This window comes from Trachurus japonicus, chromosome 1, assembly GCF_045865225.1.
Source record: "Trachurus japonicus isolate A0001 chromosome 1, Traja_1.0".
NCBI lineage: Eukaryota > Metazoa > Chordata > Actinopteri > Carangiformes > Carangidae > Trachurus > Trachurus japonicus.
This window is the reverse complement of record NC_140907.1, coordinates 29,248,391-29,319,950: the sequence shown is the minus strand read 5'-3', so window position 1 is coordinate 29,319,950 and position 71,560 is coordinate 29,248,391. Positions and strand designations below refer to the sequence as shown.

Below are 71,560 nucleotides of genomic sequence, written 5' to 3'. Positions count from 1 at the left end.
ATCCATGCTAGCACTCCATAGAGTAGATAGGACTCGAGACAGCTAACGTTAGTGGGGATCGTGGGAGGGGGGAGCAGAGTCACCACACACACAACTAGGAGCCCATAGGTGATGATTAAGACGGATTTCATGTAAGTCTAGCGTTTATTTTTGAGCAAAAATCTCCAGACTCATGCCGATATATCTCCAGGTAGAACAGGGCAGACCGGTGTAGGTATGCTCGGGCTGCTGCTAGATCACGGACACAGCCGTACAGTGACGGTGGTGTCGTAAATCCACACGCATGCACAGTTGAGTACTCCCTGTGGAAAAATAGCGATTTAAACGTCATTCTGCGGTAAAGTCTATGTTTTTTTGGTTTTTATTTGTATCTCATTTCACTGGCTAGCAAGTCTGTATGTTTTTTCCGTCCTGCTATCCCGTTAAAGGGTGGATATGACCACCCCTCCATTCATTTAGATAGGGGTCTGGTCTCTTTGGGGTTTTCGTGACGTCGCCAAGATGGCCGCCGAGTGGCATGACTTGCCTAAAAGGACTTTGGTATAATTACAAATGTCAATGATTCAGCCCTACATTACTCATCTTTTGTTTTCATATTTACAGTTTTTTTTTCTCATGTCATGCCCCCACTTAACTCTTTCGCGACCATTGACGAGTAAACTCGTCACAGCCTGCCGAACGTTCACGACCATTGACGAGTAAACTCGTCAAAACCGTTTTTTTTACAGATTACGATAATAGACACTCTGAGGTACCCTGTGTGTGAATATGGTAGTCCTCTGATATGTAAAACTGTTTTAAACTAAAATCAAAACATAATGTTTTTTATAGCCTAAACTGTGTGATCTTGGTTTTGTTTGAGTAATCGTTCTCCTTGAATGCTGCTCTGGGGACAGCGTGCAGCGCTGTGCGGCTGTCGACTACAGTGTTGCGACTTTCTTGCTGAATCTGGCGACTTTCCAAACCCTCTTTTGACAAAAGCGACCGACGACAAATCTGGCGACTTTCTCCGGTGCTGTTACAAACGTTTCTGGTTTGGAGACTCGGATCTGAAAGCCCGTTATCACTGCTGTTTTCACGGTGCAGCGGAGCGGGCGCTCTGCAGCGGAGCGGGCGCTCTGCAGCGGAGCGGGCGCTCTGAAGCAGGCGCTCTGCAGCGGGGGCTGTGACCGGCCGCCCCCGCCCCAGAGCACTCATCGCCGGCCAGTCACACAGCAGTGTCCCGGAGCTGCTGCGCTGCAGCCAGAGACCCACACCGCTGCACCGCTGCACCGCTGCTCTCCACGCTGCCACACCCCCCAGATTTGCCTTCAAATATATTTATTTAGCCGTAGAAATGATTTGGGAGACAAGCCACACTGCAGAGTACCGGTAAAATGAGCAGATTGCCACTTGACACAAAAGTGCGTTTTTCTCTGAAACTAGAGCGGGAGCTCCGTTTTTGGAGAAACCCAGCTCTCTTCTTCTCCCTCGTACTCACGAACGAAACGGCAGAAAAACTCGCAGTTTTTTCGAGGAGCACGTTGTAAAGTCACTCTTCAACCACGTCAAGACCGTTTGTTTCTAGGTGATGTACAGAGTTCGGTTCGACGTGAGAAAAAGGTAAACAAATAGCCAAAAACATGTGGTCCTGAACGGATGTGCTGAGGAATTAGTGTGGTCGCGAAAGAGTTAAAAAGTCTTATTTTATTTATAAAAACAATTCCCTCACTCAAAACTTTTCAAGGATTCAACAACTTTATTTTGTCATTTGTCAAATTTTCTCAGTTTCTTCAGCTCTGAGACAAGGGAATTATACAACAGGACACAGATCATGACACGGTATAGCGACTGACCTAAAATTTGTGCAGGAGGACATGCTGCACGGTTACGCCCCGCCTTTCCAAAAATAGACTTCCATTCTTCGTAATAGCGGGGTTTCCTATTTTTTCTAAAGACCCCGCTAAAGACGTTTTCCACACACACACTCCGAACGGACAGATGGACGCAATCAGAAAGGAAATGAAGGCTGCACATTGATCCTTTTTTCCTTTTGGGGGTCAAACAGATCATGTACATAATTAACTGAAAAACAAGCAAATACTTTATGACATATAACTCTCATTGTGCTTCTGGCCCGTCTAGCATCTACCTGGTCTTTTTACTAAACTTAACCAACTCCTTTCTACATTGCCTAAACCCAACCAAAGCATCTATGTCAGTCTGCTGTCAGCAGCAGAGGCGGCTGCAGCAGGAGCTTGCGCCCGTGTGGGCTCAAGCCAGGTTCAGCCGTGCTCGAGCGGAGTGGGAGAGAGAAAAAAAAGTGTATTTCTTTTACTCTGTGGGAGATCTCCCACAACGAAGTGGGGGAGAAAGCAAGTGGGACAGATCTGTTCAGTCCCTGAGCAGACAGACAATCCACAGCGCAGAGTGTAAACAATGTCACCCAGTTCAGCACCATGGATAGCTGCACGGGGGGTTCGGAACAGCTGTGTTTCGGGGGGACGTTCGGAACAGCAGTGTGTCGGAACGGAAGTGTTTCAGAATGGAGAGCTGTCCCCACGCTGTACCACTGGTCCTGCTGCATACCTGACGTGGTGCAGCATACCTGACGCCCCTCTTTAACCAGAATAGTTCCACAGCCTACGTAGTGCTACATTCAGCCGAGCCTGCGGCCAATAACACATAACTGACTGATGGCTTCACTCTCCATTACACATAACTAGAGCATAATTACAGTCTATGTGTTACAAAATCGCGTTCAATCATACCGCAATACTGTATAATTGCAAATGCCATTAATAATTCAGCCCTACATTACTCATCTTTTATTTTAATATTTACAGTTTTTTTTATCATGTCATGGCCCCCCCCCCCCCCCCCCCCCCCACCACGCTTCTTCCAACCCTTAGTCGACAAGAGGGTGAGTAGAGAATGAGACTGTGACAGGTCCCCCCCCCCCCTGTGTCCCAGTTCTCGTTGCAGGTAACGCTGGATGTCTTCTTAGAGTCAGAGCTTTAAAGCAGAAGTAAGTGATATTTTTGTGTTAATATAAGTCTTAAATAGTTATATATTCCGACAGGAAATAACTTATAGAGTGTTTGGACTGAAACACGGGTCTGTCAGTCACTCTGCTCTGCTCTGAGCCGAGGAGAAAATTTTCCTTGTATCCTATACAGTTTTTATCCAATGAGGAGAGAGAACGGCATAAAGGGCTGTGTGTGCAGCCAAGGGACGCCGTGAATGTGGTGACGTAGAGACGAGGACCAATAGATCCATGACGAGGGCGGGGGCTGCTAACTCCATCGGCGTTATAGACGTTATGGTGCGTTCAAGGCAACTCGTAACTCGTGTTTTTCCAGTTCGATCTGGTACGAGTTCACGGGTCGGAAAAACAAGTTACGAGTAGCCTGGAACGCTACAAAGTCGTCCTGGAAAGCAGCATTAGCCAAAACTACCGGATCGCTTACTTCTGCTTTAACACAAATATTCTGCTTACTTCTGCTTTAAAGTAACGGAGTTTTTCGGCCTTAAAATAATGTTTCCAGACTCATTGCAATGGTAGAAAAATGGTTAATAGGATGAATGGTGCTGCCGCTGCAGCCTGAGCCGGGTCGCGTCGGCTGAAACTGCACTATGTAACTTCCCTGCACGGGTCCGAATCACCGACTAGTTGATGTTTTACTGCAGTTTAATCTCTCAGGTGAGATGTTGGGCTACGACTGGGCTACTTCCTGTTTTTACTCTCGGAAAATATATATCTTACCTGATCTAATAATCTTAACTTATTTTATCCACATTCATTATTAAAACAACCTCATGTTGTATCTTAAAATAAAACGAACAGTATTAGTACTAGGATAATTTCCCCGCCCTGCTCATCCTCCTCCTCCTCCTCCTCCTCCTCCTTCCTCCTCATTTATATAAAACATAATTTTTTCTCTGGCTGATTGGATATACTGTAGAAACTGGACAGCAGCAGTCATCTCCACTTTCAAGACTCCAAAGTTTTGTTAAGTTTTTCCCCTTCACCTCCTCTTTGTCTCATCCACCTCCTGAACTCCTCTTCCATTTTTGCTCTGAATCAACGACACCTTTGTCTTCCTCACACTGCTGTGAACTCTGGCAGACATGGCTCTTTGGGTAAGTTGACAGCCAACTCAGAAGAAGTGGAGCCCACTAGAAGTAATTTACACTAAATAATGTGTGTGTATGACAGTTTTTGTTTAAGGGATAGTTCAACATTTTCGTAAATTTCCCCATTGCCTTAATCCCTAGTCATAGCAGTAGGTTAATTAACCTTGAATTGTTGGTGCATGTTGTTTTGAGATTCTCAGAGCAGAGATGCAGAAAGTCCCCTGTCCTTCATCAAACCCATCAAATACACAATCCAACAACTGAAAAACGCCTTGCTATGAAATAATCATGTATAATTATGTAACATTACGACACGCGAAGCAAATACTCTGAGCTACTTGCACCTTTGAAATCACTCCGCCCGGCAGCCGTGTCTGATATGTCGTTTCGTTGGATTGTGTATTTGATGAGTTTTAAAGGGTTGTGTAGGAATTACTCTAGCGTTGCGGTTGTATATCGCAAGCAACTCAATCATATTTTTCATGCTGCATTCACGTGAAATTGGGCAGTCGGCAGATGGACGGCAGCCGCTGCACGTAACGGCATAAACAAGCCTCTATGTAAACAAGTGGTCCGTCAGCATGAGGCAAAACAATACACGTGACAATATGTTGTCATGGCGATGTGGTATTGTTTACCTGACCCACGTTTTACTTTACTTTACGTTTCACTTTTCACCTGAGCCGACAGCTCTGGTGTCTCCTTTGAGTTTCTGTGGTTTCCTACTGTCACGCTGCCACTGAACGTAAAAACATCGAGTTTACCCGCTCGATATATAAAAGATATGAACGGCAAATTCAGAGCTTACCGGAACACCGTTTGTTGATGGGGGTGATTACTGATTAATGAAAAACATACTTTACGAAATAATCGATTTTCGTGAATAGATAACAGGAGAAATTACACAATGTCCCTTTAAGGGACCATGTACCAACACCTCAATTGTGTTAGCTGAGCATCTCGCATCTCTGTCTTGCGGATCTCAAAACAACATACACAGACAGTTAAAGATAATTGCCAGAATGCCAAAATGTTCAACTATCCCTTTAAGTAGTTTCTCTTTGATCCAAAGTCTGATGAAATGTTACTCAATACACTGCATTGACTTTTGGAGCCACTGAAATACAGACATTGTGTCGTCAGGAGAAGGAAGCTAAATTCAGATCAAACTGTATGTGAGAGAGTGATCAGGAAATAAAAGGGCCGATAAACAAAGAGTTCAGACCAGTTGGACCGGTCTCATTACTCTTTCTTTTCTTTTCTCGTACAACCTCTCCCTCTGACTATAAGTATTTCCTTGTCACACACAGACATGCATATGTTTTTCAGTAAAGCAATTGGGCATAGCAGCAGAAATGAGAAATACGTGCAGGGACGAATATGTTATTGTGTTATTTTTGTATTTGTGTGTGTGTACATGTAAACATGAGAAGATACATTACATTTTATTTACCTCTCTCTGTTTTTACCCAGGTAACACTGTTAGTGGGGCTGCTGGTTTCGGTGGCATCGGTCCAGAGCTACCTGCCTGTTGACTGTGATGACGTGTATCGCCATGACAACACCAGCTCCAGTGGGGTGTACACCATCTACCCAGGAGGCCCCACCTCACCCCTGCACGTCCTCTGTGACATGGACACTGACGGGGGCAGATGGACCGTCAGTACACTACACCTCATATCTGATTAGATTTCAGATTAGAAACACTGAGTGTGAGCCTCGAAGGACAATTTAAAAATAATTTTAAAAAAATAATTTAACAGAAACAAAATAGGGAGCCACTAATCAAAATATTGCTCCACTGTTCAACAAATATTGTGACCTCTCTCATTTGAGATTTATCAGCAGTCACAGACCAACCAATAAAACATGTGACAGAGCTCAAAGGGTTTACTTTTTGATGTTATGAAGTGATTAAATCTACACAGCTTTGTTTTAGTTGACTGTTGTGATTCTCCCTTTCAGGTCTTTCAGAGGAGGTTGGATGGGAGTGAAAACTTCTACAGGCCATGGGAACATTACAAGAGTGGATTTGGGAATGTAGCAGGGGAGCACTGGCTGGGTGAGTCCTAGAGGGAGAATTACAGGTATATTAAAGTATCTACAACTGATAAAATATGCTCTCGTTATGCTGTTTTCAGTTACTACAAACAGCAACTTTTACCAAAAAAAGAAAAAAAGAGCTGCACAACCTGCAGCAACAGCACATGTCAGTCATACAGTCAGTGAGTGGCTGGAAAACAGAAAAGTCAAGAAATATAGCTGCTGCGCAGCGATGGGTCGAGTCCAGGCTATTTTTGGCAAGTTTAGGCAAATTCTGAGCAACAAAGAGGAGAATAGAAAGACAAGCCAGTTAAGCCCTAGTTTCCTAGACCGAGCGAAGTCTAAGCGCAGCGCAGCTTTGCCACGCCAACGAGGTGTGTCCAGGTCCATTTTGCAAGTTTGGTGGGCAGCGCAGTCCGATGCAGGCCAGCGCAGACCCTCCCCTCGTCCCTCCTACCGGCGCAAACGGCAAAGGGGGAGGAGAGAGGGCGGGAGGGAGACAGGAGGAGGAGAGAAAGGCGTGAAGTGGAATTAACACAGCCGATTCGGATCTTCACCAATCAAATGAGCTCCTCTCCTCACCTTTAACTGCGCCACGGGCGATGCGCGCTGCAAGTTTGTCATTTTATACTTTGACATGGATGGAGGACGCCAGAGGCCGAACCTCTCCCAGGAGGAAACAGCTATTTTGGTCCGGAGGTCCGAGCTCAGAGTGGACGAATAATGAGTTTACTAATATACTTAATCAGGTTTGATCTGATACACTGAGAACCGCTGCCCAGAGTAAAAAAAACAATACCTAATAAACTAATAAAGAAACTCACATTTATTCAAACCCTGTGTAAGAAAGATGAGAGGTGTACACTAATCACAACATAAACAAACACCATGCGTAACAGGGATGAAATCAGCGTAAAGGATGCTCTCTCTCTCTCTGTCCGTCTCTCTTTTTTTCTGTGATGAGAGTATAGACCTTTTCAGAGAGTATAAACAAATACAGGTGTTACCAAGGATACTAATTAAGGCTCCATTCCATTTAGTGTACCAGAGCGTTTTCTAATGTCTTTGTTTATACTCTCTGAAAAGGTCTATAGGCTATACTGACTATCTGATACCGAGGCTGTTGTAGTGGGCTAAGAGAGATGATGATATGTGTTTTGTTTTTCATTACGGCTGCGTGACGACGCGGTCGCTCGCCCGTTAATAAATTAATAAGTAAATAAATAAATAAATAAAGTGGATCATCACAACGGCACAGTGTGTATCTCAACACGGCAGTGACATGCAGTGATCCGCCCTCACAGTCCTGCTCTTGGGAGATCCGCAGCTGCTTTTTAGTGCCAGCTCGTCCCTGCTGTGTTAATGCAGGTGGAGTTTCCATTACGCGTGCCGACAGCCTTTGATCTGACGTCAGATGTGATGGGGCAATCTATATATATATTAGGGCCGGGACTCGATTCAAATTTTTTATTGAATTAATTAGAGGCTTTGTAATTAATTAATCGCAATTAATCGCATTTTAATCGCATATAAATATTTGACCTGAGAACAGTGAGAAGCATTTTTTTTTCCACATGGATTTTAGTATACCATTGAATGACTGAATACATAAGCTTGAGCATTCATGGTGGTACTTAACCAAGACCAACAGACTAGGGATGCAAATTATCGATTCATTCATTAATCGATATTTGATACATACAGATTAAATGGTCTTTCCTTCCAATACACTATGATGATTACTGTAGTATTTAACTAGGCTACTTAAATCACAGTAGCATAAACTGATTTGTTGAACTCAGCAGCCAGATGTAAACATTAATAAAACTCAGTAACCAATCACACAGGCAGCTCCATGTTGTCCCTGTGTGATGTTCAGGGACAGGTCAGGACAGTCTGAAGACAGAGCTCTGAGGGTGAAGTCCTATCATAATGAGATGAGATGCACCTGTGACAGTGACAGGTCATAGATATAGCGCTGCAGCTGAGCAATTAGCGCTATATAGCGCATTTAGCGTGTGCCCGTGTCTGTGTATCTATGTGCAGGCAGAGATCAGAGATGGTATTTTAAATAACCATGCTAGCGTTTCACCAGCTCTCATCTCTGCCAGTCAGCCTCTCAAACTGCCGCCTCTCTCGCGTGCGGGTGCACCGGACGTAGACACACGTGAGAAAAATTTTTTTTTTAAAATAAGTGCGATTAAAATGCGTACATTTTTGTGTAATTAATTAATCGTAATTAACGCGTTAAAGTCCCAGCCCCAATATATATATATATATAAATTCACGTGTTGATTCCATTAGTTGCATTAAATAGTGGTTATTGTGGATATTTATTGCATTGAAATGTGCCTGGAACTGTGGAAACCTGCCTGTGAGGTCTTGGTGACGTGTGTGCACTGCGCACCTGGCAGCCAAACTTCCACTGCGCCAAGCTGAATCTGTGACGCCTCCCCCTGCTGCTCGGCCACACCTATCTCAGCGCAGCGCGATCTACCAATCTGCCAATCTGACCTTGTGCTAGGCTGCGCTGGTCGAAACTTGCATTACACCGGCTGCGCTACTTTGCACCACCTGCGCTGCGCCACCAAACTAGGGCTCATTTTGCACCAGTGGAGGCTTGAACCCACAATTTCTGGAACCAAACACCATTGTCTATCGCTCTGAGCTAATTAGCAAGTGGCAGTTCAACAGTGGCTTCACAAATTGAGTAAGCCTGTCGCACAGGCAGATTTGAAACCACTGTGTAAAAAAAAAAAAAAAAAAAAAAATCTGTTTTTGAGGTAAAATTCTGATATGTTTTTTGTCAAACATCATCTACCATGACTCTGAAATTTTGTACAACGACTATCTGGTATATTGATGTATTGTCTTTATCACCTTTGCTGGGGCTTGAACCTATACGTCTGACACTAAGAACCAGCGCCTAACTCAGTGAGCTAATTGTCTGGAAGTGCAACAAGGTGTGTGTCTTCTCAAATAGACTCAGGGAGTCAGAGACCAGGCAGCAGTTGTCAAGGCAGATTTCAAAAATTGCCAGGATGTCAGAAATTCTGTTATCTAAACAAAAATCTAATAATACATGGGTTGGAAATTTCTGTAAGGTTTGGTGAGTTTTCGCCCATGGGAAGTATGATTTCCTTGGAAGTAGAAAGAAGAAGATGAGACTGGACCTTTGTGCAAAATTTAGTGAGCTTTCGCCCATGGTCCGGTCCAAGATATTAGTTTTTTTTATTTTGAGGCTTGCTGTGCATTTTGATGTAACATTATGATCATCCTTGCTGGGTCTCGAACCCACATCCCCTAGCACCAAGAACCCACTCTTAACTCACTGAGCTAATTATCTGGAAGTGAGACATGCTGTGTGTCTTCTCAGATAGACTCAGAGAGTCACTGTCCGGGCAGCAGTTGGTAAAGCAGATTTCAAGAATGGTCAAAATGTCAGAAATTCTGTTATCTAAATAAAAATCTGTTAATACATAAATTGCATCTAGACCGCATGGAAATGTTGGTGATTTGTTTTTAATGATAAGTGTTTTGCTTCCCAAGAGAAAATCTGATGTTTTAAAATGCTATTCTTAGTTACCATGAGAGCAGAATTCAAAATGTTCTCCAAAATTCAGTTTTTGAGCCAAACTTCATCAACCGGGACTCCAAAATATTCTCTTTTTTTTTCAGAAAGATTGAAAATGTATTTAGCAAGAATTGGATAGTATATGTTTACAGTACTGTTTACAGTCACACGTTTTCATGCACTGTAGGTTCAATTTTTGATAAATCAAAAATCCGAGAAACAAGTTTTGTGGAGGACAGTCTGAAGATGTTTTCCACCAGGTTTGGTGACAATTGACATGGGAAGTATGATTTCCTCGGAAGAAGAAAGAAGAAGAATTAGAAACAGCATTTCCTAACTGAAAATGTGTGTGAATGCTGAAAAGGCAGGAATCAAACCCATGACCTCATGATCACTAAACCTTTACTCTGCCACTCGGCTACAGTGAGCACACCATTTTTGAGACTGTTGTCATTCACTGTAATGTGATGATGTGTGCGATGATGATGTGCGAGTAATCAATGAGATAACAAACACCTGTAACCAATTGAAGGCGGGGGAGGGGAGGTGAATTCTGCCAGTGACGTCCCATAGTGGGCAGCGCAGGACAAGAAATGATGGATACAAATCATTCAAGAGCTTTGCTTTTCTCTGCTGCTCCAGTGCATTTAAATCTTAGAGCAGTAGTATAAACAAGAAACATGTCCACAACCCTGGACCTCATGAGATAAAACATGCAGAAATTTATACCGTGATAAATCCCACAAACACTGTCCGATGCAGCTGTAGTTTACACAGTTTAAACAAGGCGCAAGTTATCAGAAATCAACAGAGGAAGACTGGGGGAATGATTCACTAACAAAGTGGTTGGGCTGGATTTGAACTTGCAACCTTCGGTACATCAGCCCAGTGATCTAACCACTTCACCATAGTTACATTCAATGAAAGAAGGGTAAAATAAATCCCTGTATAAGAGGCTCACTGACTTTTGCTTAAAAAAAAGAATAGAGTAGAAATGAGCCACATCAAGTAAGTAGAGGACTTTTTTGTGACTTGTGACTATTTTTTGAGGAATTCAGACAAAGTATAATGCCCATTCCAGTGAATTACAAAGTTGAGCTCCTTCTACTTTGCTGTGAAAATAAAGGGGGTGAATGGCAGAGAGAGAGCACCCAGGCTGCATTTAAAAAATATTTTAAATTAATCTCTAAATCTCTTTGCATTTTTGACCAGATTGTTAGCCAGAAGACAAGTGTGGCTACAAACAATCCTTGTGTGTAGAGTGTCATTTGTAGCTTTGGTGGCAGTTTCAGAAGAAAAGTTCCAGTCGCTTTTTTGGATCGCCTGCACTCTATGATGATGTCATCCACTCTGACCCAACGCCATACACACTCATTGAAAAGTGTGAAATTTGTCAGAAATCCTCATGTGCTTTTAAAGGATTTATCTCAAAAACGGTACAAGCTATGAAAAAGTTGTACACAGGTTGAATACATTAGAAGTTTGTCTACAGATCAGAATTTGAATGAAGTCTCTAGCAGAAAGTATGCTGAAGCTTTAGAGGCTGAAAGAAGTAAGAAGATTTGAAGAGTTTGAAGACTGTTCCAATGCATTCTCTATGGGCCAAAAAAAAAATCAGAAATAGTTGAATATTGCAAAAAGTATGAATATTTGAAAAGAGAAAAGTCATTCCGATAATGTCCAGAAAAAGCTGCACGATTTGATGTATGAATTGTTGAAATAGCACAAAGTATAAAGGACTAGTTAGAGACCAAAAAAGGGAAGAAGAACTCGGAATAAGTATAAAGAAAATGGCCAAACAGAAGAACAATGCTGATCACACTAATAAAGAAAATGGCGGAGAGGAAGAACAATAGTATGAAGCATTCACACTAAATCCTTGGATAGTGTCCTGGCAGCTTAGCTGCCCGGAACCTAATTATAGAGCCTTGGTGCAAGAGGTGAAGTGTAATCAGAGCTGTGTGTTTGTGTTTCTCCTCAGGTCTGGACAACATCTTCCTGCTGACGATGAGGAAGAAGAACGAGCTGCGGGTGGACATGGAGGACTTTGAGGGAGGGGAGGCCTTTGCTCAGTATTCGTCTTTCTTCGTCGACTCTGAGAGGGAAGGATATCAGCTGGATCTGGGCGGCTTCACAGGAGGAACGGCAGGTGAGGGTCACTTCAGTGGAAATGTTTCCTTTTCTTACTTTTAGGTATTCAACAATGAGCCAGGTGAAGACTGAATGTTACACTGTGGACAAACAGGCTAAAAAATACTACATGATTTTTGTGAATTCTGTAAAAATAATTTGAGAAAATGAGCTTTTGGCAGTTTCATTGGTTTCCATCCCCAAAGCAATAGTGCAGACTATTTGTCTTTGTATAAACAAACAAATAGCCAATTATTATCTAATCCTATTGTATCTTACCTTACCTCGCCTTGCTTTAACTCTTCACAACCTTTTTAATTTTCCCAATTACAATTTCATTTTGACTCTGTTGTTTCTAGGGAACAGTTTAACATACCACAACTCAATGAAGTTCACCACCTATGACAAAGACCAGGATGCAACAGAGGATCTAAACTGTGCTCAGCAATATCTTGGTGCATTCTGGTACCATTCCTGCCACTTTGCAAACCCAAACGGCCTGTACGCACCTAGTATTGCTGGACATACAAATATCCAAATCATATGGCACGGATGGAAAGGCTATAACTACTCCCTTAAAACTATTACCATGAAAATCAGATCAGTCGCTAAGTATCCATGCACTTATTGATCTGATCTGCTGTAGATCAATGAGATAATCACACCCTCTATCAGGGTTGGAGAGCTGGGATGTTCAGGCATATAATCACTAGTCCGACTGGACTTAATGCCAACAATAACCTCTGAATCAAAATGATCATAAAATGTGTTTTTTGTTTTTTTTGCTACTCATCTTGTTTCAAAATCACTGTCAGACATGATAACTCTGTTGAACAGGTGCATGCACTTGCTGCCTATGTTATATTCACCTGATGTATTTAAATTCAGTTTCTTTGTTTGTTTTTTTGATTTACAAAAAATTTATTCAGTGATTGTTCTTTGTGATTGATGCTGTTCTGAGTGATTATTAAATAAATAAACTTGATTGTTTCAACTCTGCTTTTATTTTTGAAGTTGCTATTTTTTAGTATCAGGTTCATTCCTCGTAGAAAATGATCTCATAATGATTTTGGTTTTTTTCACATGCTAATTAGCATTAAATTCAAATTAGATATTAAGTTGATGGGAACATCATAGTCATCACAGTTCATCCTGTTTGGATCATATGTCTAAAGTTCACAACACTAACTTCATAGCGGCACTAAAGGATTAACATTATAATGATTTCACATCTGGGAACCATGAATACCTGTCCAAAGTTTGGTATCGTGAAGTCTAAACTTTAGACTATATATATCAATGTCTCTTTTTAGTATTTTTTTTTTTTTACCTTTGATGTTTTTCATTTGCTGCTGTAAGACGTAAGTTTTCCATCACTGGGATCAATAAAAGTCTTGTCTTATCTGCATTTATGACGGAAACAACCTCAAGCTTTACAGGATCTTCAAAACAAAGCTAATAATAATGTTCTAACCCTGTTCCTCCCCATCCTTCTCCTCTTCTTCTTCCTCCTTCTCCTCATACACTGTAAGAAAAATTCCGTAGAATTTACGGTAAAATACTGGCAGCTGTGGTTGCCAGAATTTTACCGTAGAAAATACGGTCACAATGTATGAGACATTACGGTATGCTGTTTTGGCAACTGTAAATTTCACAGTAGAAAACTGTTATTTGTTTACGGTAATTTTCTGTAAAAATAACTGTTGTAGAATAAAACTGTTTACGGTAATTTTCTGTAAAAATAACAGTTATAATATAAAACTGTTTACGGTAATATTCTGTAAAAATAACAGTTATAATATAAAACTGTTTACGGTAATTTTCTGTAAAAATAACAGTTATAATATAAAACTGTTTACGGTAATATTCTGTAAAAATAACAGTTATAATATAAAACTGTTTACGGTAATTTTCTGTAAAAATAACAGTTATAATATAAAACTGTTTACGGTAATTTGCTGTAAAAATAACAGATATACTGTAAACCTAATTACAGTCCATCAGTGAAAAAACACGGTAAAACTGTAAGATATAGTACGGTATTTTATTGCAAAGTTCACGGTAAAATACTGGCAGCTGTGGTTGCCAGAATTTCACCGTAAAAAATACGGTACAACATATATGGAATTACAGTTTGTTGGCGTAGATTTTACAGTCAGCAAATGCAGATGGTAAATTATAAAGGAAAAAACCAATTAAGCCCATTGTAAACCAAAGTACAGACCATAATTTATTAACTTTAGGAACCACTCTTTGCATATACACATTCTCTGTGAAAAACAGAACTTGTCCAGAATACTCACAAGGCAGTGTTGACATCTTGAAAAGACAGTGTCCATACATATGAAGGATAGTCCATGGTAGAAGAAATATACATCATGAAAAAAGGAGCCACTTGCCCTGTGTTGATCAACAACAGTCACTGAGTCCAGACTTGGTTGAAAAGGCGCTTAACGTGAACATGGTGTTCAAGAAACTGGAACTTAAAGCATTCAGCAGTCACCAGTTCTGCTTGAAGACTCATATGTTGTCCATCTGGTGTCCACTGTAGAATGGCATGATCCTCTCTGCAGCCAGAAAACATAAACAAAACAAAGGTTAGATTGATGCAGTGCCTGAGCATGATGCCTACAGAGATAAATTCAGCCTTCTGTTGTTAAACTGAGCTCCAATGAGCTATACATAGAATGAAACCAGAGGCCTGTACCACGAAGCGAGCTCAGCCTACCCGGGGTTACTGTCAGCCTATCCAGCTGAACCTATGCAGCGGTGCACCACGGACATGCACGGTAAAAAAAAAAAAACTAAACCGAATGCGCACCGCCACGGCCACTTGGAACAACAGGACCGCTCGTGCCGACGTCAACAGTGGCAGGAAACCCGATGCTACTACGTACCGGTAGGTATCCGCCTCCAGCGAGTGACAGCCAAGCCACCAGACTCATACGCGCAGGCAGGCCAGGGTTGCCAGATAGTGCGAAAAATATCCCTCACTATCTTACTTTTTTCCTTCACTGATTAGTGGGAGAAATTACCGACCAGGAGCCGGCTCCTGCTCGCACCTTCCCCTGGAGAGTGCCCCCCCACCCCCACCCCGAGAACCACTAGGCTAATACAATGGTCCTGGCTAGTTTTATTGGTTAGTTACTCCCTTCATTTTTTCCCTATCGACGGAAATCCATCGTGGCAACGGAGAACTTTAATCCATGTCATCAGTATTTGTTTCACCCTTGTCGAATTGCAGCCTAAATCCTGAATCCTGTCCATAATACTGATTTTTTTCTACTGTATGTTTGTATGAAGCTGTTGGCACCGTGCACTTGAGGGAGATCGATGGAGTGAAGTTTGAGTTGTGCTTGCATCTACTCATTTGCTACACTGACATAAACCATTGCTTACCTCTAATTAGCCTTGACAAGACTGGTGTTTGAGTCATTGGGTCCAGACTTGACTGAAGACAGGTGGGAGCCTCATTCAGACATGGTACGATGTTAAGGAAACTGGAACTTCAGGCAGGTGTTGTCATCATTCCTGCTTGAAAATTCACCAGCAGTCTTCAATCAGGTGTTAATTGTGGACTGGCATGAACCTCTCTGCAACCAGACAAAGAAAGACAACAAAGAATAAATTGTTAATGATAATAATGATAATTATTATTATATAGCACTTACACTGTTGCAAAGTGCTTCCCGCAACAACAACAACAACAACAACAACAACAACAACAACAACAACAACAACAACAACAACAACAACAACAACAACAAACAAAACATTAATTAAAGAAGTTGGAACAGAAAAAAAAATCAATGGTTAATGAAGAGTGGGTTTAAAAAATCTCATGAAATGGCCAACCTGTAAATATGATTTCAGGAGGCGCTTAAAACAGTTAACATATTTAGCAGATCTAATAGATTGAGAGAGATTGAGGGAGAAACTGTGGAGGCTACAGCTGAAAACACACAATCCTTTGGATTTGACACTGAATCAGTGATTTAGATTTTTTTTAAGGATAGTTCTGAGGATTTACCCTTAAGGAACTCCAGATAACAGGGTAGTAGACATAAATGGGAGACATAATTATTGATGTGGCCATGTAAGTATTTGACAGGTATGAAGAAACAAAAACATTTAATGGCAGCACCAGTTCAGAAACCTATCTATTTAAATGTACTCACTGAAGCTGAGTGCTGATAACGATGACGACGAATCAGAGTACTGGCCATACCGCATTCCCGCAAAGTTGACTGCCTTGCATTATCCAGCTGCACCATGCTGTGGAGAAGATGAAAATATTTGTTAAAAATTGTATGGCTAAGGTGTTAAAGGGATCATTTTCACTTGTTATGTTATCTCTGAATTCGCCTAGATCAAGTGTCAATAAATGTTTCCTTCGTAATACATCCAAGTCTCCTTGTATCATCTTTTATTAAGTAAGTAAACCAGTTTCTCAATTATTTCCATCACAATTAGATTATGAAAGGCCTAAATTTATGCTGTGCTTAAAGGTATGCAGAAGTTGCAGAATTTTCAAAAAAACAACATATGGACCTGTAAAAAATAAATGGCCGGTCTCCTTCTGGGCGGCAACCAGTGCTTATAAAAAGAGATTAACATAAAGCCTTCTATTGTTAAATTAATGGATGGTCAACTGTGCAATAACTTATCACTATTTATCCTTGACAAGACTGGTATCTGATCACAAAGGTAGATTAGTAGGCCAGCAAATAAGTTGATGAATCCATGTCAAGTATAACCACTAGTAGACTACCTGAAAGAAAGTGTAAGGAGATATAAGAAGACAGGATATACATCCCGTCAAGTGAAATATGAAATCATCAACTCTTTCACTCTTTCCAACACACAGGTTGCAAATTACAATCAAATGACTCAAAAACATGAGCAGCTGGGCCGGCCAAAGACCATGTAACACATATTTTTAATATCACAGCGGCCAAGGTTCAATTGTGGCTTGGGCCATGCTACATCATCCCCTCTCTCTCCACTGTGTTTCTTGTCTATCTCTACTGCCACTGTCCAGTAAAGCAGAAATAATATCTTTAAAAGTTAAAAACAAAAACAGCTTGTTATTGGCATGGATTAGAGACTCACCATTTTCCTGGCTGACACAATGCCATTAAGTTGTTCCCTCTAAGTCCATAACCAGTCATAGAACTTTGGATGCAATGCCTGAAAGGTGACAGTAGCATAATATTTAAATATTAACACTTGTTAAAGAGACAAGCTAATTTATACAAGTGTACAGATAATTAAGAGAATTTGTTCTTACCATTTTAAAGATGTCTTCAGTTTACCTACTGTAAAGGAGAATCTTAGTAACAATGTCACCAGCCTTCGACTACTCTGTAGTGTCACAAATGCACTGAAACACAAGCTCAAATGTTCTTCAGTTTTATTAACTTGAATGCATGAATACAAAATGTTCACATAAATTTAAAACAATATACTTAGTGGGCATTTTTACCCTTTGCAACCCCACTTCAAAAAAACCCAAACTATTCCTTTAAAACTAATACTGAGTAATAACAAGTACTCAGTACTTGTTATATTGAACAGTACATGCTTTGCTGTACTTAAAGGGACAACGAGGAGTTTTGGAAAAGCGAAGCGTTTTCACACTACATTTATGAGCCTCCGCGCGCACCGTAAAATTCTTTTGACCGGCGCAAGACGGACTCATGTTTTCATTCATCAATAATTAAAGTCAGAGGTTCAAAGAGGTTCACATACCACCGTAGTTCCGACCATAAACGGCGATTCAGCTACGTTATTCTCATGACTCGTTGCGAAACTGAAAGTAAAGAAACGCTGGTTGGCTCGCCCAGCATTTCCACCACCACTAGTAATAACAAAATAACGATAGAGACAGAACGATATATTTATCGAAAATGGGCCCATTAACAAGAGTGGGTAGCGGAGATTCATCCACATTAACGTGAGACTTTTTTATAACCGATTAGAAACTCCTTGTTGTCCCTTTAAACTGACATCAGAACTCTGTCAGTTAGCTTTGAAAAGTCCTTGTCTAACATGTCTCTCTCCATTCATGATCAGAGAGATCTGCGATGAGGGTGAGGACCCTTGGGTTGACTGACAGTTGCTTTTTGTTCTTCTTTGATTCCACCTTGGTGCCCTTCTCTGGGTTTATGTTCAGGAAACACCTTTGTGAACACAAAAATGTATAATCAACAACTATATACAGTGATTTGTTCTAAATAGGGCTGCCACAAACGATTATTTTGATAGTCGACTAGTCACCGACTATTTTTTTCGATTAGTCGACTAATCGGATCATACGTAAATTGAATGTAAAACATACAGCTTATCGCACCAGCTGCAGCTGCTCTTATACCATCATTAGCTTTCAGCTTGAAGTGTTTAAGGTATATGCTAACTAAAAATAAAGACAATTAAGATGATAGTTCATTAAACTTTTAATGAAATATGCAGCTTTAACTGTAGCATAAAGTGCAAACAGCTGAGTAAAATAAGGATAAGGCACTGGCCTAAACAACACCAAAATAAACACTTAAAGGTTTTTTGTCTTTCCTTCATTTGTCTCTGGCATTAAACATAGCTACATTTAAATAAAATGAGGTAGACACCTGAAACTAAGGAATTGTTCACAATAATAAAGTTTTGGTAGGCTTATCATTCAAATATAACTTGTGCTCATTGTAAATAATAGGAGTCGTTCTGTTAAAAAAAAATCAAATAGTTTATAAGACAATCGTCTTGTCTGAAAAAATGTAAATGTTCCCTTTTTACTGTCACAGAGGGAGAAACATAGAAAGACTCCACCAGAAAGTTCTGTGTGAAACTCATAGAAACTGTCAAATGAAAACAAGTGAAACTGAGGTGCAGCTCAAACTCTGCAAGGTGTGGACTGTGATGAGAAGCTACCGGAAAATATTGACGTAGTTTTACGCCGGGAGAGAAGACTTCCTCGTTAAGATGAGCGCTCATTACGTGACCAGGACGCTGTGACCGGACTTGGTAACGTTCTAGTATTCTCCAACACTGAGTCTCAAAGTCCGCGATTTTATTTTTAAATGACGAACGGCTGTTTTTCAGTCTGTGATTTAAAACGGTGGAGCGGCGGTACCGCTCCTACTAGTATCGCCTCTCATTTAAAATGACAGAGAGAGAGAGAGAGAGAGAGAGAGAGAGGGAGAGGAGCGGCGGCGGCGGCGGGGGCGGGCGGGCGGGGGGGCTACACCGGTGCCGCTTGATGAGGGACGAGACAGGTAGAGAGAGAAAAGAGAGAGACCACCTGTAAACTCACCTTGAATGAGTGAGTGCACGTGTGTATGTGTGGTGGGCGGCTGCAGCGGTGGGTGCGTGTGTGGAAGGTGCCCCAGCAGTTTTGAGAGAAAAACAAAGTTTAAAAAAAAAAGAAAAGAAACGACGCATCGACTATTAAATTAGTTGTCGACGATTTTAATAGTCGACGTAGTCGTGACTAGTCGACTAATCATGGCAGCCCTAGTTCTAAAGGAGGAAATAAAAATAAATATTTCTTTACCTCTGAAGGAACTCAAGCGTAGAGCCCAGATCCACGGGATAGTGAATGTTAAAGACGTAATAGCCTCCGAGCATGAGGCAGACGGCAGAGATGAAGTTCGGGATGTGGTCATTGACGACCTTGCGGTCTATGGCAAGCATGAACTGCCTTGAGGCATAGCAAGAGGTTCCTGTAACAGCAGAAAATAATTAATAGCACATTAGTCATTACCATTCAAAAGTGTTGCATGATACACAGAAATTAAGATACTTCAGATTCAAAACATTCAATTAGAATTTCCCATTGTTCGGTACCTCAACATCCTTTACCAAACTAACAGAGGAAAATGCATGACATTGCACTGTTTTCATCATCTTGTGCTAACTCTGCTAACAACTTCTTACTTCCAGCTCACTTGTTTTTTGCCACCCTGTGGCCTGTATGAGTCACTGTTCACAATATTTTAACTTAACCCTCCTGTTGTCCTCCTGGGTCAAAGAAGGAAGAAAGGAAGTTAGGAAGGACGAAGGGATAGATGAAAGAAAGGAAGGAAGGAAGGAAGGGAGGACAAAGGGAAAGAAGGAAGGAAGGAAGGACGAAGGGATAGATGAAAGGAAGGACAAAGGGAAAAAAGGAGGAAGGAAGGCAGGAAGTACGAAGGGAAAGAAGGAAGGAAGGATAAAGGGAACGATGGGAGGAAAGAAGGAATGGAAAAAGGAAGGAAAGATAGATGGAGGGAGGGAACAGACTGGGTCAAAAAAGAAGGAATGAGTAAGGACGAAGGGAAGGAAGGAAGGGAGGGAGGCAAACGGATTGTGGAAAGAAGGAAGGGAAAAGGGAAGGAAAGAAAGATGGAGAGAGAGAACAGATTCGTTCAAGGAAGGAAGAAGGGAAAGAAGGAAGGAAAGAAAGATGGAGGAATAGGGAACAGACCAGGTCAACTGGATCAAAAGAGGAAGGAAGAAGAAGTAAGGACAAAGGGAGGGAAGGAAGGAAGGAAGGAAGGAAGGAAGGAAGGAAGGAAGGAAGGAAGGAAGGAAGGAAGGAAGGAAGGAAGGAAGGAAGGAAGGAAGGAAGGGGAAAATGAGTGTGGAAAGAAGGAAGGGAAAAGGGAAGGAAAGAAGGAAGGATGGAGGAAGGGAACAAATTGGGTCAATTTGAGCCTGAAGGACAGGAGGGTTAAACTAGAAAATTCCAACCCCAGGCCTCTCTAGCATTACATGCTAGAGAGGCCTAGTGGTCTGTGCAGGGCACTGTCTCACTAATTACCAAAAATTAATAAATTACTCTTTTGTAAATATTTTACTCTTTTTAACTAAATTAATTAATTACTTACTTACTGCATGAATTACCTATTATACGAATTATTGTGTCAATAAAATAAAGAGAGAACAGTAGGAGAAACACAAAGCTTGTCTATTAGTGAGAGGTGTCACTCAGGTTTATATTTATTGGCCAAACTGAATCAAACTGTGTAAACAATAATTAAATGAATTTTAGACCAATACAACTTGTCTAACCGTGCACCTGTGCTACTACATTTTCTTTGTGCTGCTGAAATCTTGAGCTTGCTAGCACCAGTGCTACCACCTAATAAAGTGATCATACAGCCCTGTGTAATAACATTCAAGTGAAAATGGCATGTTGGTAGATTAATTATTCATAAAGCTTTGGTATTTGAGTAACTAAAGTATTTTCAGTCATTTTAGTATTTTTTCAGTTTAATATTGTGGTGTTTTAAATCGAACACCCACGGACATTTCAGAAAGAAACAAGTCCAGCAATGCATTTGACATTCTATTTCTGATCTATTAGATATCGAGTATCGTTTCAGTATTGTTTTGGTATCGAGTATAATGATAAAACCAAAACTAAAAATTGGTAATGTTGGTATCATGACTACACAAGTGCATTTTATGTAATATTTACTTATAATCTTAGGTTCTTACATTAAAACTGAAAATCAACTTACCACATACAATGATGCATGGTGTCACAGGCAAGTTTTCCACTTGTACTTCCTCTGCCAGACATGTGTCCTCCACATAGTGGAAGAGGTTCTCCTCTTTTTCATTGAAGTAGGAGAGAAGAAGGAGCACCATATCTTTCACGTCTTCTGAGCATCCTTCCAACTGACCTCTCAGAATTTTCAGCTTTGTGACAGCCTGCAGAACTTGTTTGCTCTTGTCTGCACAAATGGTTTGCATGAAGTCCAGAAGCCGTTTTCCCTTTTTTTCGACACTGGCTAGGAAAGTCTCCTTAAGTGCTACCCCAGTGAGCTCTTGGAAGTGGATTGTCATGCCAATCTCCTGGAACAAAAACGGCCACTCCTCCATGAGGATTTGCAGATCTGTTCCCTGGTTTATCTCTTTACGTTGGGAGTAGTAAGTGGACTTCATAAGGGTTTTTACCTCATCTGGGCTGAAGTTAGCCTGTTCAATGATCACCTTCATTTGAAGTTTCTTCTCCTCTTGGCTGTCTGTTGTCTCACTCATTGGCATGAATTCCATGTCCCACTTTATGCAGCCATATGTGTCCTGAACAGCTGCCCTTTTTTCAGCTGGGATTTCCTCTGTGTCATACCCATCTGACCCCCGTTTGCGCTTCATTATTGTTGGTGCAGAAGACCGCTTTGCATTTTCAATGCGGACTTGTAACTGCTTGACCAGTGAGTGATATCCTGGTCCCACCACATCACCGTCTATGACATCTTGCAGTGACTGTGGATACTTGGCAACCATTTTTTTTGCAACTTCTGTGGAGGCTTGTTTACTGGGAGAAGCACAAACCTTCATCATCTCAGCGACGACCATACGGATCATTTCTCTACGTAACCGGGGCTTTGGTCTTTTCCCCCTCTCAAAACAGTGCATCAAGGCTTCAGGAAAATTCTTCCAAGGAATCTGAAAGCTGTCAACCCAATCTACAGCAGTAGTCAGGCGGCTGGGCGATGGGGAGGCGGAGAATGAGGAGCATGTCGAGGAAGATGGTGAGGCTAATGGTGACTGGCTGTGGATTTCACTGCTCTGTGCTGTAAAACAAAAACAATGAAATTAGGGATGTGTGATATGACAATATATATGGTGTGACGATAGAAAAACATCTATCATTTCATATTCTGCTCTATGGTTTATTTTGTTTTGTCACAGATCACACTCTTTACAGCGATATTTTACATAATTTTTATGACTTTTTGGCAACTTTTAGCAACTTTTTTCCTGTTATTCCTCACTTTACAGAAAATGTGCTTTATTGTGATATGTATGGTTAATCTGGAATATAATATAACCTATATCGGAATATGTGATTTTGGTCATATCGCACAGCCCTAAATGAAATTATAAAAATGTATTGAATGCTGTTTTATCCTTGGTAATACTTGAAAATATTTTTTTTTGAAATGCACTTACTTGTCTGTTTCCAGGCAGCCACCAGTTTTCTTGCTTGGATTGGTCTCAGTACTGAAAGCAGATCAGCTTCCTGGACGAACTGAAAATCCTCTGTGGTCTCCACCCCCAAAGATTGTAGTGTCTCCTCTAAAATATCTAGCATTGAAGCTGGGAGGTCTGGCATCACCTTTGTAATGGCGCTCCGTACGTTGCTTTGGTGTGCATCATCCATTTCTGAATATAAAAGAGAGATAATAATAAAGTTTTAACACCAGAATGACAGCCCAAGACATTAGGGATGCTCCGACTGAAATTAGCCGATCTTCAGTAATCAATATCAGATCAGCAAATCTTGATATCACTTTATTGTCATCGACTGCTCAATACTTGAGCCATTTCTCAGCAGAGTTGGTGTTTGTATGCTGCGCAACACTGAGTTTCCACCTGGACAGCTATAGCAGGCGGACAAGGTTAACACAAACACTACACCACATTAGTGCTCACATTAATGGAGAGCTGCTCTTTTCACAGGCCGCTTACTGTATACAGATCAACTGTATGTGTTAAATGTGTTTATCCAGGTATGTGTAGCATCACATTTTAAGCAAGGTGTAAATTTAAGCTCATAAACCAGACTATTTGCTAACATAAGCTGAGCTAAATGTTAGCTGCTCATGTAAACCTGCAGCGACGAGCATTTTGCACCGCTTTTTAAGGCCAAACACTGTTCAAAAAAGATCAGTAAATTGGATCAGCCGATATTTCTCATTAATAGAGCTAGACAATACAGATATATGATGAGACTAGAAATCATCATATCGTTAGATTTTGGATATCGTAATATTGTTTTCCTGGTTTTAAAGGCTGGATTACAGTAAAGTGATGTAATATCCTGAATTTACCAGACTGTTCTAGCTATTCAAAAATTTCCCACTTGCCACTTGGTAATTACATCCACATTACTGACTATTATTTATCAATAATCTTATTATGTACATTTTTTGTGAGGGGGAACTATAGTCATCCCTACAATATTGTCACAACATTGAGAGGTATTTTGGTCAAAAATACTGTTATTTTTTGTTTTTTTTTAACGTTCAAGGAAACTTTGATGTTCAAATATTGACTTGATTCATAATGTGATGTATATTTATTGATTGATATGAAAAAGATTATAGTGATAAAAGTTTTGCCATATCGTCCAGCTCTACTCATTAACAATCGGCAAACAAAAAAAACGTGATCAGAGCATCCCTACAATACATCCATTAGTGTGACAGCACACTGTGTTTAAATGGAACTATTTGGCATCCATCCTTAATGTAAGATGACAATGGATAGTAATCAATCAAGTCAGTGATGTTCACACACTGCATCTTTTCATTGTTTTTCCTAACAGAATACATATGGTACTGAGGAATGAATTCAGCCTCGTACACTGAGACCAGAAGATGAACAGTGTCATTTTTGATCAAAATAAGCATGAGTTCAGCAAACTCCACAGAGTCCATGTTCCCTGTGACGAGGAATTGTCCTTTCTTGTATGATGTTCCTTTATACAGCATTTCTAATGTGACCTTTGTGTTGATCTCAGTGAAGTCAAATGGTCTCACTGCATCTTGAATGGCTTTACTATACAGTGCTGAATAAAATGGAGAACCATCTTTGACTTGTAAGACAGCTTGACCCATTGGTCCTGCTGAAAGATACGCCTGGAAAATCTGGTGTCTTTCAGAGAGTGTAAGGCAGAGGTTTTTGAAATTCTTCAAATTTCTTGCACATCTCTTGAAATAACTGTGCTTACTTTCAAAGCGCATTGTCCAGACTCTGATTAAGGGACCAAATTTCAGAATCAGCGCTGGGTAATGACGTAAGTAATGGTGCTTGGGTTTCAAATTGCTTTCTGGAAATAGAGCCTTTCTTGACTCTAAATATTCTTGAATGAGAATATCTAGATATGCAACCTGAGACACAGAGATTTTCTGAGCACATATCAGGTCCACAATGTCTTTCAGCTGTAGAGTCAACTGCCACACATCATCTGCTGTATCTTTCACTCTGTCACCAATTATGAGAGGCAGCAGCCTTAGAAGATTCCAGTTCTGTACGGCCTGTCCTGAGAGTTTAGCTGCTTGAGGGCTAACTTCACATGGTTTTGTTGAAGCATCAGAAGCGCGGTATTTGAACTGTTTAATACGCCGATTCAGATTGGAGTAGGTGAACCATGCCTTTTTCTTGATGAAATACTTAAGATAGAGTGCTACATCATATGACAAAACACCTTCGAAGATGTCATGACCTAGGCAAGGTGGCAAACCTGGCTGACAGACATTAAAGTATTTCAAACTGTTGAATACTGACTTGCGCTTTACTCCTTCCACTTCTGGGGTGTCTTCAGTCTGGAGGCGCTCGACAGCTGCGTCGTAATTCTCAGCGGTGCGCTCTGGTCCACACAGATTAGGATCGTCACCTTGAAATTGAGATCGGGTTATTAGGCAGTACCTACAAAAATACTGTGAGCGACTGAAATTTTCAGTAAAGCCACCAATACAATGCGAGCCCAAATTATCTCCACCAATGCAATACAAGGTTCCTTTAACCGTTTCATCTGATAGTACAATCCCATTCTCCTCCAACTCCTTCAAGTCTGCTAGTAACTCAGAGAACACTTTAGCATGCCCAAATGCTTTGAAATCTTTCTCTCCACACAGTAGAACAAGTAACATGTGGTCTGTGTTTGACCGTACATGAAGTGGCAGGTTAGCAACAGATGCATAGACAGCTAATACCTTATGTCTTGTCTTTGCAGAACCTAAAGGGTTAACGACTTCAAAGGCATCTTGGTACAGTACTAGCTTGAGACATGATGGATTCTGAGCAAAAAACGCATTGGATTTGAATATCTGACCATCACTAATGTCACTTAGAACATCTGTGGGAGACTCAGCTGAATGCTCCCTTGATTTCTGCCACAGGTCAGACTCTAACAGACATTTCAAAGTCTCTCTCACAGGCACATAGTAGGCAAACCTATCTGTTCTGTTGTCATCTCTTCCTAAAAACATTTTCTTTGGCTCCACATAGTTGAACTTTTTTTTGAAAGTCTGAGTTCTTGAGTATGCTGTCCTCATTGGCCCTCTGTGACATGCAGAAAACAGATCAGATCCCCTGACAGACTCACAAACTCTGGTGATATCCTCATCTGATAATGATGTGTCATTTTTTAGCAGGGCCGTAAGTTTACTCAAACTATATGTCTGACCCAACTCATGTATGTTTTGTATCTCCTCAACAATATTCTGTATGGTCGAAGCAGGTAGTAGAAACTCACCCTGCAATTTCAAGTAGAATAAAGAGACATTTCTGAGAAAAAGATCACTGAAATCCTCTGATATATCCATATCAGCCTCATCTGTACCTGTCCCTGTACTTGTCTCATTCACTTGAGCGCCAAAATTATCTGTTTCAGCTTGAACAGATGATGATTGTGAAGCAGACTCTCTGAATAAGTCACTGATACTGATATCTGTAAGATCTCTGTGTTTCCGTGACATGTGCGCGGTAAATGAGGATTTGACCGTGAACACATTTGTGCATCCTCTGACTGGACATGTCACAGCACGTCCTTCCACAATATGCTCCCTCAAGTGAGCTATCAGATCTTTTGTATCGTGACACTGGCGCTCACACATCGCCATTGCGCATTTAAAATCACTAACGTTAACAGCCGTCCCGACAGTAATGGGAGTACGAGCAGATACACTATGCTTCCGGTAAAAATGCGCCTTAAACGCTCCATATCTGTAAAATGTCTGCTTGCAACCTGCTCCAGTGCACTTAAATAAACAACGTGGTTCATTTCTATGGAGTTTGCAATGAAGCACATAACCCCTCAAGGTCTTAACCGACTTGCTACAGAAGTTACAGCTAAACATTTTTCTAGCATAAGCAGATATCGACACGTCCAGCAACTTTTAAGATATAGCTACCTGAACTCCTCTGCTTGAAAGTCAACGAATAAGAGCTAATGTGGCTCTGCGGCTAGCTAACGTTAATCGGACAGTCTCAATGAGCTGTGAATGTGTTTACCTGAAGAAGGAAGAGACTCATGTGGGCGCGAAGAAATTTCGAACGTCCGTTAACTCCGCGGTCCCCTCTCTCTCTCTGGAACAACAAACACTGCTCCTGTGGGCGCGAAGAAATGGTGGTGAACTGAAATTCAAACTTTCTAGCTTCCGTCCGCGGTCATCTCTCTGTCGCATGCTCTGTCGTCCTCCTCTCCTCAATTCAATAAAGCTTTATTGACACGGAACAACAACAAACACAACAACGTTTTCATTGTCATGTTTTACATATAATAAAAAAATCTACATGTACAAGAATAAAATATAAATTGTGTTTTCACTGTACAAAAGAAAGATATAAAATAAAATATACTATTATTTTATGGAAGCCCATTTCCACCACTTGACAAAAATTATGAGATATTTGACTTAGTATCTCATTTATGACTTGGCTATCTCATAATTTTGACTTAGTATCTCATAATTTTGACTTAGTATCATAATTATGACTTAGCTATCTCATAATTATGACATAGTATCTCATAAGTATGACATAGTATCCCATAATTCTGACTTGGGCTTCCATATTATTTAAAAAGTAGGCTATGTGTTAACAATGTTGCAATAAAACTCTATATGATAAACTCTAGTGATTGTATAGGCCTATGTTTTCCTGTGGGACAATAAAGTTAATCTTATTTTAATTCACTGTGTTTTGATAATAATAGTTTTCTATTGCATTAAGTGCTTCGCGTCGGTCCAAACAATGCTCCTGTGATATAATATGCACATACCACGGCCTGTCCTGATGTATTGCTTAAATATACCATACTTTTTAACATTCAACTTTCTATAGAAATGATGGAATGATTTAATGGTTGTGTACCGTAAATTTAAACATAAACACCAGCAAAATCTGTAATTCAGACAGAATGATACCGTCAATTTTAGGGTAATTACATGCTTGTGACATTACGGTATTTTACCGTGAATTTAGCAAACTTTTTATAACATTCACAGTAAAATTCTGTATTTTCTACTTAGTAAGACCGTAAAATTTAAAATTATTTACTGTTTCTTGATTTACGGTAATTCAATGTACTTACTACAGTGATATACTATTTTTGATTTTACGGTATTTTACTGTTGCTATTTGACAGTTTTTTACCGTAATTTCTACGGACATTTTTTACAGTGTATACATACATATACATATAGCCTGTATAGAACATTTTTTTAACGGCTGACCGGCTATTAAAACAGGACCACAGACATCTCCACTTTCGAGACTCTGAGTTTTTCCCTCCCCCTTCTCTTTCCCCCCCCTCTGAAACAACAACACTTATTTTTCCTCACACAGAGCTTAGCTACAGACATGGGTCTTTGGGTAAGTTGAGCAGCTGACTCTCACACATTTCATTTACACAAAATATTGTGTGTGTCTGTGTTTATGTGTCAGTAGTTTCTGTTTCATCCTGATGCAAATGCAAATTACTGAATCAGTAGAAAGTTTATCTGAAATATCAACCATTTTAATAAAGGATTAATGCTTATTATGTGAATATTTTCAGCCACACTGATCTACCACAGTTAACTGAGTATTTTGGGGGTTGGACCCAGTGATCACACAAAGCAATGCATTTTAAGTGACATGGAAACAATCAACCTTTGTTCAGCTAGCTAGTTTTTCACTATGTTAAACAGTTTTAGTTTGTTACCATGGAGTATTAGGGCCACGTTGACAGTGATTTTAAATTGGATCTGCAAATTAGTGCTGTAGTGAAGTCCAGCTTCTTTCAGATTAGGCAGCTGGCAAAGGTGAAGCCTTTCCTTGCACTAAAGCACTTTGAGACAGTGATCCACGCCTTTATAACATCTCGGCTGGATTACTGCAATGCACTTTGTTTTGGAGTCAGTCAGTCCTCCCTCGCACGTCTCCAGCTGGTGCAAAATGCAGCCGCTCGCCTCCTAACTGGAGCACGTAAGAGGGAGCATATAACTCCCACCCTGGCCTCCCTCCACTGGCTGCCTGTGCACTTTACAGTCCATTTTAAGATTATTTTATTAGTTTTTAAGTCTTTAAATGGTCTGGCCCCCCCTTCCCTCTCTGAGCTCCTTCAACCCTACGCTCCTCCTTTATGTTTCTATGTACAGCACTTTGTTTTCAACTGTGGTTGTTTGAAAGTGCTATATAACTGAAGTTGAGTTGAGTTGAGAGTTGAGTACGCACCTGATGGTGTCGCATATGGAAGTGTCCAAATCCAATGGTCCGCATGAAAAGGCTATAACTCCCTTAAGACCATCACCATGAAAATCAGACCAGTCACTAAGTATCCATGCACTTATTAACCTGATCAGCTGTAGATCAATGAGATAATCACGCCCTCCATCAGGGTTGGAGAGCTGGGATGTTCGGGCATATAATCACTAGTCCGACTGGACTTAATGCCAACAATAACCTCTGAATCAAAATTATCAAAAAATGTGTGTTTTTTCTTTCCTACTCATCTTGTTTCAAAATCACTGTCAGACATGATAACTCTGTTGAACAGGTTCATGCACTTGCTTCCTATGTTTTTTTTTATACCAGATGCATTTAAATTCAGTTTCCAGATTTTTTTTTTCATATCAAATATTGTTAGTGATTATTGTTTGTGATTGATGCTGATCTGAGTGATTATCAAATAAATACACTTGATTGTTTTAACTTCAGTGTTGTCATTTTTTAGTATCAGTTTTATTCCTCAGTGTAGAAAATGATCTCACTGTTATTTATTAGGAGTTCTATTTTTCCTCTATTTTTCTCAACTGGCCGTACATGCTAATAATTAGCACTAAATACAAATTAAAGATGAGGCTGATTCGAACATCTTTAGTTTCTCAAGTCATGAACTGGAGTGTTGGATAAATGAAAAAATTTAGCAGATGATGGTGCTGGAGGAGAAGTCATGTGATCATCAGAGTCATCACAGTTCATCCTGTTTGGATCATGTGTCTAAAGTTCACAACACTAACTTAATAGTGGCACTAAAGGATTAAAATTATAATGATTTGACATCTGGGAACCATGAATATCTGTCCAAAGATTTATATCAGTAATATACGTCTAAACTTTAGGCTACAATGTCTCTTTAATTTTTTTTTTTTTTACCTTTCTTGTTTTTCATCTGCTGCTGTAACAAGTCAATTTTCCACCTCAAGCTGTATCTTCAAAATAAAGCTAATAATAATTTCCCGACCCTGCTCCTCCTCAACCTTCTCCTCTTCCTCCTCCTCATTCACTGTTGGAGAGAAAAATTAGGATCCAAAACAGGGCCAGTTCTGATCGAGGATCTTTATTTCCCGCATTCAATGATACAAATTAAAGTATCCAAAAGAGTTCAAAAAGTCAGAAAAATACTCATCAAAGCGTCACTATAACTTCACAAAAATGTTTAGAAAAGACGGAGACGAAGTTCAGTGCATTAGAGTTTACACCCAGTAAAATGGACATAAAGCCGAGCCTGTCCCGGACCAGACTAAACTTCTTCTCTCTGTGACTTTGTTTTTATACTGTACTGTAAAAGCCCTGCCTTCTTATTAAAATGAGAGGTGAACATGACACTTCTTCCCCAGTGTACGCCCTGTGATTTGTCCAGATGTCATGTTGCGATCTTTCATCAACATAATCTCCACCCTATACGGCGACTGTATCACATTTTGCCACGTAGCGAGTTCACCCAAGTTCAGCGTCTTTGGCACCACTCTATCTTGCCGGTGGCCGTTATCTACATTGCCCGACCTTGACTCCCCCTGCAGGTGGCTGCACACGCGAACTTAACGGTGCTTTCCCACGCTTTGCACTCATCTCACCTCTACCTTCTCAGAACTTTTCAATTTTTTACGCAACATTTCCCCCCTGTGAGACTTCAAAGTCTCATTGAAGTAAAAATTACATATAATGCATGATTACAGCAGATGGTAATGACAAGACAATCAGTAGGTAAAGAGTTTCAGAAGGTCAGAACAAGTAGGAGTTTTAGTAATTTATCATTGTATGATTTACAGAATCAGTTTTATACTTAAAATCAGAAACTAAAAATCCCAGAAGTGGTAGCATTAAAAATACTACAAATCCTCAATAAGTGCTCAACTTAAATTGTCAATGTATTGAACAACAAAAATGAGTTTTACAGTAAACAGATCTGTCTCCTTCATATATGGCTGTTGGCAAATTGTTTACATGTTATTGCTACACTTTATTTTGCAGGTTGCCGTTATCTACGTTGCCCGACCTTCACTCCCCCTGCAGGTGGCTGCACACGCGAACTTAACAGAGCTTTCCCACGCTTCACACTCACCTCTTCCTTCTCTATCATGCTTTTCCTTTTTTTTTACCCAACATAGCCTGTATAAAAACAGGACCACAGCAGACATCTCCACTTTCGAGTCTCCAACCTTTCAGAGTTTTTCCCTTCACCTCCGCGACAGCGACATGGGTCTTTGGGTAAGTTGAGCAGCTGACTCTCTCACATTTAATTTACACTAAATATTGTGTGTATCTGTTTTTGTGTAGGTAGTTTCTGTTTCATACTGATGCAAATGCAAATTACTGAATCAGTAGAAAGTTTGTCTAAAATATCAACCATTGGATTAATGCTTATTTTGTAAATATTTTTTCCACAGTGAACAACTGTGCCATAGTTAACTGAGTATTTTGGGGTTTGGACCCAGTGGTCACACAAAGCAACACAAGGTCACCATGGAAACTATCAACTTTTGTTTAGCTAGCTAGTTTTTCCCTATGGTTAACTTGTTTATTACGAAGGAGTATTAGGGCCACGTTGAGGGGGAAAAAATCACAGACATTGAGAACAAAGTCATAATTTTACGAGAAAAAAGTCATTACTGTATGTAATGACGCCGCATTTTGCAATAAAATTCTTAAACACAATATGTAATAACCATTGTTGGTACATAATCATAGACTGTAAAAAGAATGGACGTAGCGTCCGTGACGTCACCCATTGGTTTGGGGGAGTCTGTTTTGTGCCGCTACTACGGGGATTTGAACCGCGCCATGTTGGATTCTACTTGCCATATTTGGAGCGGTGCGGCCGTTGGCCGGCCGAGAGCCCGCCCACTGGCCTCGTAGCAGCGGTCGCCGGACCTGTCACTCAACGGTTCTGCGCCCTAATTGGCCAGAACTTAACCTAATAATAGTAAAACGGTAGAGTTTAAAAAAAAATCACTCCCCTCAGAGTGTGTGCGGGGGTAGAAACTATCGGTTGAGACCAAAAAAATAAAATGTACCAGGCTGTAAATATGTTTTTTTAAGCTGTAAAATCGGCTATTTTAACATGGGGCTCAATTGGAGTTGCTCCCTTCTGGAGCCAGCCCCCAGCGACAGCCGGGGGGATTGCAGTTTTTTGAACGCGGAAGTGAGCTTCACTTCTCAGACCGACAACTGCCCCCTTGGTACATAATGCATAAAATTATTACATTTTCTTAATGCAACACCCGCATTTTGTAATAATTTGGTGCATTATGTAACAACTAATTACAAAATGTGGCAAAGTTTATATTGCCTTCAAGAATTTTATGACAAAATATTTCAGATTATTACAAAATGTGGCGTTATTACATCATGAGGTGAAAATTTAATACATTATTATAATGTGCAGCAATGGTGACTCCTCAATCCTGATCCTTCTCGACTTGAGCGCTGCTTTTGACATGTTGGATCACACATGATGCTGAACCCCTAAATTAATATATAAATAAAGTTCATTACCATATTATTATTGTCTACCCAGGTAACACTGTTAGTGGGGCTGCTGGTTTCGGTGGCATCGGACCAGAGCTACCTGCCCATTGACTGTGATGACGTGTATCGCCATGACAACACCAGCACCAGTGGGGTGTACACCATCTACCCAGGAGGCCCCACCTCACCCCTGCACGTCCTCTGTGACATGGACACTGACGGGGGCAGATGGACCGTCAGTACACTACACCTCATATCTGATTAGATTTCAGATTTGACGATGAGACTTAAAAAGCCAAAACAAAAGTGGAGCCATTGATAAAAAAAAAAGTATTGTTTCAGTTTTCAACAAGTGTTGTGATTCTCTCCTTTGAGACTTAAATGATCATCATCTGATTCGTCAGCTGTCAGAGTTCACATCCTGTGGCAGCTTGCACAGTTTTCTTTATAGAAAAATATATTTTAAAAAAACATTAGTGTATTTAAATAAATGAAAATGCCTGATTTTGTTGAACTGAAATTATATTTGTTGTAATTAAATATAGCCTAATAATAACAAAACATTTTAAAATGTATTTTCTCATGAAGTAGCCCAAGTAAACAACATTTACAGCAGCAAACACTTGTTTTTAGAAAGTCTGAGAAAGTTACCAGTGTCCATGTTGTATAATTTAGTTAGTCCATCACTGCAGCAGTTTGTTGTGATGATGTTCATATCAGGAATCTCTGTCACTTAAACATGTGACAGAGCACAGTGTGACAGAACAATAAAAGACACTACAGCAACTGTGATTGCTGTTTACAGACCAGATAGTCATCAAACTCACCTGGTTCAGTTGAAAAGACTTTTTAGTTTTTCTTTCTTTCTTTCTTTCTTTTTTAAAGTGATATCAAGTCCTGCTAATTGAATACAGTTTTATTTTGGTGACTGAATTGTTGTGATTCTCCCTTTCAGGTCTTTCAGAGGAGGTTGGATGGGAGTGAAAACTTCTACCGGCCATGGGAACATTACAAGAACGGATTTGGGAATGTAGCAGGGGAGCACTGGCTGGGTGAGTCCTAGAGGGAGAATTACAGGTAAATTAAAGTATCTATGGATTAAATATGCTCTCGTTACACAACAGGCAGCGGCTTTAACCAAAAAAAACTAAAACTAAAAAACTAAAAGAAGCTGCACAACCTGCAGCAGGAACCCCTTCTCAGTCAGACAGTCAGTGAGTGGCTGGTGAACACAGCGGAGCATTTAGCAGTGAACCTGAAAATATAGAAATATTATAGAGCCTTGGTGCAAGAGGTGAAGTGTAATCAGAGATGTGTGTGTGTGTGTGTGTGTGTGTGTGTCCTCAGGCCTGGACAACATCTTCCTGCTGACGATGAGGAAGAAGAACGAGCTGCGGGTGGACATGGAGGACTTTGAGGGAGGGGAGGCCTTTGCTCAGTATTCGTCTTTCTTCGTCGACTCTGAGAGGGAAGGATATCAGCTGGATCTGGGCGGCTTCACAGGAGGAACGGCAGGTGAGGGTCACTTCAGTGGAAATGTTTCCTTTTCTTACTTTTAGGTATTCAACAATGACCCAGGTGAAGACTGAATGTTACACTGTGGACAAACAGGCTAAAAAATACTACATGATTTTTGTGAATTCTGTAAAAATAAAATAATTTGGCAGTTTCACTGATTTCACTGTATAAACAAACTAATTTCTTTAAGATGGATTACAGTAACTACATTTCTTTTCCCTGTTCCAAATGGAAATTACATTTTGACACTGTTGTTTCTAGGGGACGGTTTAACACGCCACAACTCCATGAAGTTCACCACCTATGACAAAGACCAGGATGCGTGGGATAAAAACTGTGCTCAGCAACATCTTGGTGGATTCTGGTACAGCAACTGCTATGACACAAACCCCAACGGCCTGTACGCACCTAAAGGTGCTGTAAATGATAATGTCAAAATGGTATGGTACAAATGGAAAGGCTTTAACTCCCTTAAGACCATCACCATGAAAATCAGATCAGTCGCTAAGTATCCATGCACTTATTGATCTGATCAGCTGTAGATCAATGAGATAATCACGCCCTCCATCAGGGTTGGAGAGCTGGGATGTTCAGGCATATAATCACTAGTCCGACTGGACTTAATGCCAACAATAACCTCTGAATCAAAATGACCATAAAATGTGTTTTATTTTTCTCTTTCTCACTCATCTTGTTTCAAAATCACTGTCAGACATGATAACTCTGTTGAACAGGTTCATGCACTGATGTATTAAAATTCAGTTTCTTTGTTTTTTTCTGATTAAAAAAAATGTATTTAGTGATTATTATTTGTGATTGATGCTGTTCTGAGTGATTATTAAATAAATAAACTTGATTGTTTCAACTCTGCTTTTATTTTTGAAGTTGTCATTTTTAGCATCAGTTGAATTCCTCATAGAAAATGATCTCATAATGATTTAATTTTTTCCTGTATTATTTTTCAACTAGTAGCACATGCTAATTGGCATTAAATACAAATTAAAGATGAGGCTGATGGGAACATCTTTAGTTTCACAAGTCATAAACTGGAGTGTTGGATAAATGAAGAATTTGAGCAGCTGATGGTGCTAGAGAAGTCATGTGATCATCAGAGTCATCACAGTTCATCCTGTTTGGATCATGTGTCTAAAGTTCACAACACTGTCAACCTCATGGTGGCACTCGAGCAAAGTTAATATGATTTAACATCTGGGAACAATGAATATCTGTCCAAAGATTGGTATCGGTAGAGATATTTATAGGCAGTGTTCTAAGCAATATGCTCAAGCTAATACGCTCCTTCGTAGGTTTAGTATGTGCTCAGTTGATGTTAAATGTTCCCTGTTTAGATCTTTCTGTACACCTATGTATACAGTTCACCTCTGGTGTAGCTATAAGAAAAGCAGCATGCGGCGGCTCATAGTGGCCTACAATGATGGACTGAGGTTGTTGCTTCAGGTGCCCAGGTGGCACAGTGCGAGCCAACTCTTTGTTAATTTAAATGTACCCAATTGTGAAGCACTTCTACGAAATGTAATGTATCGTTTTATGTGCCGCCTGGATGACTCGGGGAACAGCATTATTGGGGCTTTAGCTGCTATAGGTATTCATCCAGGCTTAGAAAACACTGGTGGGATAGCCTGCTTATGAATTATGTGGAGAGTTGATTCTCTATCTGTGTGTCTGTCTTTTTCTCTCTCTCCTTCTTAAATCTGTTTTATCATGTTTGTTGTTGTTGATATGGACCGCTTGTTGTGTCTGCAATAAAGATTAATAATAATAATAATAAGTCTAAACTTTAGGCTACAATGTCTCTTTTTAGTATTTTATTTACCTTTGTTGCTTTTCATTTGCTGCTGTAAATTTTCCATCAGTAGGATCAATAAAAAGTCTTGTCTTATCTGCATTTATGACAGAAACAACCTAAAGTATCTTCAAAACAAAGCTAATAATAATTTTCTAACCCTGCTCCTCCCCATCCTTCTCCTCTTCTTCCTCCTCCTCCTCATATACATATAGCCTGTATAAAACATTTGTTTTAATGGCTGACCGGCTATAAAAACAGGACCACAGCAGACATCTCCACTTTCGAGACACTTTTCCCTTCACCTCCTCTTTTTTAGGACATCAAGGATATCGGCTCGATCTGGGCGGCAGGTGAGGGTCACTTCAGTGGAAATGTTTCCTTTTCTTACTTGTAGGTATTCAACAATGAGCCAGGTGAAGACTGAATGTTTCACTGTGGACAAACAGGCTAAAAAAATATTTTTTTGTGAATTCTGTAAAAAAAATAATTTTAGAAAATAGAAAAATTTGGCAGTTTCACTGATTTCAATACAAACAAATTTATTTTAGCTGGATTAACTTAACTGCAATTTTTCCCCCTGTTCCAAATGGAAACTAGAAAAAGCATTTCCAAGAATGGAAATGGTGTGACTGCTGATAGCAACTGAACGCTGTTGCAGAATTAGCAAATAGTGCAAGCAGTGATCACCATACAAATGTTTGACCAAGGTCGGAATCGAACCCACAACCTCATGGTCATTAGACTTCCACTCTGCCTCTAGGCCACGGTGCACACACAGTTGCAGAGACTGTTGTCTGTTAATGATCTGCACACTGTCAACATCAAGACAGCTTGAGAGTCAAGCTTGAATGACTTAGAATGAAAATTTCTGTGAATTTCAGGCTGAGAGCAGCAGTTTCAACATGAAGCAAGTTATCAGAAGTCAACAGAGGACGACTGGGAAAATAATTCACTATAATTGTTGTTGAGGCAAGATTTGAACCAGCAACCTTCAGGTCTCCAGACCAGCAAGCTAACCACTAGGCTACAGACAGAGACAGTATGTGAGGGGTAAAGAAAACCTTTGATAAGAGGATCACTGGCTTCTGCTTAAAAAAAAAAGTAAGGAATCGAACCCATGACCTCATGATCAAGAAACCTTTACTCTGCCACTTCGCCACAGAGAGCACAGACATAAGCATGTTGCCATTGTAATGTGATGATGTGCTGCAAACGGTGGCAGAAGCAATTAATGCGTCTCTTAACAAACACCTGTAACCAACTGGACTACAGACAGAGTTGTGGAGAACTCTCAGCATTGGGCTGAATGAGAGCAGAGAGCTCCCTGGCTGCATTTAAAAAATATTTTAAATTATTATCTAAGTCTCTTTGCATTTTTGACCAGAATTTTAGCCAGAAGACAAGTGTGGCTACAAAACTGGAGAAAATAATTTGTCTAGAGTTTAATTTGCAGAAAAAGTTAAATATTTTAAAAAGTATAAATAGTTAAAAAGAGAAAAGTAATGCCGATAAAGTTGAAAAGAAGCTGCACGTTTTGATATATGAATTGTTGAAATAGCACAACACCTAACACACTAACCATATGGCCACAGAGAACCTGAGTTACAATGAGCTTTATACTATGAGGAATCAAAGACTGTCCAATGACAGCTGAATAATTGGAATCAAAAGTCAAGCAATGATGTGAAATGACTGAGGCAGGAATCGAACCCATGACCATATGATCACTAAACCTTTACTCTGCCACTCAGCTACAGAGAGCACACTGCTTTCAAGACTGTTGTCATTCATTATAATGTGATGATGTGCTGCAAACTGGTATGAGTAATCAAGGAGATAACAAACACCTGTAACCAATTGAAGGCGGGGGAGGAGAGCAGAATTCAACATAACATAACAAGAATTCTTCCCTTGGATTCGAACCAGTGACCTTAGGGTTGGCAGGCAGTTACCCTACCCCCTACACTACAGTGGAGTTGTGACGAAGAGAGGTTGAGACTTTGATGAATGTGAGATTTTTTGTGAAAAAGTTAAATATTTGAAAAAGTATAAATAGTTAAAAAGAGAAAAGTAATGCCGATAAAGTTCAAAGAAAGCTGCACGTTTTGATATATGAATTGTTGAAATAGCACAAAGTATGAAGGACTAGAAGAAGACCGTAAAAAGGCGGAAGAAAATGGCCAAACAGAAGAACAATAGTGTGACTGCTTCAGCAGTCACACTAATTACATTTTGACTGTGTTGTCTCTAGGGGACAGTTTATCATTCGCTGACTCCATGAAGTTCACCACCTATGACAAAGACCAGGATGTGTCGGATATTAACTGTGTTCAGTATTATCTTGGTGGATTCTGGTACGGCGGCTGCCACAGCTCAAACCCCAACGGCCTGTAGACAATACCCATCAAATATCATTGAGTCCAATCGTCAAAACACACTGAAATATAAACCATTTTAATTATTAAATATTTTCAGCTTCCACACTGATCTACCACCGTTAACTGAAAAAAAATTCTAGAATGCGCTTCAACTGGGAGCAGCAAAGTCTGGTAGCTCTGAGTTTCTTACTCTGTTTTTGTTGTATTTTATCATATTTTTTCAATTACTGATGGATATTTCTTCTGTGAAGAGAAGGGTTTTCTCAAGTGAAGAGCTTTTTTCGTTGAAGTGGAGAAAATCTGGGGTGTATCACACTATTCCGGCTGAGTTGAAGAGGCGTTTTCGTGGTTGCCGTGCTGGTGCAGGTTTAAAGGCAAGGAAGTGGAGATACAAGCCCATTCTGCCGTCTGTCATCATGGGGAATGTCAACTCTCTGAGTGATGAGCTGGAGATATTGGTGAAGACTCAGAAAGTTTACCGTGAGTGCAGCCTGATGTGTTTTACTGAGACCTGGTTGAATCAAAACATCACTGACTCCATTGTGGATGTACCTGGCTTCACTCTCATACGGTCAGACAGAGATGCTAAGGCAAGTGGCAAGAAAAAAGGAGGAGGTCTGGCCTTATTTGTGAACCAGAGATGGTGTAATCCTGCACATATTACTGTCAAAGAGAAGATGTGTTGTCCAGATATTGAATTATTGGCTGTTGGAATGCGGCCATATTATGTACCAAGAGAATTCAGTCATATCATAACAATACTTGTGTACATCCCTCCCAAGGCAACAGCTGATGTTCCATGTGAAATACTGCATGAAATGGTTGCTAGGATACAGACAAAACATCCTGAGGCACTTATTATAATATCAGGTGACTTCAACCATGTTATCCTCTCCTCCCACCTGACTGGATTCACACAGTTTGTTAAATGTGCTACCAGAAAAAACAAAACCCTTGACTTGCTGTATGCCAATGTAAAAGAAGCTTACAGAGCCACTGCCTTGCCACCACTGGGCAGGTCAGATCACAACCTGGTTTGTCTGCAGACCTGTTACAAACCCTGTGTGCAGAGGGAACCTGCAACTACACTCACAGTAAGGAAGTGGACACCTGAGGCTACTGAGGCTCTGAGGGACTGCTTTGAGTCTACAGACTGGAATGTTCTGCTACACTCGCAGACACCTAACAACACATCCACTGACATTGATGAGATGGCAGAGTGTGTCACTGACTATATAAACTTCTGCAGGGATGTGGTGTTGCCGGTCAGAACAGTTCGTTGCTTCACTAACAATAAACCGTGGATCACAAGTGACATAAAAAGCTTCCTAAATAAGAAGAAGGAGGCTTTTAAGATTGGTGACTCAGTCTTGATTAAGACAGCACAGCAGGAACTGAAAGTGAGACTAAGGCAAGCAAAGACAGACTACAAGAAAAAGCTGGAGAGCAAACTACAAAATAATAACATCAGGGAGGTCTGGAGAGGAATGAGGACCATCACTGGATACAAGGAGAGAAATAGGCAGCCTGAGGGAGATGTTGACCTGGCAAATGAGTTTAACCAGTTTTACAACAGGTTTAACATAGCCTCTTCTCCCTCACCATCACCACTTGGCGGTCCTGCTCCATCTGGCGGTCCTGTTTCCGGCGGTCCTGCTCTACCTGGCGGTCCTGCTCCATCCGGCGGTCCTGCTTCCGGCGGTCCTGCTCCTCCTGGCGGTCCTGCTCCATCAGGCGGTCCTGCTTCCGGCGGTCCTGCTCCTCCTGGCGGTCCTGCTTCCAGCAGTCCTGCTCCTCCTGTCGGTCCTGCTTCCGGCGGTCCTGCTCCTCCTGGCGGTCCTGCTCTACCTGGTGGTTCTGCTCCTCCTGGCGGTCCTGCTCCTCCTGTCGGTCCTGCTCTACCTGGCGGTACTGCTCCTCCTGGCGGTCCTGCTCTACCTGGCGGTCCTGCTCTACCTGGCGGTCCTGCTCCACCTGGCGGTCCTGCTCTACCTGGCGGTCCTGCTCCTCCTGGCGGTCCTGCTCCATCTGGCGGTCCTGCTCCATCCGGTGGTCCTGCTCCAGTCGGCGGTCCTGCTCCTCCTGGCGGTCCTGTTTCCAGCGGTCCTGCTTCCAGCGGTCCTGCTCCATCCGGTGGTCCTTCTCCAGCCGGCGGTCCTGCTCCTCCTGGAGGTCCTGCTCCATCCGGTGGTCCTGCTCCAGTCAGCGGTCCTGCTCCTCCTGGCGGTCCTGTTTCCGGCGGTCCTGCTTCCAGCGGTCCTGCTCCATCCGGTGGTCCTGCTCCAGTCGGCGGTCCTGCTCCTCCTGGCGGTCCTGTTTCCGGCGGTCCTGCTTCCAGCGGTCCTGCTCCATCCGGTGGTCCTTCTCCAGCCGGCGGTCCTGCTCTACCTGGCGGTCCTGCTTCCGGTGGTCCTGCTCCTCCTGGCGGTCCTGCTCCATCCGGTGGTCCTGCTCCAGCCAGCGGTCCTGCTCCACCTGGCAGTCCTGCTTCCGGCGGTCCTGCTTCCGGCGGTCCTGCTCCTCCTGTCGGTCCTGCTCCATCCGGCGGTCCTGCTTCCGGTGGTCCTGCTCCTCCTGGCGGTCCTGCTCCACCTGGCGGTCCTGCTCCATATGGCGGTGACACTCTACTCTCCCTGGAGGAAGTGTCGGCAGAACTGAGGAGACTGCGTCCTGGCAAGTCGGCTGGCCCTGATGGTGTTTCAGCTAGACTCCTTAAGGACTGTGCTGCCCAGCTGGCTGTGCCTCTCCGTACCATCTTCAACCTGAGCCTGCAGTCATGTAGGATCCCTCTTCTCTGGAAGACCTCGTGCCTGGTGCCGGTTCCCAAAGTGGCGAGGCCAGCAGGAATCAGTGACTACAGACCAGTAGCCCTGACTTCTCATATTATGAAGACTCTGGAGAGACTACTACTTCGCCACCTTCGACCTCAAGTACAGCATTCTGTGGACCCCTTGCAGTTTGCATACCGGGAGAACATTGGGGTGGACGATGCAATCATCTACATGTTGCATCGGATTTACTCTTACCTGGATGAACCTGGGCGATATGTGAGACTGCTGTTTCTAGACTTTTCCAGTGCCTTTGACACAATTCAACCTAGTATTCTGAGAGGAAAGCTGGAGAAGATGGGTGTAGATCCAACCATCATCTTGTGGGTCTATAACTATCTTACAGAGCGGCCACAGTATGTGAGGCTGGGGAATTGCATGTCAGACACAGTGGTGAGCAGTGTAGGAGTACCACAAGGTACTGTGCTCTCACCTTACCTCTTCACACTTTTCACTGCAGATTTCACATCCACATCTGAATCTTGCCATGTTCAGAAGTACTCTGACGACACGGCCATAGTGGCATGTGTGAAGAAGGGACAGGAAGATGAATACAGGGACCTGGTGGGGGCGTTCACAGTCTGGTGCAACAAGAACAACTTGTTGCTTAATACATCAAAGACCAAAGAAATGATTATTGACTTTGGCAGGTCCAAAAGATCCTTACGGCCTGTGACTGTGGATGGGGTGGACATTGAGAGGGTTCAGTCATACAAGTACCTTGGAGTACACCTTGATGACAGGCTGGACTGGTCCGTACACACAAATGATGTGTACAAAAAGACACAAAGCAGGCTCTTCTTTTTAAGAAGACTCAGGTCTTTTGATGTATGTAATGTAATGCTGCGTATGTTTTATCAGTCTGTCATTGCAAGTGTTACATTCTTTGCTATTGTCTGCTGGGGTAACAACATCAAGGTCAGGGACAGGAACAGACTAGACAGGCTCATCAAAAAATGTAGCTCTGTGATGGGGGAGGGAGCGGAGCTGGTAGAGGCTGTGGTTAAGTGGAGGATGGGGTGTAAGTTGAAGACCATCCTGGGTGACCCCCAACACCCTCTACACAAAACCCTCTCAGGTCAGAGGAGCAGCCGAAGCAAAAGGCTCATCTCCCTGACCTGCAGAACAGAAAGATTTAAGAGATCATTTGTTCCTGCTGCAATCATTTTATATAACACTTGTTAAAATGTATTTTTGTGTTCATCTTTTTTTGTCATTGTTGTGTGAGCTACTGGACTAACGTGAATTTCCCTGCTAGGGATGAATAAAGTATTCTCTACTCTCTACTCTACTTAACTGAGTATTTGGGGGTTTGGACCCAGTGGTCACACAAAGCAATGCATTTTAAGTGACATGGGAACAATCAACTTTCGTTCAGCGAGCTAGTTTTTCACTATGTTAAACAGTTTTAGTTTGTTACCATGGAGTATTAGGGCCACGTTGATAGTGATTTTAAATTGGATCGGTAAATTAGTGCTGCAGTGAAGTCCAGCTTCTTTCAGATTAGGCAGCTGGCAAAGGTGAAGCCTTTCCTCGCACTAAAGTACTTTGAGACAGTGATCCACGCCTTTATAACATCTAGCTGGATTACTGCAATGCACTTTGTTTTGGAGTCAGTCAGTCCTCCCTCGCACGTCTCCAGCTGGTGCAAAATGCAGCCGCTCGCCTCCTAACTGGAGCACGTAAGAGGGAGCATATAACTCCCACCCTGGCCTCCCTCCACTGGCTGCCTGTGCACTTTACAGTCCATTTTAAGATTCTTTTATTTGTTTTTAAGTCTTTAAATGGTCTGGCCCCCCCTTCCCTCTCTGAGCTCCTTCAACCCTACGCTCCTGCTCGGTGCCTCAGGTCAGCTGACCTGCTGCTCCTGGAGGTACCGAGGTCCAGACGGAAGCTCAGAGGGGACAGAGCTTTCTCCACTGCTGCTCCAAGATTATGGAACGAGCTACCGTTGCACATCAGACAAGTCTCCTCACTGTCCATTTTTAAAACTAGTCTTAAAACCCATTTTTACTCCCTGGCTTTCAACTCTGCATGAGACTCTAAAAACAATGAAACAACTATTCTACTGTCTGTTTTATTTATTTAATTGCTTTTAATTGTTTTATGTCTCTATGTACAGCACTTTGTTTTCAACTGTGGTTGTTTTAAAGTGCTATATAACTGAAGTTGAGTTGAGAGTTGAGTACTCACTCATCTTGTTTCAAAATTCCTGTCAGACATGATAACTCTGTTGATCAGGTGCATGCACTTGCTTCCCATGTTTTTTTAAATACCTGATACATTTAAATTCAGTTTCCTGATTTTTTTTCATATCAAAAATTGTATTTAGTGATTATTGTTTGTGATTGATGCTGATCTGAGTGATTATCAAATAAATACACTTGATAGTTTTAACTTCAATGTTGTCATTTTTTAGTATCAGTTTTATTCCTCAATGTAGAGAATGATCCCTTTTTCCTCTCTTTTTCTCTACTAGTAGTACATGCTAATTTGCACTAAATACAAATTAAAGTTGAGGCTGATTGGAACATCTTTAGTTTTACAAGTCATGAACTGAAGTGTTGGATAAATGAAGAATTTGAGCAGATGATGGTGCTAGAGGAGAAGTCATGTGATCATCAGAGTCATCACAGTTCATCCTGTTTGGATCATGTGTCTAAAGTTCACAACACTAACTTCATAGTGGCACTAAAGGATTAAAATTAATATGATTTGACATCTGGTTACCATATCCAAATATTTATATCAGTAATATACTTCTAAACTTTAGGCTACAATGTCTCTTTTACATATATATATATATATATTTTTTACCTTTGTTGTTTTTCATCTGCTGCTGTAACAAGTCAATTTTCCACCTCAAGCTGTAAAGTTCAAAATAAAGCTAGTAATAATTTCCCGACCCTGCTCCTCCTCAACCTTCTCCTCTTCCTCCTCCTCATTCACTGTTGGAGAAAAAATTAGGATCCAAAACAAAGGGTCAGTTGTGATCGAGGATCTTTATTTTCCACCTTAAATGATACAAATGAAAGTTTCCAAAAGTGTTCAAAAAGTCAGAAAAATACTCATCAAAGCGTCAATATAACTTCACAAAAATGATTAGAAAAGACGGAGACGAAGTTCAGTGCATTAGAGTTTACACCCAAAAAAAATGGACATAAAGCCGAGCCTGTCCCGGACCAGACTAAACTTCTTCTCTCTGTGACTTTGTTTTTATACTGTACTGTAAAAGCCCTGCCTTCTTATTAAAATGAGAGGTGAACATGACACTTCTTCCCCAGTGTACGCCCTGTGATTTGTCCAGATGTCATGTTGCGATCTTTCATCAACATAATCTCCACCCTCTACGGCGACTGTATCACATTTTGCCACGTAGCGAGTTCACCCAAGTTCAGCGTCTTTGGCACCACTCTATCTTGCCGGTGGCCGTTATCTACATTGCCCGACCTTGACTCCCCCTGCAGGTGGCTGCACACGCGAACTTAACGGTGCTTTCCCACGCTTTGCACTCATCTCACCTCTACCTTCTCAGAACTTTTCCATTTGTTACGCAACATTCCCCCTGTGAGACTTGGAAGTCTCATTAAAGTAAAAACTTACATATAATGCATGATTACAGCAGATGGTAATGACAAGACAATCAGTAGGTAAAAAGTTTCAGAAGGTCAGAACAAGTAGGATTTTTTTTTTAGCAATTTATCGTTGTGTGTTTAACAGAATCAGTTGTATACTTAAAATCAGAAACTAAAAAATACTAAAAACTAAAAGTATGTATTATATGAGTCAGGCCGCTTTAGTTGCAACTCATAATAGTGGTAGCATTAAAAATACTAAAAATGATCAATAGTGCTCAACTTTAATTGTCAATGTATTGAACCACAAAAATGAATACTATAAGTTTTTACAATTAACACATCTGTCTCCAAATTGTTTATATGTTATTGCTACACTTTATTTTGCAGGTTGCCGTTATCTACGTTGCCCGACCTTCACTCCCCCTGCAGGTGGCTGCACACGCGAACTTAACAGTTCTTTCCCACGCTTCACACTCACCCCTTCCTTCTCTATCATGCTTTTCCTTTTTTTAACCCAAAATAACCTGTATAAAAACAGGACCAGGGCAGACATCTCCACTTTAGAGTCTCCAACCTTTCAGAGTTTTTCCCTTCACCTCTGCGACAGCGACATGGGTCTTTGGGTAAGTTGAGCAGCTGACTCTCTCACATTTAATTTACACTAAATATTGTGTGTATCTGTTTTTGTGTAGGTAGTTTCTGTTTCATACTGATGCAAATGCAAATTACTGAATCAGTAGAAAGTTTGTCTAAAATATCAACCATTGGATTAATGCTTATTTTGTAAATATTTTTTCCACAGTGAACAACTGTGCCATAGTTAACTGAGTATTTTGGGGTTTGGACCCAGTGGTCACACAAAGCAACACAAGGTCACCATGGAAACTATCAACTTTTGTTTAGCTAGCTAGTTTTTCCCTATGGTTAACTTGTTTATTACGAAGGAGTATTAGGGCCACGTTGGCAAGTCATAATTTTACGAGAAAAAAGTCATTACTGTATGTAATGACGCCGCATTTTGCAATAAAATTCTTAAACACAATATGTAATAACCATTGTTGGTACATAATCATAGACTGTAAAAAGAATGGACGTAGTGTCCGTGACGTCACCCATTGGTTTGGGGGAGTCTGTTTTGTGCCGCTACTACGGGGATTTGAACCGCGCCATGTTGGATTCTACTTGCCATATTTGGAGTGGTGCGGCCGTTGGCCGGCCGAGAGCCCGCCCACTGGCCTCGTAGCAGCGGTCGCCGGACCTGTCACTCAACGGTTCTGCGCCCTAATTGGCCAGAACTTAACCTAATAATAGTAAAACAGTAGAGTTTAAAAAAAAATCACTCCCCTCAGAGTGTGTGCGGGGGTAGAAACTATCGGTTGAGACCAAAAACATAAAATGTACCAGGCTGTAAATATGTTTTTTTAAGCTGTAAAATCGGCTATTTTAACATGGGGCTCAATTGGAGTTGCTCCCTTCTGGAGCCAGCCCCCAGCGACAGCCGGGGGGATTGCAGTTTTTTGAATGCGGAAGTGAGCTTCACTTCTCAGACCGACAACTGCCCCCTTGGTACATAATGCATAAAATTATTACATTTTCTTAATGCAACACCCGCATTTTGTAATAATTTGGTGCATTATGTAACAACTAATTACAAAATGTGGCAAAGTTTATATTGCCTTCAAGAATTTTATGACAAAATATTTCAGATTATTACAAAATGTGGCGTTATTACATCATGAGGTGAAAATTTAATACATTATTATAATGTGCAGCAATGGTGACTCCTCAATCCTGATCCTTCTCGACTTGAGCGCTGCTTTTGACATGTTGGATCACACATAATGCTGAACCCCTAAATTAATATATAAATAAAGTTCATTATCATATTATTATTGTCTACCCAGGTAACACTGTTAGCGGGGCTGCTGGTTTCGGTGGCATCGGACCAGAGCTACCTGCCCATTGACTGTGATGACGTGTATCGCCATGACAACACCAGCACCAGTGGGGTGTACACCATCTACCCAGGAGGCCCCACCTCACCCCTGCACGTCCTCTGTGACATGGACACTGACGGGGGCAGATGGACCGTCAGTACACTACACCTCATATCTGATTAGAGTTCATATTTGACGATGAGACTTAAAAAGCCAAAACAAAAGTGGAGCCATTGATTAAAAAAAAGAAGTATTGTTTCAGTGTTTAACAAGTGTTGTGACTTCTCTCCTTTGAGACTTAAATGATCATCATCTGATTTGTCAGCTGTCAGAGTTCACATCCTGTGGCAGCTTGCACATTTTTCTTTTTAGAAAAATATATTTTAAAAAAACATTAGTGTATTTAATTACATGAAAATGCCTGATTTTGTTGACCTGAAATTATATTTGTTGTAATTAAATATAGCCTAATAATAACAAAACATTTTAAAATGTATTTTCTCATGAAGTAGCCCAAGTAAACAACATTTACAGCAGCAAACACTTGTTTTTAGAAAGTCTGAGAAAGTTACCAGTGTCCATGTTGTATAATTTAGTTAGTCCGTCACCGCAGCAGTTTGTTGTGATGATGTTCATATCAGGAATCTCTGTCACTTAAACATGTGACAGAGCACAGTGTGACAGAAAAATAAAAGACACTACAGCAACTGTGATTGCTGTTTACAGACCAGATAGTCATCAAACTCACCTGGTTCAGTTGAAAAGACTTTTTAGTTTTTCTTTCTTTCTTTCTTTCTTTTTTAAAGTGATATCAAGTCCTGCTAATTGAATACAGTTTTATTTTGGTGACTGAATTGTTGTGATTCTCCCTTTCAGGTCTTCCAGAGGAGGTTGGATGGGAGTGAAAACTTCTACCGGCCATGGGAACATTACAAGAACGGATTTGGGAATGTAGCAGGGGAGCACTGGCTGGGTGAGTCCTAGAGGGAGAATTACAGGTATAAAGTATCTATGGATTACGTAAATATGCTCTCGTTACACAACAGGCAGCGGCTTTAACCAAAAAAAACTAAAACAAAAAAACTAAAAGAAGCTGCACAACCTGCAGCAGGAACCCCTTCTCAGTCAGACAGTCAGTGAGTGGCTGGTGAACACAGCGGAGCATTTAGCAGTGAAACTGAAAATATAGAAATATTATAGATCCTTGGTGCAAGAGGTGAAGTGCAATCAGAGCTGTGTGTGTGTGTGTGTGTGTGTGTGTGTGTGTGTGTGTGTGTGTGTGTGTGTGTGTGTGTGTGTGTGTGTGTGTGTGTGTGTGTGTCCTCAGGTCTGGACAACATCTTCCTGCTGACGATGAGGAAGAAGAACGAGCTGCGGGTGGACATGGAGGACTTTGAGGGAGGGGAGGCCTTTGATCAGTATTCGTCTTTCTTCGTCGACTCTGAGAGGGAAGGATATCAGCTGGATCTGGGCGGCTTCACAGGAGGAACGGCAGGTGAGGGTCACTTCAGTGGAAATGTTTCCTTTTCTTACTTTTAGGTATTCAACAATGACCCAGGTGAAGGCTGAATGTTACACTGTGGACAAACAGGCTAAAAAATAATACTACATGATTTTTGTGAATTCTGTAAAAATAAAATAATTTGGCAGTTTCACTGATTTCACTGTATAAACAAACTAATTTCTTTAAGATGGATTACAGTAACTACATTTCTTTTCCCTGTTCCAAATGGAAATTACATTTTGACACTGTTGTTTCTAGGGGACGGTTTAACACGCCACAACTCCATGAAGTTCACCACCTATGACAAAGACCAGGATGCGTGGGATAAAAACTGTGCTCAGCAACATCTTGGTGGATTCTGGTACAGCAACTGCTATGACACAAACCCCAACGGCCTGTACGCACCTAAAGGTGCTGTAAATGATAATGTCAAAATGGTATGGTACAAATGGAAAGGCTATAACTCCCTTAAGACCATCACCATGAAAATCAGATCAGTCGCTAAGTATCCATGCACTTATTGATCTGATCAGCTGTAGATCAATGAGATAATCACGCCCTCCATCAGGGTTGGAGAGCTGGGATGTTCGGGCATATAATCACTAGTCCGACTGGACTTAATGCCAACAATAACCTCTAAATCAAAATGACCATAAAATGTGTTTTATTTTTCTCTTTCTCACTCATCTTGTTTCAAAATCACTGTCAGACATGATAACTCTGTTGAACAGGTTCATGCACTGACGTATTAAAATTCAGTTTCTTTGTTTTTTTCTGATTAAAAAAAATGTATTTAGTGATTATTATTTGTGATTGATGCTGTTCTGAGTGATTATTAAATAAATAAACTTGATTGTTTCAACTCTGCTTTTATTTTTGAAGTTGTCATTTTTAGCATCAGTTGAATTCCTCATAGAAAATGATCTCATAATGATTTAATTTTTTCCTGTATTATTTTTCAACTAGTAGCACATGCTAATTAGAATTAAATACAAATTAATGATGAGGCTGATGGGAACATCTTTAGTTTCACAAGTCATGAACTGGAGTGTTGGATAAATGAAGAATTTGGGCAGATGATGGTGCTGGAGGAGAAGTCATGTGATCATCAGAGTCATCACAGTTCATCCTGTTTGGATCATGTGTCTAAAGTTCACAACACTGTCAACCTCATGGTGGCACTCGAGCAAAGTTAATATGATTTAACATCTGGGAACCATGAATATCTGTCCAAAGATTGGTATCGGTAGAGATATTTATAGGCAGTGTTCTAAGCAATATGCTCAAGCTAATACGCTCCTTCGTAGGTTTAGTATGTGCTCAGTTGATGTTAAATGTTCCCTGTTTAGATCTTTCTGTACACCTATGTATACAGCTCACCTCTGGTGTAGCTATAAGAAAAGCAGCATGCGGCGGCTCATAGTGGCCTACAATGATGGACTGAGGTTGTTGCTTCAGGTGCCCAGGTGGCACAGTGCGAGCCAACTCTTTGTTAATTTAAATGTACCCAATTGTGAAGCACTTCTACAAAATTTTATGTATCGTTTCATGTGGTGCCTGGATGACTCGGGAACAGCATTATTGGGGCTTTAGCTGCTATAGGTATTCATCCAGGCTTAGAAAACACTGGTGGGATAGCCTGCTTATGAATTATGTGGAGAGTTGATTCTCTATCTGTGTGTCTGTCTTTTTCTCTCTCTCCTTCTTAAATCTGTTTTATCATGTTTGTTGTTGTTGATATGGACCGCTTGTTGTGTCTGCAATAAAGATTAATAATAATAATAATAATAAGTCTAAACTTTAGGCTACAATGTCTCTTTTTAGTATTTTATTTACCTTTGTTGCTTTTCATTTGCTGCTGTAAATTCTCCATCAGTGGGATCAATAAAAAGTCTTGTCTTATCTGCATTTATGACAGAAACAACCTCAAGATTTACAGTATCTTCAAAACAGAGCTAATAATAATTTTCTAACCCTGCTCCTCCCCATCCTTCTCCTCTTCTTCCTCCTCCTCCTCATATACATATAGCCTGTATAAAACATTTGTTTTAATGGCTGACCGGCTATAAAAACAGGACCACAGCAGACATCTCCACTTTCGAGACACTTTTCCCTTCACCTCCTCTTTTTCAGGACATCAAGGATATCGGCTCGATCTGGGCGGCAGGTGAGGGTCACTTCAGTGGAAATGTTTCCTTTTCTTACTTTTAGGTCTTCAGCAACGAGCCGGGTGAAGGCTGAATGTTTCACTGTGGACAAACAGGCTAATTATTTTAATTTTTTGGTGAATTCTGTAAAAAGTAATTTTAGAAAATAGAAAAATCTGGCAGTTTCACTGATTACACTACAAACAAATTTATTTTAGCTGGATTAACTTAACTGCAATTTTTTCCCCCTGTTCCAAATGGAAATTACATTTTGACTCTGTTGTCTCTAGGGGACAGTTTATCATTCGCTGACTCCATGAAGTTCACCACCAATGACAAAGATCAGGATGTGTGAGATATAAACTGTGTTCAGTATTATCTTGGTGGATTCTGGTACGGCGGCTGCCACAGCTCAAACCCCAACGGCCTGTAGACAATACCCGTCAAATATCATTGAGTCCAATCATCAAAACCCACTGAAATATAAACCATTTTAATAAAGGATTAATGCTTATTATGTAAATATTTTCAGCTTCCACACTGATCTACCACAGTTAACTGAGTATTTTGGGGTTTGGACCCAGTGGTCACACAAAGCAATGCATTTTAAGTGACATGGGAACAATCAACTTTTGTTCAGCTAGCTAGTTTTTCACTGTGTTAAACAGTTGTAGTTTGTTACCATGGAGTATTAGGGCCACATTGACAGTGATTTTAAATTGGATCGGCAAATTAGTGCTGTAGTGAAGTCCAGCTTCTTTCAGATTAGGCAGCTGGCAAAGGTGAAGCCTTTCCTCACACTAAAGCACTTTGAGACAGTGATCCACGCCTTTATAACATCTCAGCTGGATTACTGCAATGCACTTTGTTTTGGAGTCAGTCAGTCCTCCCTCGCACGTCTCCAGCTGGTGCAAAATGCAGCCGCTCGCCTCCTAACTGGAGCACGTAAGAGGGAGCATATAACTCCCACCCTGGCCTCCCTCCACTGGCTGCCTGTGCACTTTACAGTCCATTTTAAGATTCTTTTATTTGTTTTTAAGTCTTTAAATGGTCTGGCCCCCCCTTCCCTCTCTGAGCTCCTTCAACCCTACGCTCCTGCTCGGTGCCTCAGGTCAGCTGACCTGCTGCTCCTGGAGGTACCGAGGTCCAGACGGAAGCTCAGAGGGGACAGAGCTTTCTCCACTGCTGCTCCAAGATTATGGAACGAGCTACCGTTGCACATCAGACGAGTCTCCTCACTGTCCATTTTAAAACTAGTCTTAAAACCCATTTTTACCCCCTGGCTTTCAACTCTGCATGAGACTGTTCTTGTTTTAGCGTTTTTTGGTTTGCTTTTATTAGTTATTTTATTGTTTCTAATTGCTTTTAAAAACAATGAAACAACTATTCTACTGTCTGTTTTATTTGTTTGATTGCCTTTGATTGTTTTATGTCTCTATGTACAGCACTTTGTTTTCAACTATGGTTGTTTTAAAGTGCTATATAACTGAAGTTGAGTTGAGTGGAGAGTTGAGTACGCACCTGATGTTGCCGCATTTTTCTTTTTTAATAAATTTGCTAAATTTCTACATTCCTGTTTTTTTCTGTCAAGATGGGGTGCTGAGTGTACATTAATGAGAAATAAAATGAACTTTTTTGATTTTAGCAAATGGCTGCAATGAAACAAAGAGTGAAAATTTTAAAGGGGTCTGAATACTTGCCGTACCCACTGTATTTGCGATCAGAGGTGTAATAGAATATAGACAACTTATAATACATAATTTACATAATAATACTGTGACTTGTTAGGTCGTTAATCGTAAAAAAGGAAACAAATTGGGTGTATTACACCAGACACCATCAAGAACACTGAAAAACAAGAAAATCGAAGGTGGCAATGAATACGGTAGAGGGGCCCACACCGATATTCTTTCAGGGGGCCCAGAATTCCTAGCAACTGCCCTGCCTCCATCAGGGTTGGAGAGCTGGGATGTTCGGGCATATAATCACTAGTCCGACTGGACTTAATGCCAACAATAACCTCTCAATCAAAATCATCATAAAATCTTTCATTGTTCTCTTTCTTACTCATCTTGTTTCAAAATCATTGTCAGACATGATAACTCATTTGAACAGGTTCATGCACTTCCCATGTTTTTATACCAGATGCATTTAAATTCAGTTTCCTGAATTTTTTTTTCATATCAAAAATTGTATTTAGTGATTATTGTTTGTGATTGATGCTGATCTGAGTGATTATCAAATAAATACACTTGATTGTTTTAACTTCAATGTTGTCATTTTTTAGTATCAGTTTTATTCCTCAGTGTAGAAAATGATCTCACTGTTATTTATAAGGAGTTCATTTTTTTCCTCTCTTTTTCTCAACTAGTTGTACATGCTAATAATTAGCACTAAATACAAATAAAGATGAGACTGATTGGAACATCTTTAGTTTGCAAGTCATAAACTGGAGTGTTGGATAAATGAAAAAATTGAGCAGATGATGGTGCTGAAGAAGAAGTCGTGTGATCATCAGAGTCATCACAGTTCATCCTGTTTGGATCATGTGTCTAAAGTTCACAACACTAACTTCATAGTGGCACTAAAGGATTAAAATTATAATGATTTGACATCTGGGAACCATGAATATCTGTCCAAAGATTTATATCAGTAATATACGTCTAAACGTTAGGCTACAATGTGTCTTTAATTTTTTTTTTTTTTTTTTTTTACCTTTCTTGTTTTTCATCTGCTGCTGCAACAAGTACATTTTCCACCTCAAGCTGTATCTTCAAAATAAAGCTAATAATAATTTCCCGACCCTGCTCCTCCTCAACCTTCTCCTCTTCCTCCTCCTCATTCACTGTTGGAGAAAAAATTAGGATCCAAAACAGGGCCAGTTGTGATCGAGGATCTTTATTTCCCGCATTCAATGATACAAATTAAAGTATCCAAAAGTGTTCAAAAAGTCAGAAAAATACTCATCAAAGCGTCAATATAACTTCACAAAAATGATTAGAAAAGACGGAGACAAAGTTCAGTGCATTAGAGTTTACACCCCAAAAAAATGGACATAAAGCCGAGCCTGTCCCGGACCAGACTAAACTTCTTCTCTCTGTGACTTTGTTTTTATACTGTACTGTAAAAGCCCTGCCTTCTTATTAAAATGAGAGGTGAACATGACACTTCTTCCCCAGTGTACGCCCTGTGATTTGTCCAGATGTCATGTTGCGATCTTTCATCAACATAATCTCCACCCTCTACGGCGACTGTATCACATTTTGCCACGTAGCGAGTTCACCCAAGTTCAGCGTCTTTGGCACCACTCTATCTTGCCGGTGGCCGTTATCTACATTGCCCGACCTTGACTCCCCCTGCAGGTGGCTGCACACGCGAACTTAACGGTGCTTTCCCACGCTTTGCACTCATCTCACCTCACTTTTTCAGAACTTTTCCCTTTTTCACGCAACATTCCCCCCTGTGAGACTTGAAAGTCTCATTAAAGTAAAAATGACATACAATGCATGATTACAGCAGATGGTAATGACAAGACAATCAGTAGGTAAAGAGTTTCTGAAGGTCAGAACAAGTAGGAGTTTTTTTTAGCAATTTATCGTTGTGTGTTTATCAGAAACAGTTGTATACTTAAAATCAGAAACTAAAAATACTAAAAACTAAAAGTATGTATTATATGAGTCAGACCGCAAAATAAATCCTCAATAAGTGCTCAACTTTAATAATTGTCAATGTATTGAACCACAAAAATGAGTATTATAAGTTTTACAGTTAACAGATAGGCTAAACATCTGTCTCCTTCATATATGGTTGTTGGCAAATTGTTTATGTTATTGCTACACTTTATTTTGCAGGTTGCCGTTATCTACGTTGCCCGACCTTCACTCCCCCTGCAGGTGGCTGCACACGCGAACTTAACAGTTCTTTCCCACGCTTCACACTCACCCCTTCCTTCTCTATCATGCTTTTCCTTTTTTTTTACCCAACATAGCCTGTATAAAAACAGGACCACGGCAGACATCTCCACTTTCGAGTCTCCAACCTTTCAGAGTTTTTCCCTTCACCTCCGCGACAGCGACATGGGTCTTTGGGTAAGTTGAGCAGCTGACTCTCTCACATTTAATTTACACTAAATATTCTGTGTATCTGCTTTTGTGTAAGTAGTTTCTGTTTCATACTGATGCACATGCTAATTACTGAATCAGGAGAAAGTTTGTCTAAAATATCAACCATTTTAGTAAAGGATTAATGCTTATTTTGTAAATATTTTTTGTTTTCACACTGATCTACCACAGTTGGGTTTGAACCCATTAGTCACACAAAGCAATACATTTTAATTCACCATGGGAACTATCAACTTTTGTTTTGCTAGCTAGTTTTTCACTGTGTTTAACATAGTTCGTTATGACTGAGTATTAGGGCCACGTTGAGAAAGAAAAATCACAGACTTTGAGAATAAAGTTGTACATTTTATGAGAAAACTGTCATGATGTAACAACGCCGCATTTTGTAATAAAATTCTTGAATGCAATATGATAACCATTGTTGGTACATAATGCATCATATTATTACATTTTCTTAATGCAATATCTGCATTTTGTAATAATTTGGTGCATTATGCAACAACTAATTACAAAATGTGGCAAAGTTTATATTGCCAGAACTAAGAAAAAATCTGCACACCATAAGAGCTCCCTTTCAAGGATTTAATAGCATAGTGACGTTTCGAGCACAATGCTCTTTTTCAAACTGCTGCGTAAAAAAAAGTTTATATTGCCTTCAAGAATTTTATTACAAAATATGTCAGATTATTACAAAATGTGGCGTTATTACATCATGAGGTGAACATTTTATACATTATACAAAGTGCAGCAATGGTGACTCCTCAATCCTGATCCTTCTCGACTTGAGCGCTGCTTTTGACATGTTGGATCACACATAATGCTGAACCCCTAAATTAATATATAAATAAAGTTCATTATCATATTATTATTGTCTACCCAGGTAACACTGTTAGTGGGGCTGCTGGTTTCGGTGGCATCGGACCAGAGCTACCTGCCCATTGACTGTGATGACGTGTATCGCCATGACAACACCAGCTCCAGTGGGGTGTACACCATCTACCCAGGAGGCCCCACCTCACCCCTGCACGTCCTCTGTGACATGGACACTGACGGGGGCAGATGGACCGTCAGTACACTACACCTCATATCTGATTAGAGTTCAGATTTGACGATGAGACTTAAAAAGCCAAAACAAAAGTGGAGCCATTGATAAAAAAAAATGTATTGTTTCAGTTTTCAACAAGTGTTGTGACTTCTCTCCTTTGAGACTTGTCACTTAATTAATTTTGTTGACCTGAAATTATGTATTATGTTGTAATTAAATATAGCCTAATAATAACAAAACATTTTAAAATGTATTTTCTCATGAAGTAGCCCAAGTAAACAATATTTACAGCAGCAAACACTTGTTTTTACAAAGTCTGAGAAAGTTACCAGTGTCCATGTTGTATAATTTAGTTAGTCCATCACTGCAGCAGTTTGTTGTGATGATGTTCATATCAGGAATCTCTGTCACTTAAACATGAGACAGAGCACAGTGTGACAGAAAAATAAAAGACACTACAGCAACTGTGATTGTTGTTTACAGACCAGATAGTCATCAAACTCACCTGGTTCAGTTGAAAAGACTTTTTAGGTTTTTTTTTCTAAAGTCCTGCTAATTGAATACAGTTTTATTTTGGTTGACTGAATTGTTGTGATTCTCCCTTTCAGGTCTTTCAGAGGAGGTTGGATGGGAGTGAAAACTTCTACAGGCCATGGGAACATTACAAGAGTGGATTTGGGAATGTAGCAGGGGAGCACTGGCTGGGTGAGTCCTAGAGGGAAGTATGCTCTCATTACGCTGTTGTCCGTCACTACAGGCAGCGGCTTTTACTAAATAAATAAGAAAAAAAACAACTAAAAGAAGCTGCACAACCTGCAGCAGGAACCCCTTCTCAGTCAGACAGTCAGTGAGTGGCTGGTGAACACAGCGGAGCATTTAGCAGTGAAACTCAAAGTCAAGAAATATTATAGAGCCTTGGTGCAAGAGGTGAAGTGGAATCAGAGCTGTGTGTGTGTGTGTGTGTGTGTGTCTCCTCAGGTCTGGACAACATCTTCCTGCTGACGATGAGGAAGAAGAACGAGCTGCGGGTGGACATGGAGGACTTTGAGGGAGGGGAGGCCTTTGCTCAGTATTCGTCTTTCTTCGTCGACTCTGAGAGGGAAGGATATCAGCTGGATCTGGGCGGCTTCACAGGAGGAACGGCAGGTGAGGGTTAGGTTTTTTAGGTTTTGAAGGCTGAATGTTTCACTGTGGACAAACAGGCTAAAAAAATACTACATGATTGTTGTGAATTCTGTAAAAATCATTTTAGAAAATAGAAAAATTTGGCAGTTTCACTGATTTCACCGTATAAACAAACACATTTCTTTTAGCTGGATTAACTCCAATGTTTTCCCACCGTTCCAAATGGAAATTACATTTTGACTCCGTTGTTTCTAGGGGACAGTTTAACATACCACAACTCCATGAAGTTCACCACCTATGACAAAGACCAGGATGTGTGGGGTAATAACTGTGCTCACCACAGTCTTGGTGGATTCTGGTACAAGAGCTGCCACTACGCAAACCCCAACGGCCTGTACGCACCTGATGGCACTAATAGTGTCTGGACCTGTGGAGGTTTCCAAATCAAATGGAACACATGGAACTACCCTATTAAGACCATCACCATGAAAATCAGATCAGTCGCTAAGTATCCATGCACTTATTGATCTGATCAGCTGTAGATCAATGAGATAATCACGCCCTCCATCAGGGTTGGAGAGCTGGGATGTTTGGGCATATAATCACTAGTCCGACTGGACTTAATGCCAACAATAACCTCTGAATCAAAGTAATAAAATAAAATGAAATGTGTTTTTTTTTTCTTTCTCAGTCATCTTGTATCAAAATCACTGTCAGACATGATAACTCTGTTGAACAGGTGCATGCACTGGCTCCCTATGTTATTTTCACCTGATGTATTCAAATTCAGTTTCTCCACTTTTTTTTCTGAAAAAAAAAAAAAAATAGTGATTATTGTTTGTGATTGATGCTGTTCTGAGTGATTATTAAATAAATAAACTTTATTGTTTCAACTCTGTTTCTATTTTCAAAGGTGTCATTTTTTTGTGTCAGTTTCATTCCTCGTAGATCTCAGTATTTAGATTTTTTTCCTCTATTATTTTCAACTAGCAGTACATGCTAATTAGCATTAAATACAAATTAAAGATGAGGCCGGTGGGAACATCTTTAGAATCCAAGTCATGAACTGGAGTGTTGGATAAATGAAGAAATTGAGCAGATGATGGTGCTGGAGGAGAAGTCATGTGATCATCAGAGTCATCACAGTTCATCCTGTTTGGATCATGTGTCTAAAGTTCACAACACTACTGTCAACCTCATGGTGGCACTCAAGGAAAAGTTATTATGATTGGACATCTGGGAACCATGAATATCTGTCCAAAGATTGGTATCGGTAATATACGTCTAAACACTACACTACTACAATATCTCTTTTTAATATTAATCTTTTTTACCTTTGTTGTTTTTCATTTACTGCTGTAACAAGTAAATTTTCCATCAGTGGGATCAATAAAAAGTCTTGTCTTATCCTTTATTATCTGCATTTATGTAGGAAACAACCTCAAGCTTTACAGTATCTTCAAAACAAGGCTAAAATAATTTTCTAACCCTTCTCCTCCCCATCCTTCTCTTCTTCCTCCTCCTCCTTATATAGCCTGTATAAATCATTTCTTTAAATGGCTGACCGGCCATAAAAACAGGACCACAACCGACATCTCCACTTTCGAGACTCCAACCTTTCAGAGTTTTTCCCTTCACCTCCTCTTTTTTTTTTGCTCTGAAACAACAACACGTAGGCTATTTTTCCTCACACAGAGCTTAGCTCCTACAGACATGGGTCTTTGGGTAAGTTGAGCCGCTGACTCTCTCACATTGAATTTACACTATATATTGTGTGTGTCTGTGTTTGTGTGTAAGTAGTTTCTAGATCACGTCAGGTTTCACGTGCAAGCTTGTGTTTCCTCCGGCGAGTAAATGTAAATTTGAATGTAAACCGAAATGTGAATACATTTTATAACAAAGAAAAAGAAAAAAAAAAGAACACACAGGGAATCGAACACAAGTCTCCCAATTACAAGATGGTGACGCTGGTGCTCAGCCACAGCGACTGTCTATACACTTCCATTGCATTGCATCTGCCATTGCATCTAGCTGTGAAGTGTCACTGTCGCTGTGAACTACTACAGCACAACGGCATAAGCTCCTGAGAACCGCCGCCGCTGTGAATTATAGAGTTCTTTAGGTGCTCGCATCCAGGGGCCATGCCCAGAGTCTCTGAGTTGCTCGGTAACAGGCTGGTATCACCGTCCTTAACCGCTCCTCACCCGAACACAGAGCAACGTCGCTGTCATCGCTGTTTAACGTATAGTAGGCTACGTTACTCCCGCTTTGTACCCTGTGCATATTTTATGTAATGAGATGGGGGGGAAATCAACGGGATTGGTTGCTATAGCTTTATGAAAACGGACTCCAATTTGAAAAACTGAATCCAGTTTTTTCAGAGTCTGGTATTGAAACTGCATTTTCAAGTCTAAAATGCTCAGTTATGGCGTGGATTAGCAACTTTGCTCCTGAAATGCCTTGTAGCAGAGCCCACACACTAAATTGACATGTTAATCATTTAAAAAAGTGCATTTTTGCTATAGGGGGTCTTTAACTGAGTATTTTGGGGATTGGGCCGAGTAGTCACACAAAGCAACACAAGTGACATCACCATGGGAACTTATGATCAGCTAGTTTTTCCACTATGTTCAACATAATATGTAAATTAATTGATAATAAAATTTGTAATCAACTGCAACCAGATAGATAATGATATTAAACTTTTGGAAATTCTTATTATATCTATCATTGTTGCTTTCTAACATTTATGTGGACCAAATAATGAATTAATTACTAAAAAAAAAACATATTTGAACTTATCAGTTGTGATATTTATCACTAGCTGAATCTCGTCCACTTGGAGCAGCAACATGTTCCCAAGAAGAAGTTAAACTTTTGGTGGTTGGACAAAGCACACAACTTCATTATAAGTAGAAACACTTGTGGTCAAATATATCTGCAATCAATTAAATCTTGTTGAGTCAGATATTTACTTATCCACAAACAGTGTCATGCTACACAGGGTAAAGTCCTCAATGTAGTGTGAAAAACATGGGTCACTATATTGTGGATCAGCGATGTCCTGAATACCAAAGAGCTAGGGGAGGGCAGAGAAGGAAGAAGGAACAGGGTCAGAAAAAAAAGAAGACGACGTGAGAAACATGCACCAGGAAGCAGAGAAAGGGCTTAACAATGCGTGATTATGATGACACAAACATGCAGATGTATTTCAGAAAAGCAATCTGGCGTAGCAGCAGAAGTGAGAAATGCCTTTTGGCATGTACGTATGTCCCAGATTTCTTCTTTATTGCGCAAAACCTTTTTGCTTTTATTAGAGAGGACAGTGGAGGTATGACAGGAAACCAGGGGGAGAATGGGACAGCAGACATGCAGTAAATGATGGGACGTGCTCTCTTACCGCTCACCCACCAGACCACCCAAAGTTTTGTTCTTTCTCTCACATCGTCCGCTTATGTTTTCTAACCCTGTTCCTTCCTCCTTCTCTGTCCTCTCCCAGCTCTCTTGTATCCAGGACACCGCTAACTATGTTAGAAGTACTGTTGTATTGTATTTTAGCAGTTTTCTTGGCCAAAAATATTTAATTTTGCTTAAAATTCTGAATAGTGATCAGAGTAACAAATTACTTTCTCATGACTGTGAATGCTGACTCTTCAATCCTGGGTCTACCCTTAAACTGCTTCAGTCTTACCTCTCTGACAGAACCATCTCTGTTATGATTGGCAATGCCTCCTCTCCAGCAGCCTCTCACTCATGGCGTCCCTCGAGGATCTAATCTTGGCCCTCTTTTATTCTCCATTTATACGCTTCCCCTTAGTCATGTCATCCACAAACATAACATCCAATTCCACTACTATGCAGATGACACACGGCCGTATGTCCCTCTTAAATCATCAAATCCCAGCTGTTTAATTTCCTTGAATGTCCATTGAATGTCTGGATATCCTGCAGTTTTGTTTTGTTTTTTTATATTTAAACCTAGATACAGTATATCTGAGGTTCTACTTTTGGGCCCTATACGCCAATGCAAATCTGGTTGACAGCCTTGACCTCTTCTCTAATAACATCAAACCTGTTGCATGAAATCTGGGAGGGCTTTTTGACTCTTACCTTTGCTTCAAAGCACAAATAAAAAGGGTTGTGCAAGCTTGTTTCCTACACATTAGAAATAAGGCCCTTTTTTTATCAGCCAATGATCTTCAGAAATTTGTCAGCATCCTCCTAAACTCTTGATTATCATAATGCCCTTTATTCTGGACTAAGCCTCATTATTTCGTCTTCAGCTGCGGTTCAACATGCTCCTGCTAGGCTGATCTCTGGCACTAGGAGAGATAAACACATTTCCCCTAGTTTTAGCTTCACTGCACTAGGTGCCTTTGAAATTCAGAACTGATTTTAAGATTTTTGGTTTGGTACAACACCTGCAACAACACAAACCCCAACAGTCTGTATGCACCTAACAGTGTTAACTGTCAGAATGTCCAAATCAAATGGTCTACATCAGGGGTATTCAATTAAAATTCATTGAGGTCCAGTTACTAAACTTTCATCCAAGTGAAAGGTCCGAACCTTATAAAGTCCAAATGGTGTCTTATAAGCTATAGCCTACCCCTATGTCATTTAAATAAAATCAATCAAGTGCATTTTCATATCTATTGTCAATTTTCAACACAGGAAACATTTAACATAATGCACTTGTATAGTAAACAACTAGCTTTTAAAATTTTTTTTTTTTTTTTACCATGAATAAAAGTAGCCCCCAGGCAAATTAATTTAAGGCCTGTATTTCAATTAAAGAGAACAAGAAAGAATAAATAAGGGGTTTTCCCTGTTTGTTTTTTTTGGTGCTTTTTTTTTTTCTTTCTTTTTTTGAGGCCAAGGTGTCAAAAGCATCTTGATAGCTGCACTATCATTGTATTGTTCCCCTCCATTAAATATGGAGGGAGGCTGAAAATCACAGGATATGTCTGTTCTGTTCTGGTGATACAAGTCAGTAGTCCTGAAATAAGTGTTTCTCTTCTATAACACACATTCTAAATCTCTGAAGCGATGTCTTCCCACATACGGGCTTCCTTCTCCTTCCAAACGGGGCAGAGCTCCGCGTGAAAAAGTTTACAGACCGAGGGAGAACCGAGGTCTGACACAACACCGGCGGAGAAGCAGGAAACAAGCACGTCGCACTGAATACGCACCGCTACGGCGTCGCTCTCGGTTGTGAGCGCACATTAAAATAATGGGCTTGTGCGCGCAACAAGAGACCCATCTGAACGGCCCCCACGCACGCACGCACACGCGCTCACGTGCTTAACCAAGGCGGCGGCGGCGGCCACAAACGCCCCGAAGCTGCCGTATTGACCTATAGCTGAGCCCGCTGTCCCGTCGGAAAAAAATTCTCCAGGAAAATGTTAACTTATTAGAGATTGGTCTCGGGTCCGGATCGAACCATCACTCGGTCCGGGTCCGGACCGAGGTCCGCCATTTGGTGATGCCTGGTCTACATGGAAAGGCAGGTAGGCTACTCCATTAAGACTATTACCATGAAAATCAGATCAGTCGCTATCCATGCACATATCCATGCATGTACCCCATGTGGGGTCCGCCCGCTATTCAGACATCCCGCTATTCCGACATGTCACTATTTAGACATCCCGCTATTACGACATCCCTCTATCTAGACATGCCGGTAGTCCGACACTTTTTGATACCGCTATTCCGACACGTCTTTTTTATTTTTATTTTATTTTTATTTTTTTTACAGCTGCGATACCCAGGCGCGTCTCTCTCTCTCTTTTCTTTTCAGCATGTCTATCACTGGTTTGATGAGGGAGTGATGTTCTTAATCTCAACAACTCAACTATCAAGTCGCAAACAAAACTGACACACATGATAAACAAACAGAACTATGCTGCAGTTTGTTTGTCAAGTTAACCTGTCACCTTCAGCACCACGGACAGCGCCGGGGATGAGCCCGCGGAGCTGCAGCTGTGAGCGTCTGGGTTCTGGGCTTATGGCCTGGGGCCTTATTTATCAAAACTTAAGCAGTGTAAAACTGCTGCTACTAAATGTTTTGCTTAGGCCTACGGTGAAAAGACACCCAAAATATTTGCACCTTTTTCAGATCTATCAAACTGTGCGTGCACAACTCTGCACCTCAACTTTGATAACTGGATCCAAGAATGGTGCGCAGTTGCGCACGTGAACACACCTCCGTCCCCGGAATGCCTAGACACAACCATATGGTCAGCACGTGCATATTAATTAGCCATGTGCGCTCTGTGGAGCGACAACAAAGTGACAACGAAGACAACAGGCGGAGTGGGGGGAGAGAAAGCTAGATACATGACATCGGGCAATAAATCAGGCAAAAACCTCCCAAATCTCAACAAAAGGGAGCAGAAAAAAGAATAATCTTATGTAATCTGCCCCTTTATTCCAGACAATCTTTTTTTTCTTCTTTTACCTATGTTAAAACGATGTAAAGCAGCAGGATAAACTCAGGTGACAGAATAATAACAGTCTCAGTAGCTGCAGATCAGTGTGCGCTGCTGTGTGCTGTGTGTTTTTAAACTTGGAGGGTTTGTTTTTTCTTCTCTAATAGGCCTATATATTTGTGTATGAGAAACAGTGTCTCAGATGAAAAAATAAAAATAAATCAGAAGGACACGTCTGACTATAACGTAATCAATCAATGTCGGAAAAGCGGAATGTTTGAAAAATAGTAAAGTGCCGCTACTCCGACAATGAAAAAAAAAATGTCGGAATAGTGGGATGCTTAAAAAATAATGTTAATGCCGCTATTCCGACAATTAGAAGTCAATGTCGAAATAGCGGCATGTCGGAATAGCAGCATGTAACCACCCCATGTCTAGCTAGGTGCTTTGTCATGTTGACACGTGTTACATGTTTGTTTTTTTACTAATCTAAAGACTTTATGATTCAGTTCATTCATTTTAAACAGCGGCAATTTGTTGTGACTTGTCCAAACTAGTTGATGTTTTACTGCAGTTTAATCTCTCAGGTGAGACACTGGACTTCAACTGAAACGTTTTCCTGTTTTTACCCTCGGAAAATATATATCTAATCATCTAGATGATAGTGTTTATCTCTCCTAGTGCCAGAGATCAGCCTAGCAGGAGCATGTTGAACCGCAGCTGAAGACGAAATAATGAGGCTTAGTCCAGAATAAAGGGCATTATGATAATCAAGAGTTTAGGAGGATGCTGACAAATTTCTGAAGATCATTGGCTGATAAAAAAAGGGCCTTATTTCTAATGTGTAGGAAACAAGCTTGCACAACCCTTTTTATTTGTGCTTTGAAGCAAAGGTAAGAGTCAAAAAGCCCTCCCAGATTTCATGCAACAGGTTTGATGTTATTAGAGAAGAGGTCAAGGCTGTCAACCAGATTTGCATTGGCGTATAGGGCCCAAAAGTAGAACCTCAGATATACTGTATCTAGGTTTAAATATAAAAAAACAAAACAAAACTGCAGAACTATGCAGGATTTCGGCTGTAATTATTGTGGCACAGGCACACATGGATCTTTGGGTAAGTTGACAGCTGACTCAGAAGAAGTGAAGCCCACGAGAAGTCAATTACGGGTCAATGATTGTCGTTCTTTTTTGTGGACCCTCAATAACATTTCTGCTTCTGCTTTTCAGTCATTTTAAGAGAATATTGGAGAATTATAGCAAAAATGTCTAAGTAGTGTAACCACAAAAACTTTTACCAAAAACTTCAACTTGCTTAAAGATACTGAAATTCTAAATATCACACCGTATAACCTAGTGTAACCCTGGTTCCTGGATGGGTAGCGTGCCAGGACCGTGGGTATTGCGGGTTACAAGGGTGAAAATACTTCTTCAATAAAAAGGCACCGTTACGGCAGGACAGGAAGACTTTATTTACTTCTTACAGGTGAGGTTCAACGACGAGGCAACGCACACGAGGGGCAGAGCTAGAACTCTCTCTGGAGTGTCTGGATAACCGGTCCCCACCAAAACAAGGGCAAGCGGAACCAACATCATACTACTCATACTTTCTCTCTATCTTCTAAACATCTCTGCAGGGAAACACTGAGGGTGATAATAAAATATTATAGACTAAATTAAATAATTAATTAAATTAATAATACCTCATAATTTAAACACAAAATAAAACCAATGACATGACGTAATATAATACAAATAATGTTTAGGGTAATAACATAAAATGTATAATAATTAAAATAATAAACACATAATAATCTACACGGTTACACTAGTTTGGCATGATTATATTATATTTGTACTGTTTATATTGTGGAAGGGTAATGGAATGCAATTGTTCTAAATATGACGTGGTGTAACCACCATTTAAAGCAGAAGTAAGCGATATTTTTGTGTTAATATAAGTCTTAAATAGTTATATCTTCCGACAGCAATCACTTACATAGGCCGCGTTTCCCAGATTCGATCTTTCTTAAGGACTTAAGAAGGCTCTTAAGAAGGGTTCGGCTAAGAAGGAGTGCTAAGATACGGGTGTTTCCCAGATGCGTTCTTAACTGCCTTCTTAAGATCACGCCAAAGAAGCTTCTTAAGAAGCTCTTAATGGGAGCTGTCCACCACCATGGTACTGAAACTGAATCAATCGATGCCAGGCAAATCGATTATTATATCACACGCCACCTAATACACGCATAAATCACACACAGTAACCAGCGCAGCTGCACCGACGGGCGATGAATAAACCGAAAACGGGATTTCCACTTGTCAAACACGGGGTTAACACAGGTCCCTGTGTCCACGGGCCTGATTAGAAACTTCTCCGCTGTTGATGCCGCGTTGGTCACGGGCAGTGACGGACTGGCCATAGATGACACGGCACAGCCGCGTAAAGTTGCGGTCGAGACGGCTGCGTGACCATGTGATTGATGTGTGTGAAAATAAAAATAAAAATGTGCACAGGGGCTGGCTGGTTTACAGCCAGACAACTCTGGAAAGCATGAAAACATAAGGTAGCAAATAGCTCACTTCATAGAGTATCCCCACTGCAAGTTGAAACATTACTGTGGTCTGGGTTTGAATCCACCCACTAAAAAATTATTTTGGTGGTCAACACGTTTTTCTTTTCTCATCATCACTGAATGATCAATACTATACATATAGGCTACGTATATATTTAGGCAGTGGAGTGTTAATGCGTGACAGTCTTTTTAGTGCCAGCAGTAGGCTATAAAATGGCACAGGAGGATCGGTGTCACGGCTGCCACACTCCGTGACACTGACCCTTGCTTGCGATGCCCCCACCACACCAAGAAGCTCCCCACTGTGTAAAAACACGATGCAACAGCGACACTAGGGGTTGATTTAAGAACGGTTGTCTTTGATGTTCATGCAGATATGGGACGTGGATGTGTGCGTAAAAATTATGATAAATGATATTCATGATGATTAATTTTATTTGTGTGCCTAATGTGCAGAACACATGTTATTCATCATATTTAGGTTATTTATTGTTCTTATTTTATTTTTTATCTCTTTATTTTTTATTTCGGCACATAATTTAATATGTTTTAAACATACGATGTGCACTGTTTAATATCTTGCTTAGTGTGATATTGATTTGCCTTGAAAAAGTGCTAAAAAGTCGCTAAGAAGACTCGAAAGAGTGGGTCAGCTCGATCTTACATTTCCTTCTTAGTGAAAGATCTTCTTAAGCTAAGAGCGACTCTGGGAAACACGTTCTTCTTTCACAGCGTTCTTAAGAGCGTTCCAAAGAAGATCTTAGCGCTAAGAGCTTCTTAACAAATCTGGGAAACGCGGCCATAGAGTGTTTGGTCTGAAACACGGGTCTGTCAGTCCCTCTGCTCTGCTCTGAGCTGAGGAGAAAACATTTATCGTATCCTACAGTTTTTATCCAATAAGGAGAGAGAACGGCATGCAGGGCTGTGTGTGCAGCCAAGGGACGCCGTGAATGTGGCGACGTAGGGACGAGGACTGTTATGGTGCGTTCAAGGAAACTCGTATTTTTCCGACCGTGAAGTCGTACCAGTTCGATCTGGTAGGAGTTCACCGGTCGGAAGTTAAGAGTGGCCGTTATAGTGACTTTCACAGGTAAAACAGGTCGGAAAAACACGAGTGGGTTGCCTGAAACGCTACAAAGTCGTAAGTTGTGACTTGAAGCTGTAATTTACGGTTTCAAAAGCCTGCCTGGAACGCAGCATTAGCCAAAACGACCGGATCGCTTACTTCTGCTTTAAAAAGCCAATTCAAAAGTGGAGCAATTGATAAAAAAAAAATTGTAGCTATTGTTTCAGTTTTCAACGAGTGTTGTGACTTCTCTATTTTGAGACTTTTCACTTATATGATCATCATCTCATTTGTCAGCTGTCAGAGTTCACATCCTGTGGCAGCTTGCACAGTTTTCTTCATGGAAAAATATTTAAAAAAACATTCGTTTATTTAAATAAATGAAAATGCCTGATTTTGCTGACCTGAATTATATATGTTGTTGCCTAATTAAATATAGCCCAATAATAAGACCTTTTAAAATGTATTTTCTCATGAAGTAGCCCAAGTAAACAATATTTACAGCAGCAAACACTTGTTTTTACAGAGTCTGAGAAAGTTACCAGTGTCCATGTTGTATAATTTAGTTAGTCCATCACCGCAGCAGTTTGTTGTGATGATGTTGTAGTGTATTATCCACCTGAACTTACATGGATTGTTCATGTTAATGTCGAGCAGTTAATGCCTATTATGGTAAGCAATATCCTTATGTTGGGAGAAGGTGGAGTTTTGGAGTTAGAAAGTATATATGATCATGGTTTTGAGCCATAGGAGGAAGATCTCACTTTGGCACCAGGGATGCTTCAGGATTCGGAAGTGAAGACGTGTCGGCGTTGATCCCTTCTTTTCATCAACACATCAATATACCACAATGTTCATATCAGGAATCTCTGTCACTTAAACATGTGACAGAGCACAGTGTGACAGAAAAATAAAAGACACTACAGCAACTGTGATTGCTGTTTACAGACCAGATAGTCATCAAACTATACAGTATATAGTATATAGTATATATACAGTATACAGTTTTATTTTGGTTGACTGAATTGTTGTGATTCTCCCTTTCAGGTCTTTCAGAGGAGGTTGGATGGGAGTGAAAACTTCTACAGGCCATGGGAACATTACAAGAACGGATTTGGGAATGTAGCAGGGGAGCATTGGCTGGGTGAGTCCGAGAGGGAGAATTACAGGTATATTAAAGTATCTGTGGATTAAATATGCTCTCATTACGCTGTTTTCAGTCAAAACAGGCAGTGGCTTTTACCAACAAAAAAAAACGAAAAGAAGCTGCACAACCTGCAGCAGCAGCTCATGTCAGTCAGACAGTCAGTGAGTGGCGGGTGAACACAGCGGAGCATTTAGCAGTGAACCTGAAAGTATAGAAATATTATAGAGCCTTGGTGCAAGAGGTGAAGTGTAATCAGAGCTGTGTGTGTGTGTGTGTGTGTGTGTCTCCTCAGGTCTGGACAACATCTTCCTGCTGACGATGAGGAAGAAGAACGAGCTGCGGGTGGACATGGAGGACTTTGAGGGAGGGGAGGCCTTTGCTCAGTATTCGTCTTCCTTCGTCGACTCTGAGAGGGAAGGATATCAGATCGATCTGGGCGGCAGGTGAGGGTCACTTCAGTGGAAATGTTTCCTTTTCTTACTTTTAGGTATTCAACAATGAGCCAGGTGAAGACTGAATGTTACACTGTGGACAAACAGGCTAAAAAAATACAACATGATTTTTGTGAATTCTGTAAAAAATAATTTTAGAAAATAGAAAAATTTGGCAGTTTCACTGATTTCATTGTATAAACAATTTATTTTAGCTGGATTAACTGCAATTTTTCCCCCCGTTTCGAATGGAAATTACATTTTGACTCTGTTGTTTCTAGGGGACAGTTTAACACGCCACAACTCCATGAAGTTCACCACCTACGACAAAGACCAGGATACGCATGAGGATGAAAACCGTGCTCAGGAATATCTTGGTGGATTCTGGTACGAAACCTGCCACGCCACAAACCCCAACGGCCTGTATGCACCTGATGGTGTTGAATATGAAAGTGTCCAAATTGAATGGTCCACATGGAAAGGCTGGAACTACTCCCTTAAGACCATCACCATGAAAATCAGATCAGTCGCTAAGTATCCATGCACTTATTGATCTGATCAGATGTGGATCAATGAGATAATCACGCCCTCCATCAGGGTTGGAGAGCTGGGATGTTCGGGCATATAATCACTAGTCCGACTGGACTTAATGCCAACAATAACCTCTGAATCAAAATTATCATAAATTGTCGTTTTTTTCATTCTCACTCATCTTGTATCAAAATCACTGTCAGACATGATAACTCTGTTGAACAGGTGCACGCACTTGCTCCCTATGTTATTTTCACCTGATGTATTTAAATTCAGTTTCTTTGTTTGTTTTTTTCTGAAAAAAAAATAGTGATTATTGTTTATAATTGTTGATGAGTGATTATTATCCTTCAGTGTCAACCTTACACTTTCAAAGCTCAATCCCCCACGTACTATCTCCTTCCGTAATATCAAGGACATCAATCTGGACATCCTCTCAGTGAGCATCAACTCCCTCCCCAATGCTGATAGTTTTTCCACCCCTGATGAACTGGTACTCCACTACAACAACAATCTCCATAACCTCCTGGACAATTTTGCCCCGCTTAAAACCAGATCTGTCAATTTTACACGCTCCGCCCCATGGTTCACCCCAGCCCTCAGACAACTCAAATCCAAAGGACGCCAACTGGAACGCCTCTACAATAAGACTGGTCTCACTGTTCACAAGGATATCTTCCACAACCATATTCTCCACTATAAGAACTGTATCTCACAAGCCAAATCCACCTACTACTCCAGTTTAATCGATGCAAACGAAGGTAACTCGAAGACTCTGTTCTCACTTTTCAGCAAGATTACTCATCACCCCGACTGTCTCCCCCCACAGATGTATTCCACCGCCTTCTGTAACTCCCTTCTCTCCTTTTTCACAACCAAAATCCATGATATCCATCAACAACTTGTTCCCAGCTTCTCTCAAAATCCACCTTCCATACTCCCCTCCCTGCCACTCCCTCCTCCTCAGTCACTCTCAGCATTTGTTCTGCCATCAGTCTCTGACATTACTCATTTGATTAAAAAATCCAAACCATCTTCCTGCCAGTTAGACCCCCTCCCAACTTCTCTTGTCAAAGCCACCGCTCCCTCCCTTGCCCCTCACATCACGCACATAATCCACTCTTCTCTCACCACTGGAATTGTTCCCTCACCCCTCAAAACAGCTGCTGTCACCCTAATACTCAAGAAACCTGGTGCAGACCCGAATGATCTCAATAACCTCCGTCCAATCTCCAATCTTCCATTTCTTTCCAAGATCCTTGAAAAAACTGTTGCCTCTCAGCTCCACTCCCACCTATCTCACAATAATCTTTTTGAACAATTCCAGTCCGGTTTTCGCCCACTCCACAGCACTGAAACAGCACTCCTCAAAATCTCCAATGATCTTCTCCTGGCAGCTGACTCTGGTCTCCTATCCATTCTCATCCTGCTTGACTTGAGCTCGGCCTTCGACACCATCTCTCACACCATCCTCCTGGACAGACTCCTCTCTATCGGCATCACTCACACTCCTCTCAACTGGTTCAAATCCTACCTCTCCGGACGCTCTCAGTTTATCCAACTAAGCTCTTTCACATCACAACCACTCCCACTAACCTCAGGCGTACCCCAGGGCTCAGTCCTGGGGCCCCTACTCTTCATCATCTACCTTCTCCCCCTTGGTCACATCTTCCGGAAACATCACATTATCTTCCACTGCTACGCAGATGACACCCAGCTCCATATCTCCACCAAACCGGACTCTACCCTCCCACCTCCCTCGCTCACCGACTGCCTCCTTGAAATAAAATCCTGGTTTTCATCCAACTTTCTCAAACTAAATAGTAACAAGACAGAAATTTTACTCATTGGCACCAAACTCACCTTATCCAAATCTCCCAGTTTCACCCTATCCATCGACAACTGTCCCATTTCTCCTTCCCCCCAGGTCAAGAGCCTTGGTGTCATCCTCGATAGCACACTGTCCTATTCATCCCACATCAGCAACATAACCCGGTCCGCTTACTTCCATCTACGCAACAACAACCGCCTCCGCCCCTCTCTTAGCCCCCATACAGCTGCCGTCCTGGTCCACAGTCTTGTCACCTCCCGGCTCGACTACTGCAACTCACTTCTGTTTGGACTGCCCCAAAAATCCATCCACAAACTACAACTTGTACAGAACTCCGCAGCCCGCGTCATCACAAGGACCCCATCCACCCATCACATCACACCCACCTTGCAGCAGCTCCATTGGCTCCCCATCACCTACCGTATCCAGTATAAGATTCTACTCCTCACTTTCAAGGCCATCCACAACCTCGCCCCTCCTTACCTTTCTGACCTCCTCCACATCCCCACACCTGCTCGCACAGTCAGATCCTCTTCTTCCATTCACCTCTCTGTTCCCCCCGCTCGCCTGGCCACCATGGGGAGCAGAGCATTCAGCCGCTCTGCTCCCCGGCTCTGGAACTCACTCCCTCCTGACCTCCGTAATACCACATCTATTAATCTGTTTAAATCCCAACTCAAAACTCACCTGTTCCGACTTGCTCATCACATCTAAGTCACTGCACTTGTTTTAATTCATTTCATTGTTTCTTCCTTTGTGTTTTATGCTGTGTTATTAATATTTTATATGTGCTGTTTTTTTATGCTGTGTTTTGATATTCTGTATGTAATTATTTTCTGTGAGGTGACCTTGAGTGCCATGAAAGGCGCCATACAAATAAAATCTATTATTATTATTATTATTATTATTATTATTATTATTATTATATACTGTAAATAAACTTCATTGTTTCAACTCTGTTTTTATTTTCAAAGTTGT

At 40.9% G+C, this 71,560-nt stretch overlaps 5 protein-coding genes across 5 annotated transcripts; all 5 read left to right on the top strand.

Moving 5' to 3' along the window:
• Positions 1-5,541: 5,541 nt before the first annotated feature.
• On the top strand, positions 5,542-12,494 carry LOC146992181 (microfibril-associated glycoprotein 4-like). The gene is made up of 4 exons (XM_085790267.1): positions 5,542-5,775; positions 6,082-6,178; positions 11,715-11,882; positions 12,223-12,494. Exons 1-4 carry the CDS (start codon positions 5,542-5,544, stop codon positions 12,492-12,494), a joined length of 771 nt encoding a protein of 256 aa, XP_085646393.1.
• Positions 12,495-31,315: 18,821 nt separating this feature from the next.
• On the top strand, positions 31,316-34,632 carry LOC146992180 (microfibril-associated glycoprotein 4-like). Its single transcript, XM_085790261.1, has 5 exons — positions 31,316-31,327; positions 32,607-32,822; positions 33,543-33,639; positions 33,935-34,102; positions 34,367-34,632. The coding sequence occupies exons 1-5, from the start codon at positions 31,316-31,318 to the stop codon at positions 34,630-34,632; spliced, it is 759 nt and encodes a 252-aa protein (XP_085646387.1).
• Positions 34,633-38,706: 4,074 nt separating this feature from the next.
• LOC146992179 (techylectin-5B-like) lies at positions 38,707-48,661 on the top strand. The gene is made up of 6 exons (XM_085790251.1): positions 38,707-38,880; positions 40,930-41,337; positions 46,601-46,786; positions 47,510-47,606; positions 47,961-48,128; positions 48,396-48,661. Exons 1-6 carry the CDS (start codon positions 38,707-38,709, stop codon positions 48,659-48,661), a joined length of 1,299 nt encoding a protein of 432 aa, XP_085646377.1.
• Positions 48,662-54,360: 5,699 nt separating this feature from the next.
• On the top strand, positions 54,361-57,102 carry LOC146992178 (microfibril-associated glycoprotein 4-like). Its single transcript, XM_085790241.1, has 5 exons — positions 54,361-54,372; positions 55,256-55,471; positions 56,059-56,155; positions 56,429-56,596; positions 56,831-57,102. Exons 1-5 carry the CDS (start codon positions 54,361-54,363, stop codon positions 57,100-57,102), a joined length of 765 nt encoding a protein of 254 aa, XP_085646367.1.
• Positions 57,103-58,288: 1,186 nt separating this feature from the next.
• On the top strand, positions 58,289-71,296 carry LOC146992177 (uncharacterized). The gene is made up of 7 exons (XM_085790231.1): positions 58,289-58,300; positions 67,690-67,786; positions 68,082-68,232; positions 68,509-68,754; positions 69,106-69,512; positions 69,915-70,968; positions 71,065-71,296. Exons 1-7 carry the CDS (start codon positions 58,289-58,291, stop codon positions 71,294-71,296), a joined length of 2,199 nt encoding a protein of 732 aa, XP_085646357.1.
• Positions 71,297-71,560: the final 264 nt, after the last annotated feature.

What these genes read in the sequence shown, in the direction of transcription:
- LOC146992180 (XM_085790261.1), top strand. An exon ending in AGCAGGGGAGCACTGGCTGG is followed by an intron (nt 33,640 to 33,934) that starts GTGAGTCCTAGA and finishes GTGTGTCCTCAG; the next exon opens with GCCTGGACAACATCTTCCTG. An exon ending in CTTCACAGGAGGAACGGCAG is followed by an intron (nt 34,103 to 34,366) that starts GTGAGGGTCACT and finishes TGTTGTTTCTAG; the next exon opens with GGGACGGTTTAACACGCCAC.
- LOC146992181 (XM_085790267.1), top strand. Translation starts at nt 5,542, where the DNA reads ATGAGAAGATACATTACATTTTATTTACCTCTCTCTGTTTTTACCCAG. An exon ending in AGCAGGGGAGCACTGGCTGG is followed by an intron (nt 6,179 to 11,714) that starts GTGAGTCCTAGA and finishes GTTTCTCCTCAG; the next exon opens with GTCTGGACAACATCTTCCTG. An exon ending in CTTCACAGGAGGAACGGCAG is followed by an intron (nt 11,883 to 12,222) that starts GTGAGGGTCACT and finishes TGTTGTTTCTAG; the next exon opens with GGAACAGTTTAACATACCAC.
- LOC146992179 (XM_085790251.1), top strand. Translation starts at nt 38,707, where the DNA reads ATGGGGAATGTCAACTCTCTGAGTGATGAGCTGGAGATATTGGTGAAG. An exon ending in CTGACGGGGGCAGATGGACC is followed by an intron (nt 46,787 to 47,509) that starts GTCAGTACACTA and finishes TCTCCCTTTCAG; the next exon opens with GTCTTCCAGAGGAGGTTGGA. An exon ending in CTTCACAGGAGGAACGGCAG is followed by an intron (nt 48,129 to 48,395) that starts GTGAGGGTCACT and finishes TGTTGTTTCTAG; the next exon opens with GGGACGGTTTAACACGCCAC.
- LOC146992177 (XM_085790231.1), top strand. An exon ending in AGCAGGGGAGCATTGGCTGG is followed by an intron (nt 67,787 to 68,081) that starts GTGAGTCCGAGA and finishes GTGTCTCCTCAG; the next exon opens with GTCTGGACAACATCTTCCTG. An exon ending in ACCCATCACATCACACCCAC is followed by an intron (nt 70,969 to 71,064) that starts CTTGCAGCAGCT and finishes CGCCCCTCCTTA; the next exon opens with CCTTTCTGACCTCCTCCACA.
- LOC146992178 (XM_085790241.1), top strand. An exon ending in CTGACGGGGGCAGATGGACC is followed by an intron (nt 55,472 to 56,058) that starts GTCAGTACACTA and finishes TCTCCCTTTCAG; the next exon opens with GTCTTTCAGAGGAGGTTGGA. An exon ending in CTTCACAGGAGGAACGGCAG is followed by an intron (nt 56,597 to 56,830) that starts GTGAGGGTTAGG and finishes CGTTGTTTCTAG; the next exon opens with GGGACAGTTTAACATACCAC.